The 72,089-nt window shown below is 33.3% G+C and overlaps 2 protein-coding genes across 2 annotated transcripts in view; one reads left to right on the forward strand and one right to left on the reverse strand.

Annotated features, from left to right (window-relative positions):
- Positions 1-8: 8 nt before the first annotated feature.
- Positions 9-25,592, reverse strand: LOC134241139 (uncharacterized; the record flags this gene model as incomplete). The annotated part of the gene is given in 46 exon segments (XM_062723225.1): positions 9-97; positions 190-408; positions 495-1,277; positions 1,595-1,816; positions 2,080-2,283; positions 2,771-2,918; positions 3,282-3,421; positions 3,764-3,885; positions 4,122-4,251; positions 4,401-4,569; positions 4,680-4,823; positions 4,939-5,123; positions 6,804-6,957; positions 7,047-7,276; positions 7,408-7,619; positions 7,847-8,033; positions 8,228-8,498; positions 9,492-9,672; positions 10,078-10,213; positions 10,735-10,851; positions 10,942-11,047; positions 11,409-11,623; positions 11,825-12,064; positions 12,335-12,527; positions 13,967-14,137; positions 14,232-14,458; positions 14,617-14,758; positions 14,898-14,935; positions 15,082-15,217; positions 15,313-15,510; positions 15,858-16,138; positions 16,888-17,041; positions 19,228-19,440; positions 19,565-19,715; positions 19,795-20,072; positions 20,187-20,396; positions 20,798-21,022; positions 21,862-21,988; positions 22,134-22,431; positions 22,519-22,870; positions 22,985-23,137; positions 23,311-23,524; positions 23,639-23,780; positions 23,902-24,267; positions 25,062-25,175; positions 25,535-25,592. Coding segments are annotated over 46 exon segments (9,045 nt in total), but the record flags the coding sequence as incomplete, so codon positions are not given.
- A 23,555-nt stretch (positions 25,593-49,147) lies between these two features.
- LOC134241150 (uncharacterized) overlaps positions 49,148-72,089 on the forward strand; it is a gene marked incomplete at its 3' end in the record, with an annotated part of 115,081 nt that continues 92,139 nt past the window's right edge. Inside the window, exons 1-9 of the mRNA XM_062723235.1 lie at positions 49,148-49,312; positions 62,470-62,560; positions 63,568-63,601; positions 65,745-65,877; positions 67,718-67,778; positions 68,134-68,240; positions 68,800-68,882; positions 70,732-70,790; positions 70,925-71,046. Coding sequence (XP_062579219.1) covers positions 49,148-49,312; positions 62,470-62,560; positions 63,568-63,601; positions 65,745-65,877; positions 67,718-67,778; positions 68,134-68,240; positions 68,800-68,882; positions 70,732-70,790; positions 70,925-71,046 — 855 coding nt within the window. The remainder of the gene's footprint in view (positions 49,313-62,469; positions 62,561-63,567; positions 63,602-65,744; positions 65,878-67,717; positions 67,779-68,133; positions 68,241-68,799; positions 68,883-70,731; positions 70,791-70,924; positions 71,047-72,089) is intronic.

Consider the following 72,089-nt stretch of genomic DNA (forward strand, 5'->3'; position numbering starts at 1 on the left):
CCGATCGCCCACTCGCAATAATCAATGCCAGATTCCTCGTCTGTCACCAAAAAGTTTACTGCGACTTCATTGTCTGTCCAAGCATCCTCGTCTCCATCTAATACACAATTTTAGCAGAAATTTTTATCATTCATAAAAATAACATTTCAGTAAACTCGACATTTTAATTATACTCATTAACATACTTACTCCATAACCTCCCGTCGTTTACGGTGATAATAACTGGTGACGTCAAATCAACAAGAACAGGAACAGAGTACGATATTCCAAAAAGTTCTGCTGCATTTGAAGCCACCACTGTTACGTGTACATATGTGTTATGGACGAGGGTAACATTAGTATTAATTCCAAAGTTGCTTAGCCCAACGCTGGTAAACTCCTGCAACTGTGTACCACCTTTTGTGTACCCTATTGAAAAAAGTACACCATGAATGTGAATTCAAAGAAGGAATGGTGGTAAATTATTATGATTAGGAAATATATGATTAAATTACCTATCGCCCATTGAAATTCTGTGATAGGACTGACATCTTCAAGGAAACTCCAGGCCCCATGCATAGAACCCCATTGATGTATATAGACGACGTGGGCAGACACGAGAGAGTCAGTACTGTTATTAATGTTCCTTTCCACACATTGTATTGTAATTTGGTCTAAAAACAGACCCGTTTTAATGTCTGTACTGCCGATTTCTATAGCTGTATTCTCTTTTTCTGCTTTGAAAAAGAAGCTATGCTTATGCCAAGAAACAATTTCACGGAATTCAGATACATCGTGATCATCGTATCTGTAAGCCTTGGGATAAAGAAGAAACACATGGTTGTTTTTGCCGATGTTTACAAACCCTTCTTTATTGGCTATTGTTGCTACACGCATTGAAAGATGGCTGGAAAAGAAGTCGACGCGATAAAGCTTATCCCTTTGAAGTCCATTTATGTCTTGTTTAACACTGCCTCTTACTAGAAGAAATGATTTTCCATCTCTAGCAAAATTCTTCAAAGACGATACAACGGAAGCACAACTGCCATGCGTCAGATTCCAGTAGTTAGGAATGAAGTCATTACCAAGGGAACAGATGTTTTGGTCATTGATATTTTCAATTACTAATGAGTTTCTGGATATTTCAAAAGACGGGTTCAGCAGAAGGTTTTTGTCAGTGTGATAAAGGTACTCAGGTTGTGGAGGAGTGGTGTCGATCCTGACTCCATCAGAAACCACGATGTCAGATTTATATCCCACATTGTCCACGGCATAGACTTTGCTGTAGTAGATTTTTCCTGAATGAAAAATTATTTGCTTATAATGAAAACAAATACCGAGGGTTATCACAATGAGCCTTGGTTACATGTACGAAAAAAAAGGTCAAATACTCAAGCTACAACATATCAATTAACTGTGGTTTTACTATTATTCTTTCTCGTAATGCATCTGATAATTTTTATGCACCCCTCCGAAGCAAAAGTACTGAAAACAATATGTAAAAGAGATAACTAACCAAATGAATCGTAATTATATTAAGTCCAGTCTAAGGAGAGCTATTTCATAAATGAAAAAAATGCTAGCTTTACATTCCAATAATTTCCTTTAATCTTACCATTTGCTAGTTCAACAGCAAGCGTTCTGGAGACTGAAATGTGTATCCCTACCCTCTCCCATTCCCATATACTGCATTCAGTATTTGAGTGCACTGATGAGATTGTTGTCGTGTTCCCTACACACCAAAAGTAATTCCTAATCCCTGATCCTGTATCCAAAAATCCATGCCATCTAGCTTGAACTAAATTTGATGCATTCTGAAACTCCAGATCATGCAAGCCTGTAATTAAATATTGCAGTATATTGAAGAATAGCTTATTAGAAATTATCAAAAAAACACAAGGTTCTTTTAAAGCATGACAGATACTGTGGAATTACTATTTGTTGTGGGGACTTTACTTTCGTTGTTTTCTCGGTATTGAGGAACCTCAGACACAAAATGTTTGCTAAAATCCTCGAAAGCAAAATCTCTTTAGACATATATTTTCCTTAAGCTACGAAAAATTGACTCCATAAAATTGAGTTATTTTACTGTATGCACACCTATTCCATCAAAAACTATCCCGGATCTCGGTTTTTCGTCATCAATCATGAATCCGTCTGAAGATTCTGTGTTGTGGATTCCCGATAAGCCGTAGGCGATGACGTTAGTGAAATACTGCACTCCTGAAGACAACGAGAGACCGCGCACCAAGAATGTCGTGTCTGTATTGGATAAGTCTTCTCCGCTGTCCCAAACACCGTAACCTGATAAAAATACGTATAACTTCATATCGTTTATAACCATACATGTACCATTTTTAAACATTTGAAATCGGATTTACAAGTAAAGATAACTAGTTTTTCAAAGAATCGATAAGGATAAATGAAAGATCAATCTATTGCTAATTTTGAGATGTTAGGATACTTACCCAAAAGGAAATCATAAGCAAAATATTAATATCTTGCATTTTATTCTTACACTATAATTTATTGATAACTTATTTGTTACTAACGTGTTTTGTTAAGAAATTGTTTGATCATGACAAGGACTACAAAAGGCCTGTGACCGATCAGCAGGGGATAGTCCACCATGGAACCTGATCCCTCCTCTGATGTTTTGAGCTCAGTGTTTGCTGTGTTCCCAATATGTGTTGTTCCAACGGACTTTTATAAGTGAAAACTGTTCATTATCTTCAGAAAAAATACTATTCAAACATTACATTTTAGGTAGATATCATTCATCTGTTCATACCTCCTGGTGTTGTACTTAGGTATACATGAAAGGATTTGATTGTCTCCTTCACGTCCACAAACTTATTTGTCCAATTCACCATTAATGCAATGCCATCCTTTACAAAATCATCATCTTTCATTGCACTAGATATCATTCTTTCAGTTATCTAAAATAATTCAGAATATATCAAATTGAAACAAGACATGAGAGACAAAATAAATGTTTTATAGCGTAACTTCCCAGTAAGAATGCTTTACGTAATTAATCCATTATCTGGAATCAATTTTAGTCTATCGTTGGGCCACAAGGTATGTCAACCATGACAAATTGGTTTCACCCTTATAGATCAATAACGCTGAACTTTTAAGTCCTAACTTAATTTTTCCATTTCTTAAACTCTTAACTTTTACATTGTAAATGATAAACATCATTTTGAATAGAGAAAATGAAACTTGACCAAAATTTTTTTTTCTGTCGAAATATAAATTTATTACTTTACTAAACTGGTATCTTTCCATTGTACACTTACAGAACTTCCAAGACTATCGACGACGGCAGGCTTTTGTGTTTCTATGACTACACCCTTCGATTTGAAGACTGCATACGTGTTTTTGTTATACCATGCTTTAACAAACATTGAGTAGGAAACACCCTCTTCGAGATAATGACCTTGAGTAAAAGGAACGAACGCACTATTAATGTTAGAATTTGACCTGTAATATAATTATGCAATCTTAGCATCTTTGTATAATTCTAAATTATAAAACATAAGCTCAAAGATACCTTTTTTGTAAAGGGATGCAAAATAGAAATAATGCTTACTTTTGATACTTTATTGTGAAGGATAATTATAGCTAATGGTTTTGCTTTTATAACTTCATTATAAACGATTGAACTTATAATGACTTAGATTCACAAAACTCCAAATTAAGAAAAACATTTATTTTAATGTGTATGTAATGCACGTTGTCCACTTCCAGTTTTCTATCAATATTTTCAAAAACTAATAACCTGGATCAGTAGTATAAGTAATAAACGTATTCTGCCCTGCATCATGCCATACACGATTGTGCTGTGGGTCAAATATTCCTACTGGTACATTGTGTGCTGTAAAGCCAACACTCCACTGGTACCTGTTGGACACAAACATACGAACAATGAAGTAAACAAATCTTTTGGGAAATGCCTCACAATTCGAAAGAAAAGTTAAAAAAAATATGATTCTGATATATTTTTCATTATAATTCAGTTGACAGCTTAAAGTATAAACGTAGGAGACTAATAAGTAGGAACTTGGCTTGATAAAATATTACAAACTAATATTACTGAATCAGTTGAACTGCATAGGTATCATTTTAAATATACTCACATGAAAGGTTGACTTCCTTGTCTATGGACAATTGACCATCGACCTTGCAGTACTGTATTACTAGGTGTGAAATTTATATCTGAAGCTCCAAATATCAGGTCACTTACTTTAATTAGGTTGTTTATATTTCCTGCAAGAAAAATAAGATCACTGTTTTTTTCAATACCATTAATTCAGATTAATTCTGAATATTTTATTCGTTTCAGATCACGAAATTTGCTAACATCTTTTATTGATCTTTTACGTTTGTCTTATTATAGTTAGTTGTTGCAATATTACCGATTGTGACATCATTACAAGAGGAACCATTATTGGGACAGACTTTATCTTGCGGAGCGCATACACACTGTCCCTCGCAGTCTTCTGCCTCACATCGCCTCACCAATGAAAGTAGTCCTTGTGGCAACTTCTTGAATTTGGAATGAACTATAGGACTTGATAGTCCTGCCTTGAAAGTTAAAAGAAGGTATCTATAGAAACGTAGTCTAAGAGAGATAAATGGATTTTTATTTTGCTTTATACTGCAGTATTTATTGCAAATCACTTGTCATAATGTACCTTATTTACAGCCCAAACACTGATATACACATAATCATGTGATGATAATTTTTGAGTGGAAATTCGGTATGCCTGAACCTTCCCTTCGTCGTATTTATCAGCTCCATTTGTGCTATGATTTACCCTTTTTGGAACACCCTTTTCCTACGATTAGAAAAAAATCTGATTTTGAATAAAACCATCTACATATTTATTAAATACTTACGCTTCATTGAAAATATAATCTATTACAACAGTGAAAAATATTTCACATTCTCACAGTGTTTAAGTCGGCTCCCATGTAAGTTGAACCCACGTTAACAAAGTAATGGATGATGTCCGAGTGGGCATCAGAAAATCCTAACCAAGCAAGGTTAACTGCATATTTCCACCAGGTCATAAAACCAGACACATGGCGACTCAATTCTACATCGACAGCATGATCGGTCTTTACCGCAAACATACCTAATAGGAAAAATGATTGCGATGTTCGTAATTCTATCTTTAATTGCATATATTGAATAAAATCTATGATTATTTTCTCTATTGTTGATTGATTTACATTGGCTAAAACAAGTTTACATTATCAAGTATAAGAAGTCTGACAAGCTGAGTGTTTCTATTTTAAAAACGTGCCTGCTGTCTTTTAAATTGGAAATTGAGTATAAGGAAAAAGCATGAATTTTTATAGTATACAGTTATGGAATGGGTACGAGGGAAATGGCAAATTAGTACAAAAAAAAGCATGTCGAAATGTTTTGACGTCATAGTTACATTGCTAATAACATGTGACGTCACAGACTCGATATTCCTTGAACGCTCCGCCCACTGAACACTTTGATTGGTTAAAATTACTAATAAATATTCATGAGGGAGTAGTCCCAGGGAGTAGCTCTGATTTTCCAGGGAGTAGTCTTCAGATTAGTGAAATAGGTCTTTTCTTAGTGAAATAGACAGTTTTATGGTATTGATTTTATATAGAGTAATTACAGTAGAGGCATAATAATTATTTTTATCAAGTGATAAAAAAATAAAACAAATATACAGCTCAACGCACTTTTAAAGCTCAAATGGTTTTTCGCACAAATTAAGGTCACATTGCTATAATGTAATATTGTGTGGAGAGACAACAAATTGCGTTTTAAAAGTACTTGTTTACATTATTTGAGTTTTATTTCATTTACATAAACATAATTTACACAAACCAGTTAATAGAACTTTGATATATTCATGGCTGAAAAATAACAACTATTCCCATTTGATTTTTTGTTGTTTCTTGCAAATTGAAGCTGTCGTTTTTCCATTCTTTTGAAAGCAGTATCTCTTTGCAGAAACGTAGACACGGGCACAGTACAGCTTGTGTAACTTGTATTTTCTATATATTCTAACTCTTTAGCCCGGGATGATAATAGTATTTTTCATCTGTTTGACTACTTTTTGTGCTAATAAGGTGGCATTTTTCAGACTTACCTTCTAAAATCTAGAATCGTGAAAGATTAATCCCAATGCAAAATTTTAACGTATCAAACCGTAAATACAATAGAATTTTCCTTTTCATAGAAAGAATATATAATTTTTAAAAAATTAAACAATACTTCAACAGGTTCTTTCTATAGTGTTAACATTTTTCGGAACTACATTTCCACAAAACCAAGAGGAGTATGGTAAATGAGCAAAGAATTTTGAAAAATACTCACCTTTAAGAAGAAAATTAAAAATTTTCAACTACTGTACATGGTATGAATAAGAACTCGTTTTATATAATTTGTAAAAACCTATGGTAGAATCCTATAGTAGAAGCATCGTACCATTTATTGATTAATTCCCCTTTAATACATCCACTTTAGAAACTGAAAATAATGATTCTAAAGGACTTATGTCCTTGACATTATATATTTTCATCGTACTGAAGTTAGAAAATGGTAATTTTTATAACAAAAATGTGACCTTAATTTGTGCAAAAACCCTGTGAGCTTAAAAAGTGCGTTGAGCTGTATCTTCAATTTGATATAATCCCTATATATATATACCTTAGAGAATGCATATCAACCTTGCATGAAATATCTAAGGTCTATATATCTACAGACTGTATCCATATTTGTATAGTATGACAATAAACCATGTGATACATGAGTTCAGAGTAACCTTGGGTTGGTGGAGTGCTGTCCACTTGAATTCCAGTGGAAGTACTTGAAGAACACATTTGAGCTCCATTACAGGATATAAGAGTGACAAAATATTTAACTCCGTCGTGCAGCTTCAGCTCACTGAGAACAAAGTCACGTGCAATGCCATTTACCTGTAGAAGAAGTGTTCGAAATACATAGTAAAAACTAATATTTCATACAACATTAAACTAAAACAAATTTCAATTCCTCCTCGGCTTACCTGCATGGAAGAAGAGTTAAAATCACCACCAATATGAGATTTCAGGGATAGATACTGCCTTTCTATGTGTGATTCTGGGTCGTCTACTTTCCACTCAACCTTTACCAGTGATCTGTATATTTGCGTGTTTTCAACCAGTGAGGAATCTCTTGTAAATCTGGGACCACTAGTTATAACAGGAGGTGTTTCATCAATGGTAAAACCATTAGAAACACTGTCAGCAAATAATCCTGTAAAAAGCCATATAAGATGCTAACACACGCATTTCCATTTGTTTGCATACAATACTGCAGTTTTGAGACTACATCTTTCCAAAAAATAATGATTCAATACTTAATTATCCAAAAAAGTGATCATATACCTGCTTTGTTATATGCGCGAACAGTTACATATATACGCTTTGACAATGGTAGTTCCTGTGAGAAATTATACGCAGTTGCTTCTTCAACCAAGTGGACTTCTTTTGCCGTAAGAATATCGTTACCCCCCGGCGTGGTCCCTGCCCACCAAACATAATGCGATATTCCAGACTGTGGGTCAGTGAAACCATACCACTTCGCACCAATCCAATTTCTGTCATTGGTGAAAGTATTCATTGAATAGTACATAAGTTTGAACAGGGTAGCTGTTTATTTTAAAGACAGGCATTTGCTATTCACACTGTTGATAATATAGGGTAAAACTGTTTGTTTCCGTAACTTAATAAAGGGAACAAAAAAGGATATAAAGGTTTGTTTTCAGTGACCTAACCATGGGCAAGAAAATGTTTGAATCATGAACTTAAAATCTCATGCAATTACCTAATTGACTGGTATTCCATGTCGTATGAGGATGTCCCATCTGTAACCACGCCCACATTTGGAGGACTATTGTCCATGATGACACCATCAGAGTAAGCTGTGGTACAAAACTCTGCGGTGTTACAGGCTGTTACCGACGTATAGTAGGTTAAACCCGAACCAAAGTGGACATAATCTACCGTCATTTCTGAAAGTATTTTAAGAAAATGTTCCATGCATTTTTTAATTCTGTTATCAATGTAATTTTCTATTTTTTCTATTTTCAAACACATTGCATAACTTTTTTGGACAGAGAAATGTGGTTAAATACGTATAGTACACGTAAATCTGCAGAGAAATTGCTATTCCGTTTAGAAAATCAGATATAACGAATTTTCTTACCTGTCACAAGACCGACACTTTGACGACCAATTACATCATCACATCGAATACATGTTCCTACGGTTATAAAAATTTCTTTAATTGAGGAATGGGGATCATGAAATCCTTCCCAATAAATCTTTAATTTGGACATATCGGTTTGATAATCAATGTCCCATTTATTGTTTCCTGATGGCGAAAGTTCAAACACGTGGCCTTCAAAAGGAGGAGAGAGGTCAACAGTGTAGGCCCAGGAAGTGGCAAGTGATACCAGACGAGCTTTGTTGATGGCCTAAGTAAATAAACACTGCTTTGTAATATCATAAGCATAAATGATACTATTAAATGGATCTTATTTTTAATAACGTGTTCAAACTAATTGTAAAACCTTTATCTTATACTGATTTTGACTATGGAATGATTCGTCTACCTGATTAACACATAGGTCTCACAGAGAATTTGACCGTTCAAAAGGGGATGGTTATTCCTTCTAAACATCTGATCTTACCTATGTAATTTCCATAGGTCCTATTTTGTTTTGCAATCTTCACATACTTTTTTATTATCGTAAATATTTTTCCAGCTCAGTCTGAATTTGATATAAAAAGATGTTCTTATTTCTGACAGACAATATCTATGTGGTTTTTGGAAACCATGTCTTCCAACAATCTATTGAAATTGCCATGGTTACCAATTGCCCCTGTTATTAGCAGACCTTTTTTTGTATTCTTGTGAATCAGATTTTCTCCAAACAATTACTGCGTCAAAAGAAGATTTCTAGCAGCCAAGCTTTATGAAAAACGAGATGACAAATTTTTTAATCGTCTACTTCCCTTACTTATGCAGCAATATACCTTCATCACCTGCATACAGAACTTGTATCCCTCGGTTGATTCGATACGCAAGAGTATGCTCATCATATGAACAATTTTATGGTCGATAAAATAACCTTGTCAGCAAAAAAATTATCATTAAGTCATAAGCTGACTGACGTTTTCAATAATAATTGTTAGGCCATCATATACGCACTGAATTGTCAATGGATTTTTCCCCTTTTATTTCCCGATCATGACAAGAAGACCACAGCGGGTTTGACCGGTCGACATGAGAATGCTCACTCCTCCATGGCACATGATCCCACTTCTGGTGTTTTGGGTGTCCGTATTTGCTCTGCTCCTTTTTTGCATTGTTTAAGGGACTTTTGAGCTTGAATTCTGTTCGTTATCTCCATATATTTTACTTCACGTTTTCCATGAACGCATAATTACTGTGCACTGAGATATACCTTGACGTTTATGTAATATGCATGTCCTTCCTTGATATCAAGTCTGTGATTTTTATCATTTGCTCCACATTCAGTATCCTCACGGGTGTAATCCATGATGTCAGAATACCCGGGCTCGGAACCAACAGACCACATGTAGAAGTCTATATCACTCTCAGGATCACTAAACACTTTCTTCCAACTGATCAGTGAAAATAGAAAATACAAATAAATAATTTGCTTTTATTTATCTTGCTCAAGTTGTCTTGGAGCTGCAAATAATCCAATATATAATGGTTAAGGTCTAGAATGCTTCTTCATTTTTGAAAAAATCATTCTTTACATGGGAGGAGCATTGGAAATAAATGAATTTCATTAGAATTTTTTCTAGAAATCAATTTTGTACTGAAATTTAACCGTATATATAAACCTACAGAACTCACTTGATCAGGATATTTATCCTTTATCCTTGTATTTAAGAACTGATAAAATTAAATTTTACATTGCATTCAATTTCAAACGGTTGGGAATATTTTACTTATCAGCAGAAAGAAAGGGTCTGAAAATGTTTATTTCTATAGATTTTGTAAGTGATATATAAGATTACCATGCTTCAATTTCCGAGACAGATGTTATGTGACGTCCAGTTATAGTGATAGGATTGTCAGATTTTATTGGAGGACTGGTATCAACAGTTATTGGTGAGGAAGTTTGAGCAGTTGTTCTATTGGCAAAATCAGTTGCTGAAAATTTTTTAAACGTTGATTAAATTGCTATCTTAACTGCATATCTCAGAATTAAATTGTAAATTTTGGACTTTCAACACGTCATAACACAGACAGTTGTACTGACAAATTGAATAAGGCGCGATTTTATTTTTGTTCAACTGTCCGTGTTATGACACTATGGGTGTCCAAAATTTACAATTTAGTTCTTATATTTACATTTACAGATTCTACGGCAGATAGATAAAATATCACTTCTTAAAACATGTTTCGCCTGTTTAACTAAAACATTCTGCACTTGTATTTCAAAATTGAGGAAGCAGTCATTGTTATGCATGAGCGTGAATTTTGATTTGATTCTGCTCTTGCCGTTGCCCTTGTCCGGTGTTCAACGTTTGTATTTAATCTTTTGTCCTCCTTGGTCGTGCTATGGTGTTTTGAATGCTTAATCTTTCAACACAGTCTAATTTATAAGAAAAAGGTCTGGAGATAAAGATAATTGAATACATCTTGTAAGATTATATATATTATTATTTCACCTTTTACTGTAGCATAGTACTTGTGCCCACTTTGCAACGTAAGTCCATGTAAGGCTTTATGATTTACAACTCCAACATTTATGAATGCAACAACATCATTCCCACCAACAGAGGTACCTATACAAAAAACGTTATTCTTGTACAATCTGAGATTGAATCTTTTGACATTTAAATTTTTATAAATCAATATGAAAATAAATAAAGTACCGATTCCAAGATGGTAAGCTTGCACTCCAGATGCATGAGAAATGGTCTGAAATTCTTCAACATCCTTAAATGAATCCCATGTTATATACAGGTCCGTTGTTGATGTCTGAAATGTCGAGAGAAAAAGGGAAAATGACGAGAAGAAACTTTCCAAGATGGCAGACATGGCAAAAGAAAAGAACTTTTATTGTTAAATATTTTCGAATTTTTTGATCTACAAATCGATCTGTATCAAATTCAAAGGATATGATTTTATCCTATTGAATTTCATTAACGCTCCAGTTTCATATCAAATGTCCTATAAGATATATACTGTTAAGTTTTTTCTTGATCGTGTTCTCATATCATCTGTTTTCATGGGAGATTTCCTTGCTCAATATTTGAACACTCATACATTTCATCACAATACCTTAATTAATTTTAAATATTGAATAACTTTAACAATGACAGTAAAGTTTTCATAAAACCTGGTATTGCTGTCCCTGTTTGCCAATCCAAACATTTCCCGCTGACGGAGGAGTAAGATCAACCACAACTCCGTCACTGCATTCGTTAATTTCCGGTAGTATTTGAGTCCATTTTTCATGTTGTATTTCAGTATATTCCGTATGAATACATACGATGTATCGTTGACCATGCTCAAGTTCACTGTCACTAAACTTTACATTGATGAATTCGTGCTCTAATGAAATAAGCATGAAATATATGAAAATGCATGGTTTTAGAGTTGTCAAAACTTAGAACATTAGAGTGTGTATTAAGTAATTGAGAATAATGCTTTGCATCAACAAAATAAATAAAATGTAGACAATTGTAGAACATAAGCAATTTTATTTTCATTTAATTGGTATATTTCAGTCACTAAGTATTGTAATAATCTAACCAGTGGTGACACATTTGATAGAATTCGGATGACTACAGGGATCACTGAGGGATAGAGAAGATGGCGGCAGGTAGTAACTAGTAATATCCATATTCCGGGCCTTGATCACTGCCACGGTGTAGGAATTATATCGTAGAGAAGGCCACACAGCTGATATGTAGTTCTTATTTGGAGTATAGTCCCTGTCTACATATGGCCACCTGGCGTTTGTCTGTAGAAGAATTGCTTCTCCATAGCCATCTGAATGTTTAAAAAAAAAAGTAAATAGTGAAAAGGAATTAACATATATAATTCCCATTATATGAATGCTTGAATACAGATCTAAGGCTAAAATTGTTACAAAAAACAAATATATAAATTTTCCGAAATAATATTAATTTATAGGTAATTAGTTGACATTCATCTAAATAAGGATTCTGATAGAGTATAGATTGTATAGTGAATATTTAAATGCATAATAAATAATTATGATTACCGCGTATTTTACTTTGATAAAAAAGAAAGACAAACCTCTGCCAGGATCCTGTGCTCCAACAGCGTCAATGACAATGTTTGGTTTGATGTTTCGTGGATCAAATGCACTACAGTCCTTGATATCAGCGGAAACTGTTGAATAAAGTCTTGCTTTGTTGTATCCTCGCACAGTTAATCGTCGACATTTCGAAAAGTCCATATTTCCTGTCAATGGTATGGTGAATTCCATCTACAATATATAAGAAAGTTATTATCAAAATTCAAAATATATATATGTTACAGTAAATATGTGTAATCAGGAATTTCATGTATTTCCTGAATTTTAGGAAATACATGAAATCCCTGTTCTGCTCAGAGAATACACGTATTTACTAGTTTTAGTTAGGAAATACACGTGTTTACTGAATTTTTCAATACTTTTTACACCTATTTACTGACTGCATTTTGGTGGGATAATTAATATGAATCATAAGATATAAACAGATGCACAGTGCATTCAATGTTGATATCAGTTAGCATAATTATCATACGTGAATAAATAATATTTTTGATTACTTACGAATTTTAAAAATTGCATTATTTGTAAATATTAACCCCAAAAACTTAATAATATTCTGCTTTCATTGTTTGGAATGTGTTTTCTACATCACAACATACTTTCACTAACTTTCAGTTATTTAATCTTAAACACTAAAATCGCTTACTGGCATTTTTAATTATTAGATATTCATACAGTTAATGCTACAATTATTAACAATAAATTAAAAACTCTAAAGCATCTTATTTGCAAATAAAACAACTCTTATACGGTCTCCTCCAAAATGCAACAGAAAAATCTTGCAAAATACACATTATTTAACGATATTGAAGAAATCAGTAATTCAAGATGAAACTTCACTAAAGGGAATTTTCCACCCTAATATTTAAAAGTTCAAAATATAATTTTTGCTCAATAAATTTGATTTAACCTATAATTGCAAAACATATCTATGTAACCATAATTGTAAAGATGTAAAACTCAAATAAATAATAGTATATTCTAAAAATCGTAATTTTTATAATTTTTGTATAAACTAGTTTAATAAATTTGAATTAATAACTTCTTTGCAAATGTATGAATATGCAAAAGTTCAAATTAATGCATCTATTTGTAGAAAGTATCAAATGCTGCTTTAAGAAAAAGAATTTTATATTTGTATACGTACGGAATTTTTCAAAGAATATGTATAAAGTATTTATCCAGCTTAGTTCAGTAAAAACGTGTAAAATTGGCTAAAATTTTCAGAAAATACATGAATTACCTAGCAATTCAGTAATTACACGTATTTCCTAAAATGGCCAGTAAATACATGTATTTCCTGAATGGTTTAGGAAATACATGAAATTCCAGATTTCACATATTTATTGTAACATATATAAGCTTTCAATTTAATATTTTTTTTAAAGATTTCAAAAGATATAATTTGTACCTTTACTTGTATTGCATATCAAAAATCAATTTAAAACTGTTTTCATTTCTGTTATGGTAATTCTCCAAAATTTGATAAAGGATATGAAAATAATTCCTTAATTTATTTAAAATTGTAAATATGCTGTGTTTTATTATTCTACACACTCTCTCTCTTTCTTTCTTTCTCTCTCTCTCTCTCGATAAATAAAGCTAAATACTTTATATTGGTCAGGTTTAACTTCAAAATTCTTTAGCTCATGCCAAGGAGTATGCAGTCTTCCGATGTCTGATTGGTCCGTTATTGCCCATTCATATTTGTTGATAACCCCATACTTTTCACTCGGTATTTGAATGTCTGGGTCTTTAAACATGTCCATCACAACGTTTAGCTTAAAACGATGGATACCAAATTTCAACTTGCAATTTAGCATCACAAGAGAAATAATGAATTCTTAGTACTTGAAAGCAAAAGCTTAGCATTACCTTTTCAGTTGCAGATGAATTTTCATGAACAACTTGTATGCCACCTGCTATGGGTGGGTTGGCTAGAATCATGATGCCATTGCTGTGTATTGGCAAGAAACAGATCTCTCTGGCACAAGGTTTTAGGGCAAAACGATACAATTTCCCAGGATCTAACAATAACCCATTTACATGGACTTCCTGGTGACCGTGGCTGGACTTGAAGTTTTGGAAAACGCTCCAATCATCTAAATAATTTTTTTTTGGTATGAGTTTTGAATTCCATTCATTATTTTATTGATATCGAAAGTCTTTTTGAAAAAAAAGGCAACTGAATGATTATGCCTCATTTTAATAGATGGTCTAAAGTCAACATACTCATGTTAAACTTTTATATAAGACATACCCCCATACAGTGATTTTCCTTCGATGGAATAGTAGATATCTGGAGTGTATGATACCGTTTCCTCTGATATTTTCCAAAATGCATTTAAAGTATCAGTGGAAGATTGGAAATCGGTTTCGTTTGAGCAATTTGTCATGATATCCTGTTAAAAATTAACAATTAAGAAAAAACAATCACTACATTTATAACATTTTCTCGAAGTTAAGAAATTAAAAATTAAATATTTCAAATTCAAAAGATATAATTTCAGTAAAAACAAAAGATATACATTTATAACTAACCCAGTCGTGGTGAATCACAGATTTTGTTGTGTTTTCCTCTAAAATAGATAAACCATTTAAATCATAATTTTATTTCGGATGATAATTAAAAATCCAGACATCACTGGATAGGAAAAAGGATATATGACAAAACTTAGGCTTCTTACTCCTTATGTTAAAAAAAAAAGTTAAGAATTATGCATACCTTGTTCAATGCAGGGTTCTCCGTCAAACACTGATATACCAGTCAAACTTGCATTTTCTCTTACAACTGTTATTCCATCTGAGGTTGCCTGTACGTTTCCAGCTGACGTTACAGCCGTTACGGTTATGTAGTAAGTCTGTAAAATAAGAATACGGTGATATTACATAATTGTCAGAATGTTTTTAAATAAAATTTTTAAAAGAATTCAATTTCTTATCATATGTTCTCTACCTTAAAAAATGTCAAAGAAAGTCCCTGTTCGATATGGGAAGTATTCATCCCAACTTCTCTTTGTGGAACAACGTCCGCAGAGCCAGGTGTAGTTCCTATTTGAAATCTGTACATTACATCAAGGTAAGCATGAGAAAATCCCGTCCATCTTGCAGAGAGGCTATTCATCGAAGTAGTATAATCAATATCTTCTACGTCCTGATTTTGTGTCATCAAAAAATTGGAATATATTTTAATGGAAAATGAAATTCTTTCCACAAGAAAACTTTAATTTTTACATAATTAAATAAATCATGAATCATATGACAATTGAATACTTACTAGGAAATTAAATTTCAGTTCATTCTGTAATACAAAACAATTTAATTTGGATTTTTTTTAATTAAAAAAAATATTAGGTTTAAATATTACGTTTTAATATTTTATTACATGTAATATACATAATATAATTTCTACTAGGAAACATATGCATTAAAAAGAATTATCGAAATAGAACCTATATTAATCAACCTTGCGTAGTTAAGATTTTTTTTAAAATAATAAACTATATATATATATTAAATAAATAAACACACCGCTACATCCATAACACTTCCAGTTGAAGGAAGCTGCACAATGTGTATATAAGGTTCTGAGACACCAAAAGTAGCGAGACCCGCTGCGTTCTCGGCTTTTATCATGACGTAGTACGTGTGGTTACCATGCAGTCTCCACTCAGTATCATTTATAGGGATAGCTGTACATGTTGGTGGTTCCTTTACAGTACAGTTGGCACCAGCCGATAAACTCGAATACCTCCGTACTTGTGTGCCCTTAATTGTGTGACCTGTATATGCAAAGAATTTCATAAATGTGATATCTTTATCCTTGAAAAGTTGTTCTTAAGTTGCAAAATCACATACCTCTGAGTGGTTACCTATCCTAAATAATTGATTTTCAATGAAGATATGTTTGATATTTTATGATTTCGATTTGTTGATTCAAAAGTAATTTTATAACTGCTTCTAAACCTTAAATAATCGTTATTTACAAAATTTAAATACTAAAATTAAATTGGCTTAAAAATTTCATCCAAATTAATGCAGTACTTTATTAAAGATTAGAATAAACAACAACGTCTGGTCTTTTCTATCGCCACACTTTATGTCGTTTTTCTTTTTCAGTCCATTCAAAACAAAGACGTATCTGCGCAAAAAGTGAATTAATTTAGATAAACAAATTGCAATAATTATTAAAGAAAAGACCCTTTACAGCAAAAATAGTCATTTAGATTATGCAAATGAAATAATCTTATAAGATAATAAATATCTTATAAGATATGCGGATGAACTTAAAATACGAATTTCGAAGGAAACTTCAAAAGACATCGGTAACATTGTGACGAAAGAAAAATTTTATCTTAATTTAAATTTAATTTTGTATAAATCAATATGATTTAAGTATGTGACATTGTAATTAATATATTCCGATCATTACCTTATTTAAATCTGTTGTGACGTTACTTTTTGGTTATCCTTCGTATTATTATGATACTTGTGAGATATATTGACTTCGGTAAAAAAAATATATTCTTACCAACAGCATACTGAAGAGAAAGAGGAAATGGATCCCCTGTATCAATAAAACTGTTTCCATTCCACGAGACGACCAAATGTCCATCTTGATGCTTGACTGTTATTGGTGGGGAGAAAGCCGGTGGAGTGGTATCGACGAAACTTGGTCCTATAGACTGCATTATGAAAATTGACCAAGTTAATGTTAAATATAAGAATTGATTTGGTTATAATCATGTTCGATTACTTTAAGAACAAAAAATTAATCGTGATTTTTCTCTGATTGTCTAAGATTTGGTAAAGTTCTGTCCTTTAAATACAGACAAATTAAGATAATGAAAATCAGTTTGTCCGTGCATCATTAAATGTGCGAGTTCTCATAATTGCAAAAAAAAAACAAGAGGCCCATGGGCCACATCGCTCACCTGAGAAGCTTTGACCATTCTGTTCTTTACCAGATTTCACCCTTGTTATACATAATGCATCCCCACCCTACCCCACTGATCATAAGGAGATGGGTGAACTTAGCGTGCAGAAAGCCCACTAGTTTCAGATATATAAAAATCAAATTTAAAGTGTGAATTTAGTATTTAGAGTAAAGTTCTCATCGTTGCTTTTTATGAAATCATGATAAACAAAAAGTTTTGAGGATTTTTTTTTTATTAAAATTCTTTTTATATATAAAAAATAATGTGGTATCCATTGGGTTCGAACTCTGGCAATAAAAATCCTGAATTGTATTCTCTATTGAGACTAGCACGCTAACCACTGCGCTACACAAGTCCTGATGAAATATGGCATTTAAATCATGTTTGTGATATGACCATTGACTTAAGGGACTATTTCTTGAAAAGATACGAAAGTTATGTCATAAAATTATATTTTTAAGGTATAGTGGGTCATTGCTCCATGATTTTGGAAACCAAAATATGTATGTTTGTATGCAAACTTTGAGGATTAATTCTCAAAAGAATGGAGAGAAGACCCACTCATAGAAAAATAGTGTTATAGTGTGAAAAAAATGACTCGTTTCGTCCTCTTTTGTGTGTGTATAGTATTTTATAGGCAAATAACTTCAACATTCATGAGATTTGTGCAGTTTGTAGAGATTTTACATAAAGTATACTTTAATATTAAATAAAATATTAAGGAAAATTTAGATATAATTGAGATTTAATTTTTCACCTTCATGTTTGTTTCGCTATGTGCTTATCCCACGTCATGTTCACCCATGTCCTTTAGACATTTTGAAATCTACACTACCCCATGATCCTTCCATGGGCACATATGTTTCAGCTTTTTTGGCCCAGTGGTTCCTGAGAAGAAGATTTTCAAAGTTTTTTCCTATATATTTCTATGTAAAACTTTGATTTGTATAATGGCCCCGCCCTTCCCCCGGGGGTCATGATACAATTTGAATTTACACTACCCCAGAATGCTTCCACATAAGCTTCACTTTTTCTGGCCCAGTGGTTCTTGAGAAGAAAATTTTCAAAGAATTTTCCTATACATTATTTCTATATAAAACTTTGATTCCCCATTGTGGCCCCGCCCTTCCCCCGGGTGTCATTATTTATATCTACATTATACCAGGATGCTTCCACATAAGTTTCAGCTTTTCTGGCCCAGTGGTTCTTGAAGAAGATTTTCAAAGATTTTTCCTATATATTTCTATATACTTTGATTCCCCATTGTGGCCCCGCCCTTCCCCCGGGGGTCATGATTTGAACAATTTAGAATCTACACTATACCAGGATGCTTCCATATAAGTTTCAGCTTTTCTGGCCCAGTGGTTCTTGAGAAGAAGATTTTCAAAGATTTTTCCTAAATTTTTCTATATAAAAATTCCCCATTGTGGCCCCGCCCTTCCCCCGGGGGTCATGATTTGAACAATTTAGAATCTACACTATACCAGGATGCTTCCACATAAGTTTCAGCTTTTCTGGCCCAGTGGTTCTTGAGAAGAAGATTTTCAAAGATATATTTCTATATAAAACTTTGATTCCCCATTGTGGCCCCGCCCTTCCCCCGGGGGTCATGATTTGAACAATATATATCAGCTTTACTGGCCCAGTGGTTCTTGAGAAGAAGAAAAACCCTATTTTTGTCATTTCTTGATTATCTCCCCTTATGAGGGGACTTGGCCCTTCATTTCAACAATTTAAATTTTCCTTCACCCAAGAGTGCTTTGTACCAAGTTTGGTCAAAATTGGTCCAGGGGTCTTGAGAAGAAGTCGAAAATGTGAAAAGTTCGGCTCAGGTGAGCTAAAAAGGGAAAAAATGAAAAAAAAATTGTCCCGCTTATATTTTCCAAAGAATACTTTGTGAAAAAAAGGAAAAAGTGTTTAATCTATAGGATTACCTGTATGCCTTCAATGTTCGACTTGCTAATGGTTTTAATGATGAAATAGAATGGTTCTCCCTTTGGTAAATCAGTATGCATCAGATAAATATGGCGATGTTGTTTTGTAGATCTAAAGGAAAGTAAATCAGGTGCTGTGCTTCCAACTACTGTGGATAAGCCAACCTCATAATCATGGATGTTTGTTTCATTGGCGGACCAGGATAGAGTGATCTACAAGGAAATATAACTAGTTTGGAGAAAAAAATCTAAAAATAAAGGGACAAATTATTTATATATTTTCCTTCTGATATTCTAATTTCAAAAACCAAAAATTGATACATTTAAAAATACACACGTGTGATGATGCGGACAGTGCAAGACTCAAAATGGCGGATGTCCTTGAATTATTTGCACAAAACACTGATCCATTCACATTAACGTATGAACCATTCTTGTGTTTTTCGATAGGAAAGATGTCAATGTTGGATAATGGTACAGCCTTCCTCCTGGTAAGTTAAATTATAATGCATTCAAGTCATTTTCTTTCTGAATGACAAACCACATAAATGAAGTTTAATAACTTACACACAGTCATCTGTCGGATTAGCAATTAATCTCCTATGTCTGTTTCTACTGACCACCCAATAAGTCGTTTTCCCTATGTCTGTTACTAAACCTTCCCTGACGTAAGCATTGGTTATGTCCACCTCTGACACACTTGGTACCGTTGTAGTCACTGTAACGCCGTCAGAGCAGACCGGCTCAGACGGTTCCAGCGCTCGATTGTAGGCGACAACACAAACGTAATGCGTCCCCTCGGTGGCTACTGTGTGAGTTACATCTGTTGCATATGTTTCTTGTAACTGTAAATATAAGTTTGAGACTTCTTCCCATGAAAGTCAATACAAGTTCATTATTAACATGAAATTTAAGCTGAAATCACAAAACTCGATATTTATTAGTTCTAGGAAATTTACAAGAGGGTTGCTGTTATCCAGTTTGAAACCATCTGCAGGAATTGGTTTCGTGTGGAAGCCATACATGTAGAACATGACACCACTCTCTTTGTCAAAGAATCCGTCCCAGTGAGCGTTCAGTGTCTTGCTTTGTTGGAAGTCCACCTCACTAGTTCCTCTGATTCCGTCTTGTACAGATCCGGTGTGTGGAGGTGAAATATCAATAGTTATCTGACGAAAATTGATCATAAGTAAGATTTTGAAAAAAATGTAAATATTTATCAAGTGTTCTTACTAGTATTAAGTTAATAAACAGAGGAAGATTTTAATTTCTTTATATACTCGTACATTTATGAAATATACACTGAAGTAAAGATTTTAATGTTTCGTTTATGTCTGTATATCTCTGTATGTGAGTGGCTAATTGTGGTTTGTTTGTTTGCTTGTTTCCTTGTTTTTTCATTGATATTTATATATACATGTACTGAATAAAACATAAATAAAAGTAAAACAATGCGCTCATTTTACTACACATTATGTACGTCACAACATCATAATAATCAATGTGTTTAAACTGGTATAAGTATATTGCCATCGAACATAAGAAATATAATTTCAGAAAATTTATATACCTTCTTCGTTATCACTGTAGATAACAAAGCTTTGTTTGTCGCATTAACCTCCAGGAAATAGTCGGAATCGTGTGTACCACTGTCTTTGTCATGCACGAGGCCTCCATGTCTCTTAATCTCAGGTTTTACTTGAAAATGTCGATGATAAGCTCCCCAGTGATTTGTTTGGTAGCAGTTTGGTCCTCTGCTATAGTCACTATAATTCTGACTGCACTCAGTAATATCCTGTCGAATATAAGTTACATATTACATAACGGTATGATAAGTAGGATGCATGTAATGTAAAGTTATGCAAGTTCTTTTTATTCGAGTAAGTACTGGTACATGTATATGATCAGTATGCAAAAAAAAAAACAATACAATTCAGAAAAAGTAAAAAAAAAATCTTTATTTTTCACAAAAAAATATATATATATATATAAAATAACATATTAAATAAACAGCATTAATAACCTTTGCAAACAAATAACATTGAAAATATAAGAAAATTTTTTTCGTTGAAAGATTCTATTCTTTGTTTAAGTATGTGTCATTTAAATCATGTACACTGTCTCTAACCATGTTAACGTTTAATTCATTTTATAAATCAGTCAAACGAAATTTAATGTAAGATAAGAAGAATCGAAAATATTTGCTAGGACCGCTGACTTTTACAGATGACTGCTTACTTTTACACTGGGACAGTGTATTGAAGCTCTTTTACGATATAAATATTTAGCTCAACATTTAATTAAACGAAAATAAAGAATTATTTCACGGCACAGGTAAACTGTCCTTGAAGAACACGACAACCATTCTATCTTCAACTCCCCCCTTCACATGTTAGTGCCCCTAACACCATTTCTCTGACCACTAGAAAGGTTTTCTTATCTATTATCAATTCTGTAGCTCCGTACAGGATACAGGTTTAAATGTCAAAGAACACAGCCAATTGTAAAAGTCAGTGCTTCTCGCTTAATTCAAATAAGCTTAATTAAATCTTATCTTCATCCTTTTCATTTAACCGAAAACGCTCGTTACAATTTTTCAATATGAAAAGCGTCCTCAAGACAACGAAATCTTACATTATATGATCCTTGAGCAAACAAATCTTCGTGGCCATGAAGAATGATTTCTCCGGTAAAATTGTCATACAATCTCCAGTAGATGCTATCGATGCCACTGTGGTAGTCATAAGCCAACCATTCAATTCTGAATTGGGTTAAAATGAAAACCGTTGATAGCGAAAAAATATGCAATTTTTTTTTACAAATAAAATTATAAGGCTTATAATAAAAGATGTACCAAAATCTCTCTCTCTCTCTCTCTCTCTCTCTCTCTCTCTCTCTCTGTTTACGTCATTTCTCTGAATTCCTCAAGCCTGTGGACACTTATATTAACTCTATCTCCTCGTGTTAACCATACGTTCTCTACAATTGGAGGAGTGGAGTCTCGATATATCGTAAGAGTGTCGTTCAAAGTTTTATTAAAAATATCGATGGCTACAACGATGATGATTGCCTTGTCACCATCAGACCAATCCATGTTTAAAGTCTCTGACTCTGTGGAAATGTCGCTCACAGATGATAACCCTGTAAAATCTTTCAAGCCTGATCCATCATAGACGTAAAACTGGACTTTAAAATCAACACATCCTATAAACACAATAAACAGAATTTGTTAAAGAATCATCATCAAAGCTGTTAAGATAAGAAGAAAAAAAATCAAATTCTACAGTGTACCTTCGATGTTTTTCACTTTAGTGACGGATCGCTGTCCAGAGTAATCATCGTAATCCTCTGTAATTCCATAACTCGGTGAAATTTCATTTAGCCATTTGTAATAACTATGATTAGAATTTCGAAATCTCTTTTTCCATTGCACTTCAACTATCTTTGTATCATCAACAACCCATGTGTAGTTTGTTTTATAATATGCAGTTTGGACACGTGTTACATGATTTGGGTTGTGTGAGACATGCGAATGGTTGTCATACAGAACGAAACGCCTGGTCGTTTTATAATTTCCAGCTTTGTCATAAGCTGCCAGATGGATAGAGAAGAGTCCTGACGCCCCTGGGAGTTTCAGTGTTTTCTGAAAGCAGAATGGTGAAAAATTTAAATACAATCACTTTGTTACATTTGTAATTAGAAAAATCACCCAAAATATGTTTCATTTCCAAATATTTAGGAAAAAGATAATCCTTACAGATGATTCATTTAAAAAAATGATTCCGTTGTCTTTCGGTTTTGCGTCCTCTTTCAATATAAGATTTCCGCTGACTGTACATAATTCATATTTATATTCCTTTATTCCGGCTAGATTGTCATACCAATCATTCCATGTTATTGTTATAGTTGACTGAAATAGAAAAAAAATATTTTTAGATCATAACCATAAGTCCATAAGAAATTCATGTTCTCACAAACATCCAAACAGTACTTGTATTACAATGTATATCAAATATTAATAGTGTTGCTACTAAGAATAGCTTAGCTATAGCCTTGTTGTAAACATTAAGAATAGGAGCTTACATTTTCTGTTAGATCGGGTACAACAAGTGGATCTTTGCAGTCTCCATTTATTGTATTGTATTCCGAACAGTGATAAGGCGCAACAAAGTCCCAACGATAAACATACTGTAAAGTTTTAGTAGTTCCCACCAGGTAATGAGTTTCATTAACTTTTCGTTCTCGATTTTCCATAACAAGATGTCCTCCTATTTCGGCCTGTATTGTAAATGTCATCCTATTAATGGAAAAGCTTAGTTAATGTAAAATAGAATGGTAATGGGCTTCGAGATCATTGTGTTTTTTCATTATACTTTTAAAACTTGTTCGTAAACAATATTTATATGCTTACGTATCGCCATTGCTGAAGTTAAAAGGTTTCGATCCAGATTCCAAAGGAAAATTTTTTTTGCACTGAAAAGAAGAGGTTGCCGGTTTCGCAGGTGATGCTTCGGGACAGTTGTACACATTGATGATTTGTGACGTCCTGGGAACTACAATATTAAAAAAGTTATGTTGCTCTTCAGTTTAAAGCTATTGCACATGCATATTTTCCTTCGTGTTGAAACATAATTTCTTTTTAGTAATATCCCATTGATTCAACTAAATTATTACTGTAAGTGGTGTTAAAAATTGATTCCTGAGTAGAATTGGACGTCGCTGATGAATTTGTATGGTCCATGTCTGTGGTGTTCTTGATGCTCTTCACTGGGTCCAAAGCAGTGTAAGTAAAATTTAAGGTAGTAGAGGCCCTTATAATACCATAAACGAACTGCTGAATATAATGATTTTCATCCCTATGGAGATTCTCCTTGATTGCATATTTAGCGTTCCATATTGTCTCTACAATCTTCCAGTCTTTATAGTTAGACCATACCACAGGATGAGGACCAGGGTCTACCGAGTCTGAGGGATTAGTCAACACGTGGTGATTGTGTTTTAGCTTGAAAAGGTTGTCAAGAATATCTGCATATTCTGTCACTATAAAAAATCAAGACAATTTTTTACAGGTAAGTCTAAAAGTAACCACAAAACGTATTGTGTATGAGTGCGACGACGAGTTGTTTGAAGTTGTGCGAAGTGTGCGATGGCGCGTTGTTTGAAAACGTGTCAGCGCGATAGCGTTGCGCTAATACACAACACGTAATTGCGCTTATACACATCACGCGGTCGCGATAATAAGCTTTCGAATAAACGCTGTTACGCTGAAAAAATTACACTACATACCGTTGCGAAGTCAAACAAGACACCGTCGGGCAAACTTTATGCAACATGCTGTCGCGCTTTCACACAACTCATTGACATGGAATCCGGATAGGGCGATGCAGTTCACTATCGCACCTTCGAGCATCGACTACAAGGTCGATGGCGCGATAACGATGAAGCAATTGAGAGATAACGATGGAGGTGTCGTGGCGATAGTGAATATCGTTTTATCGTCAGCGTACCATCGCACCATCGTGTCATCGCTATCGCACTATTACATCATCGTTCTATCGCACCATCGCTTCATCGGTATCGCACCATCGCATTATCGCGCCATCGATCTTTAAGTCGATGATCGAACAACATGGCCCTATCCGGATACCATAGTATTGTATGTTAGCTCGAGGGCGTGTTTTTCTGAACACGCAGATAAGCTTTTATAAATGACCATATCCGGACACCATAAATTGGAAAACTGTTTAAAACGTTCTTTTTATGACATAACATATCTAATTAAACGTATCTAAATAAATGGAGGCTTTATTTATTATTAAAAAAGAAGTCATTACTTTGTTCACAATGTTTTCCAGTAAATCCTTTCGTACAGTTGCATTTATTTGCAAGTCCTCCTTCACAATAACCTGGGTAACATCTTGTACTGTCTGGTCGCCAAGAACATGCCTCTGAAAGAAGATAAAGGATTATAAATCCTCAGCCAGGAAATGATAACTCTTAAAATTATTATTTTATTTAAAAAGTTTTGACAAGAAGCTTGATTATGAAAGCTTTTCAGAAGTACTTTTAATTTTATGTATATTATTATGATTTAATGCTTTTTGAAGTCTTAGAAAGGTTCTTGCAATACAGGATTCTCCATTTTAACTGTGGCGCAAGATTTTAAGTAAAAGAGAAAGTCCAAAAACTGTCCATTTTGTTCGAGGTCCGAAGGGCCGAGAACAGTTTTTTTCTCTCACAGAATGGACAGTTTGAGGACTTTATCCTACTTAAAACATTTTCTCTATTGAACTTTTTCTCTACATACGTAGACACTGCTTTTGATTTGCGCTTTTGACGTAGGCTTTATGATAGTCCTCATCCATTACTTCTCCTTCGCAGTTCGCACATATCTTTGAGTCAGCAGTTTCTTCACAGTGCGTTTCGAGACAATGTGGAATGGATGGACAGGCTTAGAATAATAAAAATTAATGCAGTTTTACGTTAAAGAACTCTCTTTGAGAACAAGTATAAATATCATATACGAAAGCAGAAAAAATATTACAGATGTAATTTTTTATAACGAATATTTAGTTGTGCGTTCTATTTTTAAGAAAAGGGTAAAAAGATTCTCAAATAAAAGAAATAACTTGTTCATAAGCTCTAAATATATTTATTTTTTTTAAACTTTAACTCAAAAAGTATGCCCTGTTATATAAGATATTACAAGCATCTTATTAAACAAATCATTCTTTTTTATTATCTTAAACTCAAATTAATTTGCTGAGCAGCAGTTTTTTTTTCCTTAATATAAATTAACAAAATCCTCAAATGACTGAAAATTACCTGTACATCTTGGCCCATCGTTGTAATAATACTTATTGCAATACATACAATAACTTGGATAATAACACTGCCCCTCTGATGCTATTTCTTTCCATCCAAATTTCGTGGAAATCTTCTGGGTTTGATTACAGGCCCCATAAGGAGTGATTGTTCCACCACATATTGCTGATAGAATCAGAAACCGGGTTCTTTAGGCATGCTTATTTTTGCTTAGTTGCTTCAGATCTCAAAAAAATATGACAGTACGATTTTTAGCTTCCTGACTAATGTTAGTTTCAAATTATTTATAAACAAAATTTTGCCGAAGGGGGGGGGGGGGGTTAACGGGTTTTCTACCTGAGTGTAACTGAAAAAAATAACTCTTTTGATATGAGCATTTGTCATCAAAAAATCCTTTTAATTAAGGCATGTGGAATGACATACTTGTTCCCTAAAATTTGTCATTTTTACCCCATTCTGTAAGTTCCACGAAGTTTTATTGTAAATTTTATGTGGAGTGTCCAAACAATTGAGGGCCTTCTCGCAAAAGTCCAAAGTTTCTTCTATTCATATGTCGACTTGATATATCAAAGCAAATTTGAAAAAGAAGAAACCACAAAGTCTATTTTATATTTGGACACTTTAGTAACCTAACAATAAAACTTAATGATTAATTTGATTACTTCAAAAGGATGACTGCACTTAATACTGTGTTTTGGGTCTTTTTCAGTCGCTTCTGTTCTTTAAAATCTTAATCTAATATCACTTTTAAATATTTACTACAGAAGTCTGTCAATGTAAAAAATAATTTTAGTCTGTAATACAATAATTAATTTCATGTTTTTTGTCCTTCCTGTTTTCCAAACGCTTAAATTTACACTTACCTGCCCTTAATTGAACATTATGTATGTATGAGAGGTGGAGATAACATCGTAAGATTGGATCTAAAATTAGACTGGGTGAATAACGATGACATGTATTAAAAAAATATGAGATCACTTTTTTCCATCTTTCTATTTATTCTGTATGGCACAAGTTCATTATTTATGTTGCATTATTTACGTTATTTGTTCTCGTATGAGCCCATCCATGTAAGTAAAAAATAAAAGGTGTTCGAGCAGAGTGTCCTAGTTTTCACAAAACATCAATCGCATCATGCATCTCGGGTCTTTCCGTCAGAGGTCGGAAAAACAACCTCGAATGTATAACATCTTCCTGTTTATTCAAATATAGGATAGACGGAGATAGATGTTCCTTCTATGGTATACAGCTCAACGAACATTTTAAACTCACATGGTTTTTCGCACAAGTTAAGGTCACATTGTTATAATGTAAAATTGTGTAACGCTACAATATAACATATTTCAAAAGTGATTTATAACTTACTTTTGATCCTATTCCATAACTTTAAACAATATTCACACATAATAATTGGTAGGAATTTTATATGCTCTAGTTTGATAGATTATGACAGTTCCCAAATGATTTTTTTCATGGTTTCTCGTTAAATGCTGCTGTTTTTTAACTTTGCATTGCCTAATTAGAGAAACAGTGAAGTTTATGGAACTTTTGCATTTTCTGTACATTGATATGACTCTAAGGCGCATGAAGATAGAAGTATTTATCATCTGTTTGATTGCTTTCATGTTAAAAAGATTAAATTTTTTCAGGTAAACTTTACGAAATCTAGCATTATGAAAAATACCTTCCAACACGAAATTTCAAAGTTTCAGACCATAAAAGTAAAAGATTTTTCTTTTCAATGGTAACGATTTATTATTTTGAATGATAAACAATTCTTCATTATCCTATTCTCTCACATGATTTCTTTATGCAATTATGTCATTTTTCGGCGCTGCATTTCGACAAAACCAAAACAAGAATGGAATGTGTGCAAAGAAAAATACTCATCTGTAAGAAGTCAATTTGAACATTTCAACTAAACAGTGTCAAAAATTGGTCGATTAATTAGTTTGTGAATACCTATGGTAGAATCATACACATATAACATCATACAATGTATAAAAAATTTCTTATGATGTTGAATATTGATAAGTTTATCACTTATTTACAATGATTTCTTGTATCACACGTTAGGTGGCGCTTTTCCAAAAGCGATTTGTTTTGTTTTATCCTATCACATGTCACGAATTTGATCACATGATTGATTATCGATATTGCCGCGATATTTGACTATCGTTTGGTATTTAGTATAAATACAGTGGTTTGACGTGTAGCAGATACTTTTTATCATCGATTTTTGGATATTAGTTGGTACGTTTTTACGTTCCAATTTATTTTATTTTTATTTTTTTTTTATTATTATTTTTGTTTAGGATTAGGTTTTTATTTCTTTAAATCATAGGGATAATATTTGATGCAGTGATTTAACTGTAAGTTATTATTTCCGTGATTATTTCTTGAGTTAGGATATTTTTCGGAAATTGATTGATTTTTGTTTGATTGAAATTCATTGAGATTTCATTTAATTTTGATTGGGAAATCTTTTTAGATTGATTTAGAGTAAATTTAATTATTTTAGGTAAACTTCAGATTATTTTTTAGTCATATTTTTCTGTTAGAATTTTGACAAAGGACTTAGTAAATATTAACCATACGTATATCAAGGCAGTAAATAAACTGTGATATACACTTGTGGTCTAGTTGTTTTATTTATACTTTAAGTAGGGATAACCATGTGAATAAAACAGTAATTTAATTGTACGTTCACTTTGGAATTTATTAGAATCTGTAAACGTATTTATTTATTTCTGATAGGTAACCATAGTGAACAATTGAGTAATTTAACTCAGTTCACAAATGGTGTTTATTAAATCCTTTTTACATTAAATAAAATGTTTCATTACGGGATTATTCAAAGAGTTATTCCCCTTTATTCAGTCCCTTTATTTTGGGTGGTTTTTAAGTAGTTCTGGTGATACAATATTTTGACTCTAATTAAATTGATTTAATTATGAATGAGTGTGCTGTGTGAGAGAATATTTGATCTAATGTTGAATATATATAATGTTATTGAATAAATGAATTATATTAATGTTTCCAGCACCACTGGAGCAGAAATGTACCAATCGAATTATTTGCACATACATATTTTTTGAAACGTTAATTAATCTTGATTATATATTGAGTTCATGGATTCTGCACAGGTCTGATGGAATTGAAATTGATTATATTGTGCACAATTTTTATATCTTACAAATTTAAAGAGCTGCTGCGCTACTCAAGGGCTTATTAGGTTAGCTGTAAATTACTGCTATCCCTGAGCATTACATCTATATATATCATTCTAAAATGTTGATTTTTAGGGGGCAAAAATTGGCTCTTATCATATATAGTCCTTTCACGTATCCTTAAAAGCAGTCATCCTTTCTATATTTTTGAGATAAGGTCTTACACATATCTGTTTGAATTTCCATGGGTATTAATTGGCAGGCCTATTTTTGAATTCATAAACCTCACCCTTAATCCTGAAAACTTAATTACAGGCTGTTTTTGAAACAAAATTTGTTGTGTCACCATCTTTGAGGAACATTAAACATCCTTAAATATTGGAACTCGTTTAGAATTTTTAACTGCCAGTGGGTTATTTCTTAAAAATATAGATCACAAGCAGCACCTGCAACAGTTTTCCCTTTATCATCCATAGATCCCACAATGTGATTTTTGTTTACAAAGTATCAAAAGCATTTTAGAAAGTACATGTGTGTGTTCAGGTTAAAGTGATCTACTTTCCTGAACAATAGCAGAACTACCTTTAAAACTTTTCAATTTCTATCACCTCCAGAAAATTACGCTATATCAAATAAGGAAATCAAAGATTAAATTTAAAGATAACTCGATCGTTTTGAGCTTCTCGTGATCAAAATGCAAATACTAAAATATAGAATTTTAGTTATAGGATTAATTTTTCAGCCGAACATTTAAAGCAAAGGTCGGTTCTTTTAGTCGATATGAAAATGTCAATACCTTATCCGCGGCAATGTTGAAGTGTTGAAGGAGTTTCCCTTCTGCTTTTAAAATGGGAAGAAGCTTAAAGAACATAAAAAAGACAGAGAGACTGACAGATGGGGATAAAAAGATTTTTAAAAAAAAACTCATTTAAGGTATTAAGCAGTACAAAACACCCATGAAATCTGTTTTAAATAATTTCTCAAAAGTGCACTAAAAAAAATAATACGATCACTTCTATGGTGTTTCTACGGAAGCGTAAATGGCTCTACACTTGTTATAACTTTGTATATTGTCTTATATCTTTTTGACTTATCAACATATAGAGTGTTATACCTCCTTATTTATGCCCATATTTTGAATTGTATTGAGGTGTATTTACATAATTGAAGGCAACTTCTTTTGTTCAATAGATCTTATTGCTTTAACTTTTATCGACTGAAATATTATACTAATTTTCAAATATCGATCTAAACAAAATATTTATTCATGTCAGTATAGTATTGTCAATATGAAGAAATAAATATGAAGTTATATCGATATAGATATATGAATATTTTCAAGAGAAGTCAGAAAAAGGTGTTTTTGAATTAACTTGGCGGAGCGGGAATTCTAATTTTCACTTCACTTGGTAAGCTTATGTACCATGTATTTGCTATTGTGTAGGATTATAGGCTGGAACAAAATTAAAAAAAATATTTGAAAAGTGGAGATGGAGAGACATCAAAAGGTAAATTATATGCATTGACATAGGAAATTATTATACCCATCATTTTGAAGAGGGAATCTGATATATTCTATCATGGTTCACTGCTTATATCTCTTGAGTTCAATGGGGATTTTAAATGCTAATGAAGCGAAAATAGAAAGTACCTAACACTATTCTAAAAGTAACACTGTTTATATATGTACTTTGAAAATATTTGATGTTGTTCCACTCTGTGGTATACTTAGGATCTGACTCATGAATGCGAACCTCCACAGTCTTGAACCCCCCACCCCCTGCATAAAAATATAATAATACCAGATCTAACCTCTCATTGCTTTAAATAATATAAAATAATTTGTGACTTCAGCCAATCTGAATAAGCTTAGTCACAAAGTTTAAAGGAGGAAAGTATAGTGTCAGCCAAAATAAACTGATAACAAGAAAAACACCCCAGGGATTTTAAAAATAATCTAACTGCGAGAATTTTCTTAAATTTGGGGACATATCAGTGGATCTCTGCTGTACTCAGTTTTTGAGTTTTTTATAGCTGGATGAGGGGCACAAAGATACTCTTGTCTACCCCTCTTCAAAAGTGGTGATCGGTGCATCAGCCCACTATGGATTATAACTTTCAATTTGTCTCCATCTCCCTTTTTTAATATACTTTTTAATTTGATTCAGCCTTTAATCGTACTTGCTTAATGATACATACATGTAAGCTTTCACTGAATCCCGAGTGAAGTGAAGGTTCATTGGAAATCCCGCCCCCGCCAAAATAATTCAAAAACACTTTATTCTGACTTCTTTATCGCAAATATTCATAAATTAAAAGTGATATAACTATATCTTTATTTTATCATGTCAACAATATTATATCAATATGATTAAATATTTTGTTTTAATCAATATCTGAAAATCAATATTTTATTTCAGTCGATAAAACTTAAAGCGATAAAATCTGTTGAACAAAAGAAGTTGCCTTCTATTATGTTAAGAAATCTTAAAACAATTTAAAATATGTACATAAATAAAGAGGTATAACACTTTTATATTTTGATAAGTCGATAAAATGTAAGACAATATACAAAGTTATAACACAACAAGTGTAGAGCCATTTTCGCTTCCGTATGTTTCTGCCCCCTACATGCAAGATAAACTATGTTAACATGCAACAAAATTATGTAGACATGAATTTTATTTCTGTTAACATGCAATTAAATTATGTTGAAATGCAAGTTACCAATCTTATAAGAAAAGATAATTTAAATATGGGTAGATTTACTTACGAACGCCTGTATCTAACATTTTAGATGCAACATAATTATTTAGACTTGTGATTTATTAAGGTCAAAATGCAAGATAATTATATCAACATGTGACTTATTTATTTCAACATGCGACTTACTTATGTCAACATGTAAGATAATTGTGTCAATATGCGACTTATTTATGTTAACATGCAACATACTTATGTCAACATGCGACTTATTTATGTCAACATGCAACATAATTATGTTAACATGCAAGATATGTAAGTTGATATGCAACATACTATTTTGCATGTTGACATAAATATTTTGTATTTAAAAAAAATAACTCGCATGTTGACATAACTGAGTTGCATGTTGACATAAATACTTAGCATGCTAACATAATTATCTTGCATTAGAACATAAATATCTTGCATGTCTACATTATTATCTCGCATATTAACATAAGTATCTTGCAAGTTAACATAATTTGCTTGTTAGTACACATAAATAAATTGCGTGTCTACATAATTAACTCACATGTTGACATAATTATGTTGCATCTAAGATGTCAGATACGGACTTAGGTGCGTGATTTTTACCATATTAATCCAGATGAATCAGATTCTCATACAAGATTTGTAACTTTCATGTCAACATAATTACCTTGCATGCAGACATAATTATCTTGTATGTTGACATAATTTTCTTGCATGTTTACATAATTTATCTTGCATGTAGGGGGCAAAAATATGCCACCCCTTCAATGTCAATAATCAATGATTTTTGTAAGGAAAGTAATAACCCATAAAGGGTTTTGCAATATTATACGAAAATTAGATAACCCTATATATTGGTCATTCTAGAGCCTACATTTTACAATATCTTCATGCGATATGACAGTATGTAATTCAGTGCAAATTTTTGATCACAGACTTGATATTTGGACATACATTCTACCGGTATTTATAATGTATATTAAATAAAGGTCAAAGTCATATTTTGAAGTCAAGGTCAAATACTATAACGTTATTTACTCATTCATTCAATTTTATACATCGAATATTGTTAATCGTCAAAATATCTGGAACTGGCGGTTGAATATTCTTCTTCTTTTTTTTTTTTTTCTTTTTTTTATTTATACATATTTTGATCTGGTTTTCATTTCTATCAATTTTTTGATTTTTTTTTTACATTTTTTTTTCTCAGGAAATTAAAGTGTACCACACTTACATGTGAATCTTTAATTCCTGGGCTTTGTTTTGTTTTATTTTATTTAAACATACCAGTATCAATACAATTAACTGAAATTTAGTAACCAAAAAATTATACAATGTAATTCGAGGAAAAAAATTGGCGTATCATTTGTCTACAACCTAAATAAGATTCAATAAGACTATTATTGTGAGACTTGAAAAAGTAAATTTAAAAAATTCTACCATAGTGGCATTCTTGGTTTTTATATGTGGTCCATCCATGTGCACACTTGTATCTGGTTGCAGATCGAGATCTACGAAAGTATTGAAAAATCAGTTTAAGTCATATAAACTGATTGACACAATGTACATGTAACTGACGTTACTCTGTTGTTGTTTTTTTTTTATATAAAAAGTAGCTCCATACCTAATAATTTGGTATAAGGTATCGACTCTCTTTTTAATTTCATGTCCAAGATATATGTTAAAATACATAAACTAAACCATGGTTTGAAGACCAAATCATTGTTGTGGTGGTTTGAACATATTTTATTGCACAAAATATATACAATGGGATTGGGCACAAGTTCTAAAAACTTAAATCGCCCTCTCCCTACATGAGATATTATAACAGGATGAATTAGAAGTGTCCAACAGTTTGTACAAAATAAATAACAAGTAAATTAAATAAACTCTCATTATGGACATATATAGACTGCTACATTATTGTTTAAACAAATAGTTATAAAAAATGTGTACAATCAGTTAAATCTACCAGAATGTTGAATATAAGAATGTACAATAGAAAATAGATATTCATTTTCAGCAATACTGAGTGATGTATCCCCCCAGAGTAAAGTCTGAATGTCAACAATAAGACTTTATTAAATCTCAAGAACTTATCGAAAAACTCTTTCCTGGCCTCGTTGTAGTTAGGGCACGAGAAAAAATAATGATGTGTATTTTCTACCTTACCGCAGGAACATAGTGGACTGGATATTATATTACATCTATAAAGATCAGCGTTTAGCAAGCAATTGTGCCGAAGCCGTGTATGCAGTATATTGTTGCGTCTTTTACCAAAATTAAAATATGGCGGAGCTTCTGTTATTTTTTGTTTAGTTTTACTTTTGAAAACAGACAAAGAGCTCGAAAGTCTGGTATTTAGCGGTAAGGAATTCCACTCATTTATTACAGTTGGTACGAATGATGATTTGTAAGTTTGCAATTTACATACAGGTATACTATAATTTTGTGAGTTTCTTATATATGCAGAAGCATTACATCGCATATCAGGTATAATCTCAGATAGGTAATCTGGTACTAAATCATTGTGAATTTTGTACATGGTATTTAATCTTTGGATCTTGCGTCTGTCGCTGAGTGGTTCCCAGCCTGTTTCAAAATACAGAGAGTCTCTAGAGGCAATCATAGTTAGTCCAGTAACAATCCGAGCTGTGTGTAGTTGCAATTTCTCTAATTTTTCAGAATCGATGGATAGACAACCACCCCATACAACTGAAGCGTACTCAAGTTGGGGACGGATAAATGAAGTATACATAAGTGAAAGGCTTTTTCAATTTATTTTAAACTTAAGTTTTTTCAAAAGACCTAATTTTTTGTATGCATTAGACAGCAAGATTTCAATGTGAGATGACCAACTTAAGTTGTATGAAAACGTTACCCCTAGATGCTTATGAGTTTGAACATATTCTAATTGGCTATCGTGGAAAAGGAGTTTTGGAAATTCTTTGTTTTTTCTTGTGTTAAAAAATACAACCTTAGTTTTAGAGGGATTAAATTTTAGCAACCATTTTTTAGACCACTCTTCAAGAGATAAAAGATCATTATTCAGATGACTTTCTATAGATTTGACACATTTAGATGCATACTGCAAACTGTTATCATCAGCAAAAAGTCTACAAAAGCTTGACATCTTGTCAGCTACATCGTTCACGTAAATTAAAAATAACAACGGACCTAATACAGAGCCTTGTGGAACACCTGCATAAAGGGATTCAGTAGGGGATACCAGGTTTTTATATATCACTCTTTGCGTTCTATTCTCTAAATAGCTTTTTAACCAACTATACATATCTTTCTTTATACCATACATTTTTAATTTAAATAAGAGTCCTTTGTGCCAAACACGGTCAAAGGCCTTAGATAAGTCACAAAAAATCATACAGCAGGATTTGCCTTCATCAATATTTCTAACGATGTTATCATATGTTTCTAACAACTGACATACAGTAGAGTGACCAGGTAAGAAACCAGCCTGGTATTTATAAAAAATATTGTTAGAGTGAAAATAGTTGTACAAGTGTTTAAATACAATACGCTCCATCACTTTACTGACACAGCTTAACAATGAAACAGGTCTATAGTTAGATAAAACTGCAGGATCATCTTTTTTAAACAAAGGGATTACATTAGTTAATTTCCATATTTTTTTGGAAAAACACAGTCTTTCAATGAACGGTTAAACAATAAGCACAGAGGTTTAACAACAGATAATTTTGTTGTTTTAACATTTTATGGCTAATACAGTCTTCTCCAATGGCTTTATTGACAGGTAATATAGATAAAATGTCAATAATTTCTTGTTCACAAATAGAGATATTGTCAAAAGCACTATTACACTCAATGTTTTCTTTAGGTAATTCAGACGTTTCATCATCAACACATCAAAATAAGTGTTGAGTACATGTATCTTATCTTCCTCAGAAAAAGCAAAATTAACATCACCTGATGCAGATGTGTACTGTAAAGGGGGGATGTCTGTGGTTGATTTACTTTTAAAAGTGTCTCTTATACCCCATTCATACGACATGATTTGCATACCTCAGTATATTTTACTCATATGTAAATTTACTCACAGGTGCAATTTTTGTCGTATGAACTGATTTGCTCACATGTAAATTCTGCACAGTTGAGTAAATTTACACCTGGTCAGGGCTAGGTGCAAATCAACTTTTGCATACATGTTGTCGCAAATTAATAGCTCATGTGTGTAAATATTGTCGTATGAACACGCAGCAAATTTACTTATGTATGTATTTTGTTTTGTTTATTGCATAAATCTCCATTTTAAGTGTGTTTCAGTTGTTTATGCATTGTTGTGTGTATAATATCAGTCTGTTAACATGGCGGCTAAAAGCAAAACAAAAAAAATGGATTTTTTATGGTCATTTTTGCTGTACTTCAAAGACAGCTGAAAGTAATATGAGTTTAGATTAGGGTACTGCTTTAAAGGATACGCCGGGTTGTTCTAGCATAGTTCTTTCCACAAATGGATTTTTCAACTCTGAAAACAAGAATCCACACTACCGGTATATTTCCAATGTCCTCTGAGATAAATTTGAATTTGCAAAAATATGCGCATCTTGCACCCTTTTTGGCAAACCTATGTTTATGCCTCTAAATTAAATAGATATAGCTGTGGTCCCGCAAACATGTGCCCTGCAGGATTAATAAGTAGTCCCCTTACAATTCAAGTAGTCTTCATTGGAATGCTCCGGAAGTGTGATAGGAATAGGCATTACATCAATCGCCCGGGCCCCCGGGCCATTATAGATTGACTTTCTTCTACCTTTGTTTTTAAACCAAGGCAAGCTACTGACATATAAATTGATGCTACAGGAATTTCAACAACCCTGCTGATAATAAGCATTTTATAGCATTCTTGATCCTTGGCAACCGGTCCCACCATGAATTTCTAGGGAGTTCGTGTTTATTTCCTATTCATTATGATAATATATTTGTTTCGTTTGATTTTTTTAAAAAATTGACTGCCCATTTCATTCTCCTAGAAAATAAATATACATGTAATATTCAAGCAGATACTTCATAATGACCTCGCAAACTTAATGTACTGTAGATTTCCAAAGACCAAAAAGATTTCCAATCGTACTTTATTCTGCTGGAGACGTCATTCAGTAGAACAGCCATCTTTTTCTTATCACCCAACGGCTCTTCTATAGACTTTAGGACCGAGGCCAAGGAATTTCAAATTTAAAAAATGATGTTAATTAATTTTCCTTTTTTCATGTGTAAATTTTCCTAAAACTTATTAAGTTTGCTTTTTTCCGTACCAAAAAATAAATAGATCGGTTTTCCCCTTCTTTCTTTGAGGAACATTCAAAAGTTAATTTTATGCCCAAATAGTAAAAAATATACAAATACAAATCCACAGTTCTGAATCTGTGGATCTCCTTATTTTATATGAAAATATACGGATTTACTTACAGTATATAAATCTCGTCTGAACGCATCGCAAATTAACTTTTACTTATGTGTGTATATTTACTTATATGTAAATTTACACACATAAGCAAATTTTCGTCATATGAATGGGGTATTAGAAGTTTCCAGTAAAGCTTAGAGTTGTTTTTACTTGAATCAATTAGTTGTAATTCAAGAGTATTTTGATAATTTTCAATAGCATGTTTTTCATGTTATTAAATTTATTTCTTATATGCTTAAAATTATCCCAGTCACTCTGTTTATCACTTTCTTGTGCTTTTCGTCTCAATCTATTTTTTTCCCGATGGGTTTTCCTTAATAGTGAATCAAACCAAGGTTTGTCTTTAGGTCTTATTAATACTGATTTTTTCCGGTACACATTCCCTAACGAGATCTAGATATTTGGTTGAAAAATTTTCGGTAGTTTCGACAGTTGATTCTGCATTACAAATAAGATTTAAGTTTTTCTATATTAGCATTTTTGTAATCCCATATTTTCCTAACATAAGGTTGACTTTTGATGATACTAGATTTTAAAAAAACATAAGTTGCTTTATGATCAGTTAGTATACTGTCTGTGTTTATCACGCCTGAGTGGAGTGCTACAAGGTCTGAACTGATCAAAACTGGGTCAATAAGAGTATTCGAAGTGTATGTAGTTCGTGTCGGTTCGCTGATTGTGTTTGTCAAGTGATAATTCAGCATGATGTCTTTAATAGGAAATGTGCGAGTATTGTCAAGGGAATCAACGTTCAAGTCACCTACAATTATAAATTTGTTGGATATATCTGATACTTTTTTCAACTGACCATAAAAATTTGTCCCAAAAGGATTTTTCGCTATTGGGTGGACGATATATACAACAAAGGAAAAGATTACAGGTAGGTTCACTTATTTCTATCCAGACGCATTCGATTGACATGGGTTCAAGGTCAATGCGACGAATAGCACGAAAACATGAAGAAACATAGATAATGATACCTCCACCATTAGAATTTCTATCTTTGCGAAAAATTGTATCATAACCTTCAATCATAATGTCACTATTACAAATACTTGAGTCCAAGTGTGTTTCCGTGAAACATAAAATATCGAAATCCGCGATTAATGCTGTTACATTTTCAATCTTACGAGTAAACTCCTGATGTTTAAATGAAAGATGTCCAATGTGTGTATTTGATCATTTGTAGGTCCCGGATTTATTTCAATGTCTCCTGACAAAAGATGCAAGAAAAAAATAATTTGAAACCAAAATTGTTCATGGTTATACCTTACCAATAGGGCTAAATTATAGCTTTTGATCAAATATTTCTTGATTAAAAATGCTGAGATGAAAATTTATGGAAACGAACATGAATTAGATTTGAACGAATATAGTGAATTATTTTCTAAGCGTTTCATATATTATAGGGGATGCTCAATCCTCCATGGCACCTGATCCAACCTCTGATGTTTTGGAGATCCGTGTTTGCTCTGCTCCAATTTTGTATTGTTTTATGGATTTTTGAACTTGAATATTGTTACACCCATATGTTTCTAAAATAAACCTAGCTTTGAGTCAACATTGGATAAACTTGTTTAATTTCTATTACTAGTAACCACGAAATTTGCCCCAAGGAAAATTAGGAAATGTAAATACCCCCCCCCCCCCCACATACACACACTCACCCCTCTATCCTACCAATGGGGTCCAAATTTTGTTGTCTTCCTAGGGTAGATTAAGGAACAAGAGGTCCAGGGGCCACATCGCTTATCTGAGCAACTGGCTGGGTAAAGAGCGAAAATCAGTTCAGCATTGAAAAGTTTAAACATAAAAGTGGACTAAGGGGAGGGGTGTATTTTGGACAAAAAATAAATCTATACATCCTGCAGCTGCTTTAAATCTATATGATACATAATGGCTTTGCTATTTATAAGATTAACATTTTTATTGATATAGCCTTTATATTCTTTGTATAACTATGATCCACTTTAATGGCTCCTCTATCTCATTTATTTACATTACCTTTTTGGTGCTTTTATATTGATGATCAATCGTGGCTTTGTTGTTCTTGTAAAGAATTTCAACAATTTTTCCTATGCATTCCTTCCCAAAACCTTGATCACCCATTCTAACCCCAGAGGTTATGATTTGAACAAACTTGAATCCACACGACCTGAGGATGCTTCCATATAAATATGAGCAATCACTTCTTTGCTCTTTTCAAGTAGAAGAATTTTAAAGACTTTTCTTTATAATCCTTCTTAAAACTTTGATCACCTATTATGGCCCCACCATTGCCCTAGGGGTCAAGATTTGAACAAAGTTGAATCTACACTACAAGAGGACCATTTAATATTACTATGGCCAATCATGGCTATGCTGTTCTTGAGAAGAAAATTATAAAGATTTTTCCTATGCATTCTTATGATACACTTTGATCCCTCATTGAGGCCCCATCCTACCCCTGGAGTCATGATTTGAACAAACGTGAATCTACACTACCAGAGGATGCTTCCAATGGCATAAAACTACCGGGTATCTCTAATCAAGGTATTGCTGTTCTTGAGAAGAAGATTTTTTAAAAAAAATTCCTATGTATTCCTATGTTAAAAATTGATACCTCATTGTGGCCCCACCCTAACCCTGGGGGGTCTTGATTTGGATAAGCTTGAATCTACACTACCCAAGGATGCTTCCACATGAGTTTCATCTTTCCTGGCCTTGTGATTCTTGAGAAGAAGATTTTTAAGTATATTACTACATATTCCTATGTTAAACTTTGATCCCCCATTGTGGCCCCACCCTACCCCTGGGGGTCATGAATTACACAAACTTAAATTTACAATACCGGAGCATGACTCCACATGGGTTTCAGCTTTCCTGGCCCAGTGGTTCTTAAAAGAGGATTTTAAAATAGATGCCATCAATTTTTCACTAATTCATAATTATCTCCCCTTGGAAGAGGACATTTCCCTTCATTTGAACAAGCTTGAATCCCCTTTACCCAAGAATACTTTATGGCAAGTTTCGTTGAAATTGGTCCAGTGGTTCTTCAGAAGAAGATGAAAATGTGAAAAATTTGCGACGATACCGACGACGACGACAAGGACAATAACGACAGACAACGTACAAATTTAGATCAGAAAAGCTCCCTTGAGGCCTTTGGCTCAGGTACGATAATAACCCCCTCCTCACCCCCCCCCCCCTCCCCCATTCTACAAAACCTTGTAACTTGAATTCCTCATGATATTTTGTAGTTGCCAGCATATCTTTTGAAATGTGATGAATGGGAGGGTCTTTTACCTTTCAGTTTTTCACTTTTCTAGAGATGACACCATATGCAAGTGAAGGGCTTTAAATTAAGATTTTTTTTTGCTTGGCGCATATGGCCATTGAGCATTTAGAGTTCTTTATTAGCCAATGCATATTGTGACTCGGAGACTCGATGCTTAATGTCTCATCTGAAGTACCAAAAACTTTCACTTTCAGGTCATTTTTATGGCAAAGGTACAGCTGCTACCCATTTTTATCGACTAAGGATAGTCGCCGCTATTTAGAACAGTCACATGACCTTCTAATCATGGAGCGAGCGAGCACTCTATGCCGACTGTGACACGATTTTGTAATTTTGATTTTCACCCAGTTGAGTTTTATAATAAGGGTAAAATGGGGATTTAAAAATGCTTTTTTTTTCAAAACATGAGTCTATGTACTCATCAAACATTTTTCAAAGTAATCCCATCTTTTTTGGAAGAAACCTGGTTCTGTTTCAAAGATGTGCATTTAGGATGATGAATTCTGATTTTTATCCTAGGGTGCACATTGTAGCTTTTTCACTTGTTACACAACATGAAATTGAGTAACTAGTTCTAGTATTAGTAACATGTGAATTTTTTCTATCTTATATTATCCGCTTCTTAAGGTACTCCGATTATCAGCCAGGGAGGATAACTCTTTAATTTATCATTGAATTAAATCTCAAAATAAAGCATAAAAAATAAAACCTTGAAGATTAAATCTTTTCAAGCAAAATTTTCATTTTAAACCTCTCAATGTACTTCAAAGTTCTTTGAAGTTCTCGAAAAGGTGCTATTAAATGTCAAAATTTTAACCTCATAAAATATATATTGAAATTACGATAATTAAGAATATTTAGAGAAATTGAGGTTCTTTTAATCTGACAATAGACAGGAATATTTATTAACATGATATAAAATCAGATTGATTTATGGTGTTTTGCAATGATAGGGAAATCTTCATACAGTATGTATTGTAAAATTTTCGAAGTAAATAGAAGAAACTAGAGTACTTTTTATGTACAGATGAATAAATATTGTGCAATTTCTTCAAAAGTCTGGATACCTATGATTTTTATTTCTAAATTGTGTTTGTTTATCAAAAAACAAGATACAGTAAGGGCCAAATTCGGCCTACCATCAAATTTAAAAATATTTTGGAATACAAGTCTAGAGGACTTATCTTTTCAGATGACAGTTGTTACAATTAAGAAATATATAACAAGTTTATAAACTTCAATGGGAATTGAAGTGGGTGGGTGACGTGATCAAATGCTGTGAAGGCCGAAGGGCTTCTCAGAAGATTTGATCACGTACCGACCCACTTCAATTCCCATTGAAGTTTATGAACTTGTTATTTATTACTTATATATACATTTGAGACAGATAATTGAATATTTTCGAATTAAATAATTGCACTAGCCGTCCGTCGTAGATTTTGAAAAATGACGCAAGGTGTAAATCGGCTTGAATGGCGGTTACGCTTCGAATTCACCAGGCTAAGGCTACTTCTGATCGTAGATTGTTGTCTGGAAATACTTTTATTTATGAAAAACTGATAATCAATGCTGAAAAGACACAAGAAACACGTCCGATTCGAAGATCGATGATAAAAAGTTGGAGGAATTTCGGTCGCCAGAAAGGGATGGATGGATCCGATGGATGGAAACACATGACCGAGCCAGTTAATTCGCAATCAACTGAATTTATTCAAAACATTTAATATATGATTTCAATGAATAAAGGCATATTTATGATGAAAACACGGAGACACTGGCGACAGCTTATTGTTACGACAACTCCGAAGTGTTTGTTAGCTGTTTGTGGCGTGATTGCAATGCTTTGATATTTCCCAACATATTTACACATTTATCGTGAGTAGAATTTAATGAAATTATTATAGTTTTTCATGGAATTTTAACTAAAGGTCTAGCCAAAAAATTAGGATATCAATTAAACTTTTGAGACTGTGCAGCTGACAAAAGTGTCATAAAAGTTGTAAACAAACGCTAGTTTTCATGTGTATATTCTCTATATACGCAGGTTAAATCGATAGCCAAAAAATGTATGAAATACTCGTTTACATTGCAAATAAAATATTAATTATTTTACTTGCTTATTTTGTTCATTTCTATAAAAAGCAAGTAAAGCAAGTCATTTTGTACCGGTAGAGATCATTGCGCCGTGTGATTAGGTCATGTATTGACCTCTGACCTCTGACAAACTTCATACAGAATTGAAGATATTTGTTCTCTGTATGTTTATATAATGGAGAGATACCACAAATGTATATACATTTGTGTATAACTTGGTATTGGAGAAACAACGCTGTCATTTTTGCATCCTTTGCACCATTTTATTTTCTTTTTGACGTTGTATGAACATATGTGACGTCGCTGAAATTATTAATCAAGAGAACAATATATATATATATATATATATATATATATATATATATATATATATATATATATATATATATATATATATATATATATATATATATATATATATATATATATATATATAGACAATTTTTATCCTCTGAAACTAGTAGACATACAACGTGCAATCTCTCTCTATCTCTCAATAAATATTTTTCTTTCATTAAATACTAAGGATGGCATTCGAATACAGAATTGCTAATCGGTTAAAGACGTTTCGACCGATTAACTATAAAAAATACGCATATTCTCGATTTATTACATTTTTACTCTTGAAATACTGTAATTTATTCATTGAATGAAAATGATATCCTGTCACAGTGTGAAAGGATATCAAAATGATATATCCTGTCACAGTGTGAAAGGATATCAAAATGATATATCCTGTCACAGTGTGATGAATATCATAAGTGCCAGGGTTTGAAATTAACAGTGGCCCACTCGCAATTTGCGACCAATATTCCTTGTGGGGAACTTAAAATTACGTTCAAGTAGCCCACATGGCGATTAGAAAATTTACGTTGATAAATATTTGTTTTTCAATTTTGTCCGGATGTTCTTTTTTTTTTTCCTGAAAAATTTCGTAATCAGCGAAGTGCTTTATATTTACCAATGTGAAGTACTTATACATAAAGCGTCTGAGTGATTGTGACGGACATAATGTGGCATCGACGCGTCAATGAGCCAAACAAACCAAAAAGTATCTTGGTTGTATCTGTGAAAAACCTGCCATGTGCTTGAATATATGATGTTTAATAACCATATCAATCTTTTTAAATAAAAGAGTACTACTTCAAATTTAGATAAGTAGTGCATGATGTTTTTACGGATAGAAAAGAAACACGAAGCATAAAAAAATAACGAAAAATGGGGTTGTTGTATTTTTATTCAATAGATGGTGTGATAATTTGTGGGCGAATAAATTTTGATGTGAGCCCCAGAATTGCAAGGTTTAGTAGCCCACATGGCGATCAAGGATTACAAGTTAGTTTAAAACCCTGAGTGCGGGAAAACTCTAGATTTCCCTTCCCCCTTGACCTAATATAAGATAGATGGAAATAAATAAACCATTCTGACAGCGAATAAAACTGTCAAAATTACCAAAAATATGTTGCCAAATCCATGTTTACAGTGTTTTCACCCCACTTAGCTATGACGTCTCAACCGATCAACTATGACGTCATATAGCCTATGATTGTATTACAAAAAGACAGAGGCAAAGGAAAAATAAAAAAAAAAATATTTAAAAATGTAATCAACAGAAAATCAATGTTTGTAGTTGAATATGGAATTTATTTCACTCGTGAGACAGGATTTTTTGATATTTTCACTCGTGCTTCGCACTCGTGAAAATATCAAAAATCCTGTCCCACTCGTGAAATAAATTCCATATTCAACAACAAAACATTGAATATCATTTTTTTTCTAAGTCTATTCATATACAAAAGGAGACAAGTTTACAAATTTTTAAAACCGTTCTATTTGTCTTGATTCTTGATAAGAAAATTATATGCATACTATTATATATATATATATATATATTATATTTTTTTTATTTTCAGTGGACTAGAAAAAAAATCAAGAAATCGTGAATCATGTCTGAGAAAAAAGACCAAGATATTTTTTCCACAGCAGATTTCACCTAAGTTCATTCAGTGTTGTTACCATAATTAGTATTTAGTCTGAATTTCCATTACTTATGCAACTATATACCTTTTCAACTGCATATGGGTTTGATATCTCTCAGTTGATTCGATACGCAAGAACATGTTCTATGTATGACAATATCTACAAGACGATGTTATTGATATGCAAGTTGATGAAAGAAGAATATCATTAGTCTCGTTTATAGTCATCATTTCGTACATGTAAGTTCCATTGTTAATACGATGACCTTTATAGCAAATACAATATATCGTTAAGTCAAATGCTAAGTGACATTCTTCATACAAGTTGTTAGACCATTATTTATACTCTGAATTATCGCCAGAGTTTTCTTCTATTTTCCGATCATGACATGGAGCACACGGGAGTGTTACGGGAAAGGAGGGGTTGCTCACTCCGCCATAGCACCTGATCTCACCTGTGATGTTTTAGATGACCGTGTTTGCTCTGCTCCTATTTTGTATTTTATATATATGGACGATTAAGCTTCTTATATCAATATATTACATCAAGTACACATGAAGTTTACTTCTAGATTTCTAGAGCATGTCAGACGCGTTTAAATGAAGAAGATATACCGGTATCAACTTACTTGCAGGTTAAAGTAGTAAACATACATTCTTTTTATTATCTTTGGTTATGACACACCAAATTCACAAAAATGAGCTAAACATAGTTTCACAGTCGATAAACTAGGTTTATCGGTTGTAAACTATAGTTTACGGACTGTAAACTATAGTTAACAACGTTAATCTATATTTTACATCCGTAAACCATAGTTAACGCGATAATCTATGTTTCACAACCGTAAACTATACTTAAAACTGAAAACAATCTTTTGCGATTGCAAAACATAGATTATCTGATAAATACAGTTTCACGATTTGTAAACTATAGTTTACAAACCGTTAATTGTAGTTAACGATCTGATAAATATAGTTTCACGATTTGTGAAACTATGATTAACAACTCTTAACTAAACGTGAATCTATATTTATCAACAAAATCTATTGTTAACGCTTAATATTTACATTTCCGATACATTTCCCCTGTGATTCTTTACAAAATAAAATGAAGTATATTTTCTCATGAACTACATTAGGTATGTATCACGAATAAGCATGGATATCTCCATTGTTACGTCACAATACCGCTCAGGCTCTTGACGTCAAAAATATAGTGCACACTGTTTTGTTTTAAAAATGACAGTTGAACGGTAAAGTTATGGCAAGTCATCAGAAATGTAAATATAAGAAATGAATTTAATTTTTTGAAGATTCATGAGGTATATGAACTACAACGCTTGACGCCGGCATATTATCACGAAGCGCTAACGCGCTTCATGAAATATGCCGGCGTGAAGCGTCGTAGTTCATAACCTCATGAATCTTCAAAAAATTAAATTCATTTCTTAATTACAGACAGATAAAAATGTAGATTATCATTCGTAAACTATAGTTGACAACCGTTAAATATAGTTTTACAGATGAAAACTATACTTAACGAATCGTTTACTATACTTAACGAATCTTTAACTAAAGTTTACGGTTTGTAAACTATAGTTTACAGTCGATAAACCTAGTTTATCAAATGTGAAACTAGGTTTATCTCATTTTTGTGAATTTGGCGTGCCATATTTGGTATTCCGCCTTTGGCACTCCATGTACATGTATATACATGTATATTACTATATTGCAGCAAAATAAATTAATAATCACTTAAAAAACATAAATTTGTCTTTTCAAATTTTGTTACCTATATTTTTTACATCTCATCCAGTTCCACCAGCCACATCCAGTGTAGTAAGATGTTGATGTATAATAGGTCTCTGGCACAACCATATGAAAACTAAAAAGGCATGTCCTTCATTGGCTTGCAGTTTTAAAAATTACATTTTTAAAACAATAATCAATCACCTTAAAGTTTAAAAAAAATGTGAAAACCCTTCTATAAATAGAATAGTATATGTAATTAGTACAAGGTATATATGTCATATTAATGTAGGAATTTTACCAAGCAATTAAAGTCGGAAGATATATCTTTCTCCATTCTAAAAGTATTTACTTAGAAATATTTCTTGTAATACAATAATATTGCTTACCCTATGACATAATTAATATTCCATAATGCATATGTAATAGAAAGAAGTACAACAAGCTGTTTCCACGCCATTCTGATCAATGAAAAAAAATTACGTGTACAATATGTTAATTCTTCCTTGTTTGGGTTCAAGAACGTTTTATGCTCCTATCAAAGTCTAACGCTCTGTTAGGTTGGGTTTGATTACACAACCCAAAAAGTGCACTAAAATTAGTTTTTCTAAAGAACATTTGTTCAAATGCAACGCAAAACCCAAACCGAAGCACAATTTGTCCTCGTCCCCATGAAATCAATGAACATTTAAAAATCCAGATTTTTCTTTAAAAAAAAAACACCCAGTTGAATAGACTTGATCAAAAATAACAAATTCAATTCTTCTTAGTTTAAAGTCGCTTAGTCCGATTCTAATCGCGAAAATAATATTTTCGTTTTTCTTCTTGAAAAATAATTGTCCATTAATTGTTTCAACTTTTGTCAAATTATATCCCCAAAGTCCTTTTCTTTTAAAAGATATCAAAATTCAAAAGTTAAAAAATAATTTTTGTTAGGTCACACAAAAAACAAACCTTTGTTGATATCACGTGAAACCAACTTCGAAATATTAAAGTTATCGATTAGACCTATATCTCATGAAGAACAAACCCGAGCAATTTTTTTTCACAACAAAGTACTAGTACCTGTACACGGACGATATTTTAGCCTTCGTTACGAAACTTCCTTTAAAAAATATCTGATTTTCCTTTATTCTTAAATATGCATAATAATATAAAAATTACTATGGACTATATTCAATTAATGTCTTGATTATATTATAACCAATAGAAAAAAAATATTCGGGTTTGAATTATCCTCAAATTTAGATATAACCGATAAGTATATGTTTTCAAAGGTGAATTCACACAACAGATCTTAACTTCCCGTCAGGAACTTTTGTTTATCAATAATGTTTTTGATCTATTTTTTCCATGTAAGGATTGTTGTATCAAACTATTAAATCAATTTCATAATTTATTTTTATATATTATCTATGTAATGACGTACTTTTATTGTGTAAGGTAAAATGTGCCTGTTTCGGATTAAGCGACTTAAGTTCATTCCAAAGTTCATACAATATTTAACGTAGTTAATGTACACTTACTAAACATTTAGTTAAATGTGTGTAATGTAGAATTTACTGCACAGGGTATTTGTATAGTCAGGTAACTTACTGAATACACGGCACTTTGTAGCATCTACAAATTGTCTTTATAATAAAAAAAATTTAAATGCTTCTGCAGACAGTTTTACATTGATGGTATTATTTTTCTTGCGTTGTGACCGAGACTTTATTATTCATCCTATCCGGTATTTGTGAATTTTCAATAAAAGAACTTTATCATTATTTTATCTTTATCATTGTTTCAGAATGTTTCCGGATGAGAACCTCAAATAAAAAAACATAGCTTACAAAAAGAAGCCTCTGTGCATTGGTCCAGTTTTATTGTCACATAAAGCTATCCAAAATGAAGAAATATGTGGACCTGATCTCCAATCAAGTTCTGATCTTTTCTTTCAACTTAAAGAACAATAATGATAAACAAGAAACAAAGCTCTTTTTCCGTGATCAGGAAGTCGTGAATTCGAATCCCAGCCGCGACTGACCTAAGTCGATCAAAAATAGTAGCAACTGAAACAAAACTTTTACATGCCTTGAAAAGCTTGTCTTGAAAAGGTCAAAATTAGACATATTCGGCACTCATGGGCGTTTAGCAATGAGGCAAACGTGACACGAGACCTCGGCTTTTAAGGTATCATCTGTAGGACCTGTGACTATCGCTTCTATTGTATGTCTAATGTTTGACTCGGCACGGCAAACTAGAATCGACCCCGAGTTTTCCGTCCAGGAAGCTCTCTACGCTTTCGTAATTTGGCGACTGAAAGATTTGAAAATATAAATATAAAAAGTATACATTTAGAAGTATTAATCTTTCAAAGATTGTTTAACAGATACATTAACTTCACTGTAAATTATGGTTTCAAGAAGAAATAGGGTCTTGAAAATAAGAGAGAATATCCAAAAAGATATTTCTAGACTATTTCGAAATACCATCCATATGCTCGAAACCTCTAAGCAAGCTAAGGTATACATTTAAACATTTAAAATTCCTTCAAATAGGTGCCCGTTTCATACATGCACGAACAGTGCAGAAGAAATAATCTGTTTAAAAATCTGAAATCAATATTGACAATCTAGACTTTGAGTCTGACAGAGGCCCTAAGATGGGCATCTGGTCAGTTTCCTTTTTTTGCATATTGACCATCTACTTTGCAGCACAAGGGATTGAGTCCAAGTTTTTGAACTTCAAAGCTGGCTATGAATATGTTTATCGTTATGAAGGTCACTCTTCTTTCAAAGACCTAGGAAAATTCATCATTAAAGCTAAGGTAAGTTTTAAATTAATTTATAAAAGATTGTTTCTGTTTGTTGTTTTAAGTCAAATTCGAGATTTTTTTTATTCATAAATAAGCGTCACGGTATGCAAGCCAAGGGCTTCAAATTAAAATATTTTCTTTGCACACAGAGCTATGGAGCAATGAAGATTTTTTTTATCGCCTAATGTGACACGGGCGTCACTTTTTTAGTCTCATCCGAAAGACCGGTGACTTTCCCTTCTGGTGTCGAGCGCTTGGCGAAGGAACTGTCACTTTCTATGTGAAGACTAGGTTGAGAAAGAAGAAATAATGGACAAATGTTAAACAAAATGCAAACGAAAGAACAAATACAGAATGCACTTAGAGGTTGAGGTGCAAATAATTTTCTGAAGATACACAAGATCTATTAGAATTAGTTAGACCTATTTAAAAAAATCTCTCCTTCGTCAATGGTTGACTGTTCACCGTAGCGCAATCGATAGTACGCTTTCTTCGTGATCGGGGGGAGTCAGTTCGAATCGCGGCCTCGACTGGCCTTAGGCAATAAAAAATGGGCAGCAACTGTTCCTTTTCCTTCTTTTCCATGCGCTCGGCATTTTGAAGTGAGAGTTGCGGGTTCTTTGAATGAGACCTTAAAAACTGCGGCCCCGTGTCATGACATGTGTTGGCACAATAAGGCTCCTCGCTGCTCAAGGCCCCTGAGTGCCGAGTAAAGGTCAAACTTTGAAGCCCTTCACTGGTATATGGTGATGTCTCTACATGAGTGAAATATTCTCGAATGGGACGTAAAACAATCAGTCAATCATATTTATACAATTTAGGCCATCATATGCTCTTGGAAAGAAAAAGCAGAATCGTGTTAATTGATTCAACCACAAAAATATTTCATACCTAAATCTGGGCTTGAGTGAGGAAATATAGTTGAAAATTGATTAACCTTACATAAGTCTTGTAGAGCTCGTTTTAAATGTGCAGAGATACATTTATTCAAACATTTTAATTCAAATCAAATCATTCTTAATTATTAATTATGTAGAAATAAGATCAATTGATGTATGTTTTGTGAAAATTATTTTTACAATTACAGTTATCAACCAAAAACTAATAATAGCTTAATATTATAATGTCAAGTTATGAGTGAAAAATTCTCGAGAGGGACGTTAAACAATATACAATCAATCAATATCAACTTTCTTTTGGCATTTCGCACGTAAGTGCACCTCTTTTAGAATGCTTCTGCAGGCTGTTTTATACGATATTGGACTTCCATGAGCAAATTTGGTGTCTTTTTCGTACCACTGAGGCTGTTGATTTAGAGTCAAATGCTGACTGGCGTTTTCCATACTAATTTTAGGCTATTGTTTACACACAGTATTATAGACGATTTTTTCGCTATTTCCCGATCATGACAAGAAGCATACGGCGGGTGTGTTCGATCGGCAGGGGCTGTTAACTCCTCCATGGCACTGATCCCACCTCTGATGTTTTGGGGATCAGTGTTTGCTCTGCTGCAATTTTTTTTTGTTTAATGGACTTTTTAGCTTGAATACTATTCCTAAATCCATATGTTTCATTAAGGTTATATTTTTGTATTTCAAAGGCCCTGTATGTTAATGTTTCTGTAACAGGAAATGAGAAAATGTATGCCATTTGGCTGGACCGGGAATCGAACCCGGGACCCCTGCATCTCTAGTCAGGTGCTCTACCAACTGAGCTATCCAGGCCGATATCCACGGCTCAAACCTTACATTTCTAATACGAGAAGTGATATCTTAAAAGTAAGGAACAGAGAGGTTAAATAATCTGTTAGAGAAAATATTGAAAGTAATTTCGAAATGCAAATTAAAAAGTTTTCATTGAAGTTAGTTTTAAGCTCACGTTTAAACCCACGTGAATCTATATATTATGTCATACCATATGATTTTTCAGATACAGCGAAGTTTTTAAAAACATTTTGTGTGAGCAATAAGCAGGATAGTTACATATACCTTTTTAAGGATAAGCTGGGGTATTAGTTTAATATAGCAAGTATCGCTCTCAGCATAATTTTTTTGATATGTGAAGATAACTTACAGAATTCAAATAAAGAACCGGTAATGAAAATGAATTTTAACCTATTGCATTTCAAATTGTCATTTGAGGTGACATCTGTTTTAGAGATGGGCTGTTTTAGAACAATTAGATTTCATTGTCTGACTGGTGAATTTTAGGGTAATTATTCCTTAAGTATTCAAAATTTTATGATATTGACAAATGAACTTCTAACTGAAATTAACGAAAATGCACTTCTTGAAAATGACAATAAGCATACTTAAAAGTAGTGTGAAATCCACAGTACTTTGTTCATTACGCCAGAGATAGTCATCAGAGCATGTATTAAATGATGGCTGATCTTTTTGTGGATTGAATATTCATAAGTTGTAAGAAAAGAAATTTGTACTTCAGTATTGAATTTTTATAATGAATTAAATCTTGAATTATGAAATAATACCACAATTTGATTTCAGAGATAATTTGTACTAATAACCTTGAGAATCTCCTTGACATTTGTTTATCTGTTTCTCAAATCAGGAGGAGGGCAATACGAAATCACTATACTAGTATTAACATCCTATCCAGTGACTAAGTATTTCCTTCTATTTGCTTTCAGAGAACTACCAAGGGGAACTTGAAGGTTATTTTTTTTTACTTTTGGTATTAAATATACCAGGTGGAGAATAAGTACTCATGATCATCACCCCTTTCAAATATATATATTTTTACTCTTTCGCAGACTTCAAACAAAGCACTAATTTTCGTAGTATTCGCAACTGAACCGCTTAATACATGAACATAACTTTTAATGCAACCGGATCGATAGATCCGAGGCGTATATTGTTTTTGTCTTGTCTGTTTGTCTGTCTGTTGTCAACTTTAACCTTCGCAATAACTGAACCATGAAAGATGGAGGCTTCATATTTAGTATGCATACTCCACTTATGAAGCTCTTTCAAATTACATCAATGTCATTGACCTTGTGACCTTGACTGTTACCTATAAGCTAAAAATAGATTTTTCGATTTAAAAAATAGATAAACCTTCGCTATAACCGTTGAACCATGAAAGATAAAGACTTCATTTTTAATATGTCTACTCCACTAATTAAGTTCTTTCAAATGACACGAAGTTCAATGACCTTGTGACCTTGACTGTGACCTTTATGCTACAAATAGATTTTTTCGAACTTTCGCCATAACTTTTGACCCATACGAGATAGAGACATCAAACTTGGTATGCATACTCCACCAATTAAGTTCGTTCAGCTGACACCAAGGTCAATGACTTTGTGACCTTGACTGTGACCTTTATGCAAAAAATATTTTTTGAAACTTTGTTGCCGCCGGGCGCATAGTGTTTTTACAAACAAATCTTGTTTATCACTATTATGTTCAAACTAGTATGGAGTTGCATATTAAGGGAAAGTATATATCTCCGATATATAATAATGCACATACTATTATGATAAAAACGGCAAATAACCACCATCACATTCCGACACACATACACACCACTACCACTAAAAAAACCAACAACACTGTATATCCTAAAAATTTATATCCAGCACTAAAAAAAAACAACGACACGAACAATAACAATTGTCAAATTTTCGGGACGCCCTGTCCCTTCCTCAGGACAAAGAGAAAAGTTAAAAAGTCATAAGAACAAAGGAAAAAGAGAAACAAAAAAAACAACTAGCACTACTACTAAACACTATATATTTACATACTTAGTTACATGTTGAATTGGAAATTTTTAAGAACACTGTTAAGGCCGGTATACACGGTAAGAATTGTATTATAAGATTTGTATAGATATCGAAAAACTCGTGGTTTTATGGGAAAGGGAAGAGGACTTGTGGAATATATCAAGCTGTAGCTACCACAAGAAAGATGCTAGAAGCAGACCTTATTATTATCATTTTAATTATTTTGACAGAGAGAGAAATATGGCAGGAGAAAACACGTGGGAATAATAGTTTATTTACAATCTTATAAGATATGTATTAGCGTGTGTACAAGAAAGTATTTTGATACAAAAAGTATTATAATACTTGTATTATACTACAAATCGGTGTATACCGGCCTTTAAAGAAAAAAATCCGGACCGCTATGAAATACGTCCGGTCTACCGGGTATTCTCGGGTGAAGTGTGATTTACACAATTGAACGAAATAATTATGCTAATTGATTACGACAATCAGTAAATCGTACATTATATCATTCTCTCAAAATGGCGTAACTATACTTGATAAAGAATAATCGAAGAAAAATGATATAGCAGGGATATTTTAACATATGAATTATGATCTATTTTAAATTTTGAAATGTTTTAGGACTGATTATCGGGAAAAAATAATTAACAAAGGCGTAAGCAATACATAGTTATGTGGGTTGTTCGAGAGTAGGTAACGCAAATTAACTGTAGAGTTTACACTAAATTGAGAGATCAATCTTGTTTAGTATCATCAGGAATTGGTCTAGTTTACGTTCATTCTGGTGAAGTCATTCAGTTTGTTAATACCATTAGGGTGGAATGACTTCAAACTGTGCATCCAGAACTATTCTTTGCTTTTTCTCTGAGCGTCTGTCCACCTTGGGTTATGGTCAATCACCACTACTGTCATGTCCTCCCATTTGTGACCCTCAAGGTTGAAATGTTCACAAACAGATTCATTGAGTTTTTGGTCCTAATGGTCGAACGGTGGTTATTGACTCTCCTGCGGAGATAATAATAATAATAATAATAAATAATAATAACATTTGTATAGCGCCCTATTTAAAATAAATTACTCTAAGGCGTTGAACAGACAGTATTTCAGATATACAAATAGTTAAATACAACACAATAATCATAAAAACTAAAATTATTGTACGAGATCTTTACTTACATATGAGTAAGCTAAAATTATAAGCTGCTAGAGTAAGATTAACTTGAGATCAACTTAAAAATTTCACGCAATACAGATTGCCCAAAGAAATAGTCTGAGGACAATAAAACTCGATACCTTGTTCAAAATAAAAAAAATACTCGTCGTATGCTATCTTAAAAAGATGAGTCTTAAGATCTCGTTTAAAAGCGAAAAGTGAAGTCTGGAACCGGAGAGCATCCGGTAAACCATTCCACAAAGTTGCTGCTGCATGGTCAAAACGACGCGTTCCGTATGTCTCCGTGCGAACACGAGGTTTCACAAGTTGTCTGGAGTCATATGAGCGTAGAGTTCTTGACGGTTTATAGACTGTTATGAGTTCCTTTAGGTATGATGGTGATGTCCCCTGGAGTACTTTGAAAGTGTATAAAAGGATCTTATAATATGATCTAAATTTAACTGGAAGCCAGTGAAGAGATATCAGGACTTCGGAGATATGATCATGCTTCTTAGTTCGGGTGACAATCCTTGCTGCAGTATTTTGTACTTTCTGTAGCCGTGATATCCAAAGAGTAGTGCATTTCCATAATCAAGTCTTGATGTAACTAGAGCGACAACTAGAGTCTTACAAGCATCTTCTGTTATGAATGGACGAATTCGACTAATATTTCGTAGGTGGTAAAAACAGGATTTGGACACTGCGCTAATCTGATTCTCCATGGTAAGTGATTTGTTGAAAAACACTCCTAAATTCTTCACACAATCTGATTCACAGATGACAGCACCATCAAAATCCATTTGTTGTGTAAAAGATCTTTTAAGCTGACTCTTTGGTGTAAAAACGATAAACTCAGTTTTATCCTGGTTCAGTTTTAGATTTAGATTTGCGCACATCCAGCTTATCACGTTAGCTAAACAAGTTTCTAGTCGACTTTCTAAATCTGGCCATGTTTCGTTCGGTTTTATAACAAGGTATATTTGTGTGTCATCTACATAACAGTGGAACAGCATACCATGATCACGACAAATTTTACCGATAGGTTTCGAGAAAAGGAAATACAAGCCTGGTCCAAGCACTGAGCCTTGTGGTACTCCGAACCGCAAAACAAGATCTTCGGAAGCACTCCCACCAATGACTACTCTTTGTGTGCGCTGTGTCAAGTACGATTCGATCCATTCCAGAGCTGCCCCAGAAATCCCAAAAGAGAACATTCAGGAGACGTCTGAGTAAGATGGTATGGTCGATCACATCAAACGCAGCAGACAAATCTAGCATCACTAGGGCCATACAGGAATTTTTATCAAGCGCTGATACAATGTCATGATGGACTCGGAGGAGTGCCGTCTCTGTAGAGTGGCATGCTCGATATGCTGACTGCAGTGGTTCCTGTAGATTGTTCACTTCCAGATGATGCTTAAGTCTTTTTTATACTACCTTTTCGAGTATTTTTGAAATAAATGGTAAGTTGGAAACTGTTCTATAATTTTTCAGTTCATTACAGTCAAATTCCGGTTTCTTCAGAATAGGGCGAATTATAACCTCTTTGAAGGTTGTCGGTACTGAAGATTCAGATAATGATTTGTTTATTATTACTGTTATTAAGGGAAGCAACTCTTCAATGAATGGTTTAAGTAAAGATGTTGGGATTGGGTCAATCTCATAAGATATCATAGATCTCCTTATTTGTAGCTTCAGTGAAAACAACAAGTTTCTGATCCACATATTGAATATCACTCTTCAGTGCCTCGCTAACATTAACTTGCTTAGATTTACTAAGTTCAGATCTGATCGTTTCAATTTTTCCAGTAAAAAACTCACAAAACCTATTTGCTAACATCTCTTTGCTGTCATGTGCTGGAAAGACGGTCTCCTTAACCTTCCCCATGAGATTGTTTGTTAGGTTATATAGTTGTTTTTTGGTCATGTCCAATTTCTAATATCTTTGTGGAGTAGTAATCCTGCTGCGATTGCAACAGCAGTTTGAATAATCGGTACACAATTGTCTCTAGATTTGCTTGTGTATCGGTAAGTCAGTTTCACGCATTTTCCGCTCTGCTTTTCTACGAAATCTCCTGTTTCACCAATATACTGTTTGGAGCAAACTTTGCAACTTATGAGATAAATGCAGTTGTCATTATGACAAGACACATTCCCTAATATTTTGTAGCTGCGGCCTGTAACAGGGCTTTTAAAACTGTCTGTATCAGTGCTGTGCTTACAAAGAAGACATCTTCTGTCAGAGCAAGTTTTAAAGCCCCCGTTAGGTAATGGGTTGTCCAGTCTACCTCGAAAATATAAAATTTCCCCGTCAAACACATCTATAGCCATAGCGCATTCTCTTGCGTTTCGAATCAAATGAGATATAAACCCCGAATGCAGGTACTAAGGGTATATTGCTGCATATGTAAAAGATGTTGTCGATTCATAACTTAAAGTCATCACGTTTATCGTAAAGCGTTGTTATTAAGTTACCATTAACGTTCTTTTTCTAGTAAATATCCAAGAATGAACAGATATGTCTGACTCTGTCGTGTCTTTATATTTCAAGCTCACTGGGATATATCGTGTTGACATATGAATTGAAATAACTTTTGTTAATTGATAAATGTCACTGTATCTAAATATCGAGTTGAAGGCCACAGCTAGTGTTTTCTTCTTCTCATGCATAAGATGGTAAATAAATTCTGTCTCATATATGAATACAAAAAGTCTGCTGATAACGTGGCGCAATTAGTACCTATGGAAATTCCAACAGACTGTTTGAAAAGGTTTCCAAAATCCAATCAGAAACTCCAGCATCTTTTAATATAAACTTCTAAGCACGTGTGTGTACAATGAAAATGTTTTTATGCGCCCGAATCGATAGATCCGGGGCGTATATCGTTTTTGTCCAGTCTGTTTGTCTGTCTGTTGTCAACTTTAACATTTGCCATAACTTTTGAATCGTGAGAGATAGAGACTTTATATTTGGTATGCGTACTCCACTAATGAAGTTCTTCCAAGTGACATCAAGCTCAAATGACCTCGTGACCTTGACTGTGACCTATATGCCAAAAATAGTTTTTTTTTAAACTTTCGCCATAACTTTTGAACCATAGGAGATAGAGATTTCATATTTTGTATGCATACTCCACTATCAAATTTCTTTCAAATGACATCAAGATCAAATACCTTGTAACCTTGACTGTGACCTATATGCTAAAAATAGCTTTTTCGAACTTTCGCCATAAGTTTTAAACCGCAGGAAGTGGAGACTTTTTTGTATGCATTCTACTAATAAAGTTCTTTCAAATGACACCAAGGTAAATGACCTTGTGACCTTGACTGAGATCTACATATATATGCTAAAATTAGCTTTTTCGATCTTTGTTGCCGCCGGGTGCATAGTATTTCACAAACACATCTTGTTTTCTTTGAAAAAGCAGTGTAAGTGATGTCAAACAGTCGGAACTTTAATTTCTTTATGGGGAATGGTTGTATATAAAGTTATTAAAACGTTATACAGTAAAAAGGTCGTACATTTTCATCTTATTGATTTTTATGAAAGTTTGTGATTTCAAGTTCTCAAAAAGTTCTCGGAATTCGGAAGTATCTACATCTGATTTGCATCCATTGTTGAATGTATTGTTGCACAGTGCTCCGCATTTTCTCTGCTGTTCATATTTTTGTGTGGAGTAAATTTATTAGAACCAGCTATGTATCTTTGTAAGGATTTTAGTGAGTTTCTTAATCCAAAATACGAGTGAACATATGATATGGTAATTTAAATTAGAAATATATTCTTAATCCCAAAAGGGACGAGTCTTGTATTTCACTATATTCAAAGTTGAAGAATACACCTCGCTAATTTTTCTTACTAGTATAAATCAGCTAACCCTTTACTGCTTTAAGCAGTTGTAACGGCTGAAGATTAGGTCATACGAGAACTAAAATACAATAACTGGTTATTTTAAAGCATGCTCTTTTTATACATTTATTTATGTGAAATATTGCTTTAGTCGTATGTCGGACCAAATTTTGAGTAATTATTTCAATGATTTTTGAATAAAATTAAAAATAATTACACAAATATTCAAGAAAAAAACAAAAACAAATTTAACTTATTATATCAATAATGATCACATAGGTAATGGAGGGATTCAGGTACTTTTTGAAAGAATTATATCGTACTCTAAATGCATTTTTGACCTGCGAGTAAATTTACACAGCATTAGAATGATCAGGATTAAAACTTTAACACTTGAAACTTTTTGCTATCGGTTGACAGAACTATTTGTTGTCACTATGTCCAAATGTTAGTGTAGGTGCACCCAGCAAAATTTACAGTTTGCATTGTTATATTATTGAAGAATGGCAAATAGGTATGGTATACAACTGTTCAATTCTATAATAGCCTTTTTGTGTTGTCATAGAACTGGGAATGTTTTTCTGTCAAGAAAATGTTTGAAAGATTTCAAAACCTTGACAAATTTTAACTGCGCAATTCAAATGAAATATGTATCAGGATTTCCCAACATGCATTTAAATAAATGTATTGATTTTGTTTATTCAAAATCATAATTGCATGAAATCTCTGATATCTTACATGGAGCAAGAACCTTGATTGGTTGTGTTCGGCTGAATGATATCTCTTAAATGCAGAAAATTATTTGTTTTGATATTGGATAGACATGTGTTTGCTTGCATAAGCCATATTTGAAAAGAATTCCAGCTTTTAATTAGTATTCCCAAATTTAGAGTACATTTTGGTTATTAAAGATACTCAAATAGATTTTTAATATAGATTCTTTAGTAGTTGATAGTTGTTGATATTCTGTTTAAGAATAAATTGTTTTTGTAAGGATTTCAGCCCTTTGCAAACACACAGGACAAAGATGTTATACATTTCTTAATCTTTTCCCACCATGCATTTAAATGCATGTTTATTCCAATATTAGTGAAAGAAATACCATTAAAAGAATTCTCATATCTCTGGTAACAGCATGAGTTCTTAAAAATTGCGCAGCTAAAAATTTGGACAATTGACCATAGAATTTTTTTGACAAGCTCTTGTTGACAAGATTCCAAATACTGGTATAATTTAACTGCGTAGAAGAACGATTTTGTCAATTTCTAGATTGTTTTTTGGTAAGTGCATGATTCATATCTAAGATTGTTATATAAATCTTATATAATTATGTTTGACTTTCATTCGTGTATAACTTTCAAAGGCTTTTGAATAGTTGAGTATAAATGCCGAGGGGACTCCTTTCAGTTTTTTCACATTAAGATAAATGTTAATCATTCTATTATGCCTGATGTTTTAAAAATAACTCAGGTCTTTATTTGTGTAATCTGTGATGTCTACATCCAAATTAGGTCTTTTTTCTCAGATTTTTCAAAATTAAAACAAAATTATTATGGAATAAATATCAAAGGTCTGGACCGAAATTTACGGTCTATATACGTCCTCTACATGGTTCAAGGTCAAAGTCATACATGTACAAGTTATTTACATAACATAGAAAAAATTATTTTAAGTGTCCATGCACTTGTGAATAAATATGCCAAAAAAAACCACTATTTTAAAATTGACAGACATTTCATTAGATACGTAGTCAAAATTTATTACTTTAATTATAAAATTAAATATAATAATGAGGGGATATAGTTTCGCAACCGTGTAAATGTGTTTGTTTGTGGGTTATGTCCAGTGCGAAACGAAAGACGAGTAATTTACTTTTGGACCGATGTTTTGGCTGTTGTTTTAAGTCCCTCTCGAGAATGTTTAACTCATATGGAGACGCCTTGTTACAACGCAAAATGTAATAAACTTGGATTATTGCATTTTGTGTTATTACATTTTACGTCGAGGTCAATGCACAATGTAATAACGCAAACTGTAACAAAAAACATTTAAGGAATAACTGTCTTATTTTTCGATTTCATGATGTGATCAATCGATTGGCTTGCGTGATAATTTGCATAAACGCCGAAGGCGTTTATGTATGAAATTATCACGCAAGCCAATCGATTGATCATCTTCATGAAATTGAAAAATCTGACAGTTATTCCTTATATTTACATGCTTTGATTCCGCCAATCCAAGCCCTGCTTCTGTCTAGCTGTTTGTCCCGCGCTGCACGTGTTTTTTTTTTTTTTTTTTTTTTTTTTTTTTTTTTGAAGCGCGCCAATTCATTGATGGGGAAATAAAGTGCATTTACAATTTGTAATTTTATCTCGGACAAAGACATTGGAAATGTAAATATTTAAGGATAATTACATTTTGAGTTATTACATTTTGCATCGAGATCAACGCAAAATATAATTACGTAAACTGTAATAATGCGATTTTTGAATGATTATATTTTTCGCTGTTACATTTCGCGTCGAGATTAAGCAAAAGAAAAAAAAGCAAAATGTAATAATACACCTTTTGATCAGTCAGTTTGAGAATAATTTCAGAGTAAGGGGTGAATAAAAGAGATGGTAAGAAAAGAAAAACAAAAGGAAAAATAAACTTATGCTAGTTCTTAGATTAGATCGGATTTTATAATATATTGATCACATAGTTGTTGCAAAATTAGAATCGTGCGTGAAGAGGGGGGGGGGGTGATCAGTGTGCTTTATGATAGATACATGCAGTGAATTTTAAACAATTAAATTGTACTGATATGTGTAAATTTATAGCGGAGAGGGAGTTATTGGCAATATTGACTCCATAGCGCTTTACAAATCACATGCAAATGAAATATTCTCTCTCTCTCTTTCCCTCTCTCTCTAAATGCATGGATGATTTCTGATTGTGCATAGAAATACAATGATCATCATAAGAGGTAAGCACCACACCCCATCCTCCATGTCCCTACTCGCCGGACACACACATACACTTCTAATTTGCTAAACAATGTACACATGCACGTCGTACATGCATATTAAGAGTTTTTAATGGACCCATGGTCAATCTTTGGGAATTAGAAATGTCAATGATTGTATATAATAATACAGACTGAATTATAAATAGACATGTCATTCAGAGTACTGAGTACTCCCAAAAACATGTAGTAATGCTATAGAAAACTTTACTACTGTTCGCTTGTGCCCCCTCAATTAAAACGCCTGATGACTTTTTTTTGCCCCCCCCCCCCTTACGTAGAAGGGGGGGGGGCATATTGCTTTGCTTCTGTCTGTCGGTCGGTCAGTCTGTCGTTCCACCATCAGTTTCCGTTCATTTACTTCGCAGAGGTTGTAGATATTTCAATGAAATTTGGTATACAGATTTTTTATAAGAATATCTAGGTCAAGTTCTGTTTTTGGTATGATCATACCATTCTGAACATAGCTTTGCCCCTTGGACTTAGAAAAATTCCAATTATTTGCAGTTTATGTTCATTTTCATTGCAGAGGTTGCACATATTGAAATGAAATTTGGTATACAGATTTATCATAAAAATATCTACCAGGTACGTTAAGTTCTGTTCTGTGTGAGCCATTTTTGACAGAGTTATGTCCCTTAGACTTAAAAAAATTCAAATTACTAGTATTTGGGGAAGGGGCATACGTGTTTTACTAACATCATTTGTTTTTGTTTTTTTTTGTTTTTTTTTTGTTTTTTTTTTGCTTTTTTGGTAGTTGATAGTGTCCCCTACTGAAAATATATGACTGTGCCTCCCCCTTCCCCTTCCAAATGAAATTGCAACCTGCGGACATCAATGCTAGGTACCACTCTCTACCATCCGTTCATACATGTATTCACTGTCTGAGAAAGAAACGAACGACAACTCTGCCAAAAACTAAATGTCAGAATTTTTACTTTTTTTTCAATAAGAATATTCAGAACGAGTCAGAAACTAATCAAACGTCTTGAATCTTTTTTTTCAATTCCCCTTTTAGGCAATCTATGCAAGTTGGCGGTTTTAAAAACCTCCTATATACCATATATCTCCTTTGTTATTAACAGCCTGTTCATTTCAGTTACTACAGTGTATTAATTATTTTCTATTCGCGAGAATTTTTGTTCGCATAATTAGGCGGGACAGATTGCTGAAAATACCATTCTCGCGTATAAAAAAGATAATATAGCGTAGTGATCACAATTCGTGAAAATTTTGTTTCGCTAATAAAGAGTACAAAACTACAAATATCTTTCTAGCGAAAATAAGGTGTCGCGCAAATTAAGTAATTTATAGTACGTAAACTTGCATTAATTTTAATGATGAAGGCTCTTGAGATGTACACCTTATTTCATAAATTATACGCCTTAGACACTGCACTCTTTAACAGGTCAGTTATACAAACATTCAAAGCTTGGACGATGGACAGGAATTGTTGTTAAAAGTATACAACTTGAATGTTTCCCCAGAGGAGAATCCAAGTAAGATTTTATATTATGTGCATTATTGCAGTTGATGGTGTCATTTGCTGATTTTTATTTGAAAATTAAAATAAGTGCACGAGTATATATGTAAGACTCCAAAGTCCGATGGTGACGCCAAAGTCCGATGGTCTCGCCAAACCCCGATGGTCTGCGCCAAACCCCGATGGCTCATTGTCTTTACGGGCGCCAAAGTCAGATGGTCACGCCAAAGTCCGATGGATCGTTTCCTATGAGACGCGCGACGCTAAAGTGCGATGGTCTGACACGCCAAAGTCCGATGGTGCGGATGACAATCAACGATTATGACATCACAATAATCCGACGTCAATCCTTGACGCCGTTGTCCTGCATTCAAAGGCAATTATTTCTGAATTCGTACTCGAATAAAATTTTTATTATTGATTTTGTTTACTAGTATTGCTTGCACATTCCAGAAATATTAGGGTTAGTACTCGCACACCACTCGATTGATTAGGGTTAGTCCTTGCATTGCACAACCCGAGTGAATTAGGGTTAGTTCTCGCACACAAGTCGAGTGATAAGGGTTAGTCTTGCCCCAACTCAAGATAATTAGGTTATTGCTAAAACACACTTTTCGGGCGTTAGTCTCGCATCTGCCTGAGAGATAAGGGTTAGTTTTCGCATTTATTTATACTTATTCTAAAGACCTTTGCATGTTGCGGCATTGAGGTTTGGACGCAGTGCTACTATGACGTCATAAACGTTAATTGTGTTCCGAACCGTCGGATTTTGGCGTGTCAGACCATCGAGGCTTGGCGCAGACCATCGGACTTTGGCGTGACCATCGGACTTTGGAGTTCCATCGCACTTTGGAGTCCTACATATATAGCCATTTACTTATTTTAATTTTCAAATAAAAATCAGTAAACGACAATAGTGTGCCGTCTATACATAATAGTATAATATAATAATATTATTATCATATCAAATTATCTGTTCACTTATAGTATCAATTGCATTGACTTTTGATTTTTTTTTTTTAGATACCAAGGGCATCGACAATGACTTTTCAAAATGGTAAGGAGTTTAACGCAAAAGTTTCTTATTTGGTAAAATTCAAATTTCTCGTCAAAACGTATTTTTCTTAAAAGTCTGAGTACTGTACACATTCTTTAACTTAACAAAAAATGGATGCCTGGATTGGTATATATTTTTTGGTCTTATTTCATTGAAAATGATGTAAAAAAAATCTAGCATATAAAGTAAATTGTAAACCTTCTATGATGTTCAAAATTCTACCTCTCTGAAACCATTCTTATTAAGGTATTCAATCCCTAATAGGAAGAAATTCAATGAAATTAAATACATAACAGATATGAAGGCATTGAATACTCAGTTTATTTAGACATAATTTCCATTTATTACTATAAGTATGTTTAGTGGGATGTGTCCTAATTCATGACCTTGAATTTTGGTAAGAGTTATCTCCCCTTTTTTAATTAATAAAAAAAATCAATTTAAAAAAATTTAGCTGGTAAAAAAAATATTTTCAATTATCATTATATTTTTAATATTTCAATGCATCTTTCCACCACAGGATTTATTGATATTCAAATTATTTGAATTTCTATTTTGAAAAAACGCTTTTCCCCATAGACTTCAATGCAATGAACTTTTTGAAAATTTCTCGTGGGCAATCCTTTTCCACTATAAAATGCTTTAAGATAATATCAGAGTATTGTGTACTTGACGGACATATAAGGGTAGAGAATTTGGTCCCATTAGGGATTGAAATCCTTAACCTATACAAGTATTTTTTCTTTTCAAATCCCATTTTTGTGAGAATTTGAATAAATATTCAAAAACTACGCGGTTAAATTTATTCATTTTACTCATTAATTTTCGACAAAAAATTGTTAGTTTCATCTGTCCTGAAGACAAAAAAAATATTTGATGTCTTTGGAATGGAATGAAAATATTAATAATAGGAATTATATATTTGTGGAAAACTGAAAAACCATTATCGGGTGGATTAGGATTGAACAAGGCATGGCACGGTGATGTCACTGGCATACAAAAATCTACCTGCAATCATAGATCCTTAATTTTAGACAAAACCTTCAATCCATTCGCATATTCAAGTACCGTGTTATTAATTTGTGGATCTAGAGGGACCTGGGCGCACCCTCTCCAAAAATTATGTTAGACGTGTATACCTATAAAAAAAAAAATCATAAAACAAGTACCTTAAAGGTTGAAAATTGAAAGAGATAATGTAATAAAAACAACATTTTGCCACTCTTGGAAAATCCGAATTACATGAATTTTATTTTTCAATCAGTCAATATTATCAGATCATCGACGATATCCTTAATCATCTATTTTTAAGACACATAGTTACCATAGTTTTTGATACAAAAAAAAAAAAAAAAGAAAGAAAGAAAAAGAACTTTAAAGATGATAATCTTTGTGACATGTAGTAAAATTAGGGGATTTTACTATTTCCTACCGACGAAGCCAACGTAAGAAAATTAGGGGGATTTTACTTTGGAAATGTCGCCTACTTTAGTATAAGGTCATGACGGTGTGTTCCCGTTTTGCACACATTTGATAATTAGGTATGAACAATAGGTGTGAAGTGTGTTTTGATAGCGGGGGTGACGATAGCGGGAAGGTGACGACGAGGTTTGCATGGTGGATAAACACAGGTACATGCAAGCCAACAAATATAGGTACAGGTAAACAAAAAAAATGGTTTGACTGGTAAGACTCGACTGACGTGGTAAGCGTGCACCGGCACGGGTGGATGGCTATGAGGTCAGGGTGAAAGGTCATACAGACAGGAAATAAAATGAACCCCCAGATGCCTTGCCTCTGAAAAAAATACACCCCTAAACCAAAATTCCTGGATCCCCCCCAATACCTCATGCTATTATTTAAAAATAGTCCTAAAGATGCGAACTCTACCCGGAGTAATCGGTCCACTTGTTGTAGCCAGTCACTTTTGCAGCGAAGCGTAAATATCAATACGCTTTCAGGCGAGAGATTGTCAAGATGGACATCCTGCTTCGCATCGGGATCGACGTGCAAATAAAACAGACTCCTGTCGTTTGGTGGGAAACTTCGTTTGAATCATTTTTTTTTTTTCGCGAAATCTTTTAAAGAACGAAACATTTTATTTATTTGTGGAAACATAATTGTACATATGTCAACCAAACAGGTTTTCTTTCGTGATATCTACACGAGGAGTGGTGGACCATGTGTATCACCCACACGGAGAAGAAGACGAAGTGGTGGCCACAAAGAAAGGTCTTGCTTCGTTATTTGCTGCCAAACTACACGAATTTGGAGAGGTACAAGAATAATAACACTGTTTTTAAATTCTTAGGCAAATCTTATCTTGAGCTTTTTCTATAAACATGTACATTTCCAAATATATTTCCTGAAGATGCTTTGCAAATGAAATATAGAAAAAAAAGTTTAAGTTCTCATGAACTATGGGATGAGTAAGAATATTTCCTTCATGTAATTGAAGTAACAAAAAATAGTGCAATTTTTTTTCTTCTTCAGAAATGAATGCTGAATGACAAAAAATATGTTGCAACTGGCATGTCATCAGAAAAATAGATGATAGACTCATTAGAAGAACATTATTTTCGGTTGCTACACTTGAAAAAATACCTTTGAAGCACAACTGTAGTGAAAATACCCAAAATAATTAATTCAACTGATTTTCCCTGATGATTTTAGTCTGATGTCAGAAATTCTAGTCTTTTTACTAATGCACATTTTATCTGTTGATTAATCAAAGCCGTAATCGATTAATTACAAAAATTTTTAATGAAATTTTTCTGAAAGAAAATTAAGATCACTGTCAAAGAGATGCATGAATATTGAAATGAATGGGTGGATCAAACTTTTTTTTTCTACCTTAAATATGAGCACTTTCTTACAGATTTTTACTATAAAATGCAACGTAATTTCATTGATTTTTAGCTCACCTGAGCCTTCCAAGTGAGCTTTTCTGATCACATTTTGTCCGGCGTCCGTCTGTCTGTCCGTCCGTCTGTCTGTCTGTCCGTAAACTTTTCACATTTTTGACTTCTTCTCAAGAACCGCCGGGCCAATTTCAACCAAACTTGCCACAAAGCATCCTTGGGTAAAGGGGATTCAAGTTTGTTCAAATGAAGGGCCACGCCCTTTTCCAAGGGGAGATAATTATGAATTAGAGAAATATTAATGGCATTTTTAAAAAATCTTCTTCTTTAGAACCACAGGGCCAGGAAAGATGAAACTCATGTGGAATCATCCTCAGGTAGTGTAGATTCAAGTTTGTTCAAATCATGACCCCTGGGGCTAGGGTGGGGCCAACATGGCTGACCCAAGTTTTACATAGGAATATATAGGAAAAATCTTTAAAAATCTTCTTCTCAAGAACCACTGGGCTAGGAAAGATGAAACTCATGTGGAATCATCCTCAGGTAGTGTAGATTCAAGTTTGTTCAAATCATGACCCCCGGGGCTAGGGTGGGGCCAAAATGGCCGACCAAAGTTTTACATAGGGATTTATAGGGAAACCTTTTAAAATCATCTTTTCAAGTACTTCAAAGCTATGAATAGTGATACATGTATTGATATGGAATCATCTTCAGGTAGTGTAGATTCTAGTTTGTTCAAATCATGAACCCCTTGGGGGTTAAAATTCAAGCCCCCCCCCCCCCCCCCCCCAGTAAACTTTCAGTTCTGATCTGATATGTGCTTTTTCCTAGCCAATGTGCTCAGGTGAGCGCTGTGGCCCCTGGGTCTCTTGTTTTTTTTTTGGAAATGCATAGCTACTGACAGATGGATTCAACCAACAAATAAATGTATTTGCAACCAAAATATGCAACCTGTTCAATGTGTTTTTGAAGGACAGACAATCGTATTTTTATTGTTTGGAATATCCATTGGATATTTATAGCCAAAACTGCATTGGCGTTGATACTATATTTAGGTCGAAAACACAAGACACTAATATTTTTGTAAGGGAAAACTGTACCTTCTCCATTTTATGGCATATAAATAAAATAACTGCAAAACTGCAATTTGGGTTATATCATTTTATTTATAGACACATATTCTAACATTTTAAGCTCATATTTTTTCAGGTTCTATAAAGTTTTGTTGTTCAATTTATACATTGTCCTTTTTCAGATTCCTGGAAATAGAAGCAGTGGTGGTTTTACTTACCATATTTTTGAGAATGGAACTGAAGGTTTGTCCTCATGTACAAAGAAAGAATGATACATGATCATGATAACAAAATATGATGTTATAAATTCAATGAAAATGATCCCCAAATCTTTAGCATACTGTTGAGCTACTAATTTTATTGATGGTTAACATTTATTGAAATCATATATCCTAGCTAAAACCAAAATCTTTTCCTCAAGCCCCCTCACCTCCCCAAATAAAGTTTTTAAAAATCTACTCCAAGAACTTGGCAAGAAGTAATCGATAGACAGTGATGTAAGGAAGAACAGATTATTGTTAGATTGTGAATATTTTTTATTACTCAGCGTGATGTGTTAAATGCCTGATTAACAAGGAATCTTCTTATTTAATTCTAGGAGAACATAATGCTACATACATGGTTTCCCCAGTAAAAGAAGGTTTAAAGTTCAAAAAGACAAGACTCCAGCACCCAGTAAAGAATGCAAAGGCATCATTTCATAAGGTAAAATGGTTATAGAAAAAAAATGAAGTTGTTAAGATTTACGTATGTAGAATGATTATTATCCTCAATCAATCTGAGACTTGAAAATACAAAAGATGTACTGATTCTGAGCTGGTTGAATGAGAATATCACAGATATTCTCACTCAACCACCTCAGAATTGTCTCTCTAGCATATTCCCATATTCAACCCCTGTTTTGATTCAGTTTGACAAATTAATATGACAGTGTTCATGTGTAAGTTTTGTTCAATTCATGACCTCTTTGTGTGAGTTGGAGTGACAAAATTTGTATATATGCGACTTATTTTCTATCAGTCAGATGTGTCTAAGTAAAGATACACTTAATCGGTCAAAATATGACTGTTGGACTTTCACCTTCTTGCAGTTTAATGCGTAAATTCAAATTTCAGAAAAATTACTAATTTGATTGTTATATAATTTATACATAATTTTCTCAATTGACAGTTATATATTCACTGATTTAGTTTAAACAACAGAAGACATTTATAGAGTTGAGCTTTCACGATAGTGATCACTTCTGCAATCTTATCATTTTCAGACTATGATCTACCAAGACTACCTTGAAACCATTCACAGTGTGCTTATTGAAGAAAACTTTACCTCTCCGAAAACACCTCCAGGGTAAAGAGAGAGAGAGAAAGCTCATTTTAAACTAATGCAGTTGAAACTGCCATTTTTACCTACAGTAGCTGTAAAAGAAGTTTTAAACACAAACAATCGTGAACATTTAAGACATATAGAAGTATATACAACATAATTTTTGGGGAGGCCTAGGGGAAGGGATTCAAATTTATTCAAAGGAAGGGCCACATCTTACTTCAAGGAGAGATATTATTAGCTCACCTGAGCCGAAGGCTCAAGTGAGCTTTTCTGATCAAAATTTGTCCGTTGTCTGTCGTTGTCGTTGTCGGCGTTGTCGTCGTCGTTGTCGTCGTTAACTTTTCACATTTTTGACTTCTTCTCAAGAACCACGGGGCCAATTTCAACCAAACTTGGCACAAAGTATCCTTAGGTGAAGGGGATTCAAATTTGTTCAAATGAAGGGCCACTTTCTCTTCCAAGGGGAGATAATTATGAATTAGTGAAAATTTAATGGCATTTTTAAAAAATCTTCTTCTCAAGAACCACTTGGCCAGGAAAGATGAAACTCATGTGGAATTATCCTCAGGTAGTGCAGATTCAAGTTTGTTCAAATCATGACCCCCGGGGCTAGGGTGGGGCCACAATGGCCGACCAAAGTTTTACATAGGAATATATAGGAAAAATCTTTAAAAATCTTCTTTTCAAGAACCACTGGGCCAGGAAAGATGAAACTCATGTGGAATCATCCTCAGGTAGTGTAGATTCAAGTTTGTTCAAATCATGACCCCTGGGGCTAGGGTGGGGCCAAAATGGCCGATCAAAGTTTTACATAGGAATATATAGGAAAAATCTTAAAAAATCTTCTTCTCAAGAACCACTGGGCCAGGAAAGATGAAACTCATGTGGAATCATCCTCAGGTAGTGTAGATTCAAATTTGTTCAAATCATGACCCCCGGAGCTAGGGTGGGGCCAAAATGGCCGACCAAAGTTTTACATAGGAGTATATAGGAAAAATCTTAAAAAATCTTCTTCTCAAGAACCACTGGGCCAGGAAAAAGGAAACTCATGTGGAATCATCCTCAGGTAGTGTAGATTCATGTTTGTTCAAATCATGACCCCCTGGGCTAGGATGGGGCCAAAATGGTCGACCAAATTTTTTCATAGGAATATATAGGTAAAATCTTAAAAAATCTTCTTCTCAAGAACCGCTGGGCCAGGAAAGATGAAACTCATATGGAATCATCCTCAGGTAGTGTAGATTCAAGTTTGTTCAAATCATGACCCCCGGAGCTAGGGTGGGGCCACAATGGCCGATCAAAGTTTTACATTTGAATATATAGGAAATTATTTTAAAAATCTTCTTCTCAAGAACCACTGGGCCAGGAAAGATGAAACTCATATGGAATCATCCTCAGGTAGTGTAGATTCAAGTTTGTTCAAATCATGACCCCCGGGGCTAGGGTGGGGCCAAAATGGCCGACCAAAGTTTTACATAGGGATATATTGGGAAACCTTTTAAAATCTTCTTTTCAAGTACTTCAAATCCATGGTTAGTGATATTTATATGGAATCATCCTCAGGTAGTGTAGATTCTAGTTTGTTCAAATCATGACCCCCTGGGGGGTTAAAATTCTAGCCCCCCCCCCCCCCCCTCCCCCTTCAGTAAACTTTCAGTTATGAACTGATATGTGCTTTTTCCTAGCCGATGTGCTCAGGTGAGCGTTGTGGCCCCTGGGCCTCTTGTTATTAATGAGAGAAAAAAATTAATGGCATCTTTTAATAATCTAAAAATCACTAGGCCAGAAAAGTGGGTTATAGGCCTCTTGCTCCTTTCTCATTTAGAAGGTCTCTCGGTATTCAGGTTTGTCTGCACTGTTTTACTTTAAGATTTGATCCATATCATGGCATGAGGAAAGTAAAGGCTGTAAATGACTTCAGTAAAGAAGGTAATTTGTAAATTTTTATGTGCATGTTTAGAAATGTTGTAACACAAGGCATGTTTCAAAATTTTTTTCTAAAATTTAGTAAAGTATCACATGTTAGATAACAACACTTTTTTCTTAATGTATTTTTATTGTAGAGTATCCAACAATGTCCTACACCAGTCAAGGCAAGCTTAGTTTCCTTACAAGACAGTTAGACAAAAAACAATGGTTGAAGCCAAGTGAAAAACTTCTGAAAGCCCCAATACATGTTGGCTCTGTAAGTGTATTCTCAAGTTGGGTCATCTATGAAAGGATTAATATGAAGTGTAATTCACATATTAATGCAAAGTCATAGAATTGGACTGTACACTTTTGTCAGATCAGATAAATGTACTAGTCTTATTTTTACACTTAGAAAGGTAAGTAACTGCATCAAAATGCCCCTATCATTTCTATCATCCATTGCTCTTACAAAAACCCCTTCTTAGGATTGAGACTCTTCACTCACAGATGCAAATATAAAATGCTTAATAAATTTGATTGACTGTCATCACCATTCAACCATCTATGTTGCTTTTGTGAATTTAATTTCACACAGTTCCCATCTTTCATGATATGCTTCACACTTGATTTTCCAAGCAGCCAATGTTTTCTTATAAGTTATTGATCCAGAAAGAATTCAACTGTTTTTTTACTGACTAAATTGATGGTTTTAGACAACTCTGTTCCGAATGCATTTTGTGCTCACCATATCCAAAGGTGATAAATGTATATATTTAACAAAAAAGCTTATTCAAACTGTTTTATAAAATTAAAGCATAATTTCGTTTATTTGTTAGTTTGATTTTAGTATCATTTATCCTTCATACCTACATTTCTTAAGGTAGATCGCGGGGTTTGCTGACGTCGCAATAGGATTCGACGTAAAAAGCTTACTACGTTTACAGTATCAAACTACAAACAAGCAAAAAGTATTTCCATCAGTATGCATCATAAAATAAAACAAACATTAAAGCTTGTTTTGTCTGTAAAAATATTTGTGATGAGAACTTTATTATAGATAGCGTGCTCGCAAAAATTAATTTACTGATCTACAGTATACATGGTATACTTTTAATTCATTAATTGTAACTTGTAAAAACATTTTCGATTTAAAATCATGGCACATTTTACTGAAGATAACAAATATGTAAAATAGGTTTACAAATGCTCTCAAATCCGATTAGAAGATTTTGTTTTCTTATGTTTGAAGATTTGTCCTAACTTTTCAGCACTGCTTGAGTTTATCAAGAAAACAAATAACATGACTCTGTGTTTCAT

Source organism: Saccostrea cucullata, unplaced genomic scaffold (assembly GCF_032062105.1).
Source record: "Saccostrea cucullata isolate Sc308-1 unplaced genomic scaffold, CSIRO_AGI_Scuc_v1 ctg2216, whole genome shotgun sequence".
NCBI classification, from domain to species: domain Eukaryota; kingdom Metazoa; phylum Mollusca; class Bivalvia; order Ostreida; family Ostreidae; genus Saccostrea; species Saccostrea cuccullata.